Source organism: Triticum urartu, chromosome 2A (assembly GCF_056163025.1).
Source record: "Triticum urartu cultivar PI428250 chromosome 2A, HENAU_Tu73, whole genome shotgun sequence".
Lineage (NCBI taxonomy): Eukaryota > Viridiplantae > Streptophyta > Magnoliopsida > Poales > Poaceae > Triticum > Triticum urartu.
Window position 1 is genome coordinate 718,621,201 of NC_141874.1, and position 72,089 is coordinate 718,693,289.

General features: G+C 45.3%; 1 protein-coding gene across 1 annotated transcript; it reads left to right on the forward strand.

Annotated features, from left to right (window-relative positions):
- Positions 1–36,882: 36,882 nt before the first annotated feature.
- On the forward strand, positions 36,883–40,537 carry LOC125540040 (oryzain alpha chain). The gene is made up of 5 exons (XM_048703612.2): positions 36,883–37,434; positions 38,390–38,625; positions 38,717–38,857; positions 39,560–40,009; positions 40,138–40,537. The coding sequence occupies exons 1-5, from the start codon at positions 36,981–36,983 to the stop codon at positions 40,240–40,242; spliced, it is 1,386 nt and encodes a 461-aa protein (XP_048559569.2). The 5' UTR covers positions 36,883–36,980; the 3' UTR covers positions 40,243–40,537.
- Positions 40,538–72,089: the final 31,552 nt, after the last annotated feature.

Genomic DNA, 72,089 nt, shown 5'->3' on the forward strand with positions numbered 1-72,089 from the left:
GCCTCATCGTTGTGGGCCGTGTTTCGCCCTAAATAGGAAAAAAATTGGTCAAAAAGTTGGTTATTGTCAAGGAACAAGATCTCTAAGTTGACCAAATAATCTAATTCTCGAGGAATGTCGCCAAAAAGTTGGTTATTGTCAAGGAACAATTGAGAGATGTTTGTGATATTGCCTAGGTGTTTTGGGATGGAACCTGTTAGTGTGTTGTTGCTAAGGTCCAAGTCCCTTCCTAACCCCCTTCTTCTTGTCTCCTCTCACTATCTCTCTCACACACATGGCAAGCAAGGGTGTCTAAGTGTGTGAAAAATACTAAACTAATCCAAGGGCTGAAAATTGATCATCTGTTTTAGATTGCAGTTTTCTTTATTGGGGCTTCGGTGTGCGGTACAAAACTGGATTTTGAAAATCTACAGAAATTGTTAGGAATTTTCTTAGTCAAGAAATGCTAGCAAATGGCTTAAATGTATCAGGTCCTACTCTAGTTTACTCCAGTTTAGGTTGCAGTAAAAATGCACCACTATGGAGTATCAGGTCCCTAGCAAAAATGCACTACAGAGCAAGCAATAATGCTACTCCAATTTTCACAGATTAAAGCAATACTGACTGCAAGCAATATTGCAAAATTACAGAGAACCAAAATTGCAAAATTCAGTACTCCATAACATTACTAAAACTTTATTGTGCTTGGAACTATACTAAAAATTTACTCCATATATATATGATCATTTTTGTTTGAAAAGTTTCATTTAATTTTGTGTGGAGTAGTTTTAATTAAATAAAGTTTTTAACTTCTTCAGATGAGAGAAATGAGAAGAAGAGAGAAGGGCTACTGCTTGCAAGCACATATGCTTGCAAGTCCTACAGTAAATGGTTTCAGTTAATTAACAAAAAATGCTTGCCGAGATAATATTAATTAACACAAATGGTTTCAGATAGTTTTAATGAATTGGAAAGGTTTAAGTTAATTAAAGGAAAAGGTTTCAGTTTATCTTGATTAACAAAAAAATGTTACTCCAAAATTACTCCATGCTTTAGTGAATTTAGTGAATCAAGTCTGAAGAAGCTACAGAAGCTACAAGAGATCACTACAAATATCTACAGGACATCACTAGAAAAATCTAGAGAGAGGGAGAGAGAGTGAGAGAGACAGAGAGAGGAAACTGGAAGATACTCCTAATCCAAGCACTCCATTTATAGTACTCCTAATGCTTGTACTGTAGTAAAACTACTCCTAATGCTACAGCAGTTAACAACAACTGAAATTACTGTAATGTCCAACAATTACAGTACACTGAATGTTATTGAAACTTCAGTTAAAAAAGTCACGCTAAATACACATACATGTAGTTTATTGAGTGATGGACAAAAAAACAGTTGATCCTACTTAATTAAGTACTAAGATACCCCGGCCCATGCATTAGTCGCAAGTACCCCATATGTCCTATTTTTAGCAAAGTCATGCTAAAATTCACGAAAAATTTCAGCATGACCTTTGCTGAAAATAGGACATATGGAGTACCCGAATTTGCCGGAACAAAAGTTAATCGATATTCCGGCAAACTCAAGGGCCTCTCGGGGTACCTGCAAAATCATTATCCCACCCCCACCCCGCTGCAACCCCACAACACCCCAAAATATCATCACGACACGATGGTATTAGACAAAACCCCCCAATATCATCATGACACGATGGTCGGAGACAAAACCCAGCAATATATCTTCTAGCCATGAATCCCTACCCTGATTCTCCTTTCTTCCTCTTTTTTCACTTAAACCTGTAAACATGTAGGGAAAGAAATTAATACAAGGCACAAAAAAATGCAAGACTTGTATAGTATATGTTCACAAATATGATAATTGGTATGATTTCAGAGATTGTGTACAGCTCATGAACTTGCTACAAGACAGAATGGATTTCCTAAAAGAATGGGCCTCTTAACAGATTTAGTGGACATAAGTTTCATCAAGCAGAATACTCCACTCAGTTAGTCTGGAAGGTTCCAGTATGCTGCTGCACCACTGATTAGTGCTGAAGTTGGCACTCTTTAAATTCAGAAAATAAAAGGCACCACATAATATTGATGGGCAGGGGAAAGCTTTGCAATTGCACCCACAAGTGTCAAGCACCAACTTAATAGCCACTCCTAATAAATCCTTCCCATGACAGTACGACACTCACTCTCGGTTCGACACATAATATTATTCTCCCACATTAGCTAAAATGGCTAAAAACGAATGCGATAATCCTAGTGTTCTCTTGTGGTGGTGGTGAGATGCCCATATCATGCATTGGTGGGCAACGATGATTAGATTAAACTGTAACCAGGCACATACTTACAGGTGTTTGCTAATATGAAAAAGGAGTGGGCCTTTTGTGTACAAAGGAGTGGACCTGAACGGTGCAAACAAAAAGAAACTGATAAAAAAGATGAGTGTTGTGTTCCCGAGGGTGGAAGAACATGACAGGGCCAGCCGACGATTACTAACTCGATCAAAAAGTGATTATTGCCCATGGAAATGGCACCAAATCCCTCTGGATCGTTAACAAGGGAGGATGCAGACAGGGGACTTCAATCAATCGAGCATCAGCAGCACAGCGGCGTAACCAGATGGAATGGAATCAGGTTGGAAGGGAGGCGAGGAGACCAACCTGCTGGCGCGGGAGTCAGGAGGAACGAACCAAGCGACGCGCAGGGAAAGCAACGAACCTCCTCCTCCTCGAAGCTGAGAACACAGCTGGCTCCTGCAACCACAGAGGTGAAGGAATCAACCATGCGTCCTCCCTCGATGGAGGCTAGTGGAGCGGGGCCAGGGGAGGGATCAAACCAACCTCCGCAGCGCAAGAACGACAACCCTCCGGCGGCTCACCGAGCCATGGAAGAAGGTTGGATGGATGGATGGGTCCTTGGATTTCAATGCCTCCTCCTCCTAGTGCTCCGGCAGCGGAGCGGGTGCGGGGGTCGTCGGGTGCGGGGGGTTGTCGGCGGCGGTGGAGAGTGGGCGAGGGGGGCGAGGGGGATCTGGCGAGGGAGAGGGACAACGAGATGGAGGGGGATCTGGCGTGGGGGGCGAGGGCTAGAGCTAATATGGACATTAATGGCGCACCATGTATGTGGTGCGCCACTGCTATATAGCAGTGGCGCACCAGATACAGGTGCGCCATTAGTGTCCTCATTACTAATGGCGCACACACCCATGGTGCGCCACTACTAACAAATTTTATTTTTTTTATTTTTCCAAAACTAGTAATGACGCACCAGGGCATAGTGTGCCATTACTAGTTTTAACTAGTAATGGCGCACCACACACTCTCTGCGCCACTACTAACGAATTTTTTTACTTTTTTTTCAAAAGTAGTAATGGCGCACCAGGGTATAGTGTGCCATTACTAATTCACCAGGGTATAGTGCGCCATTACTAGTTCAAACTAGTAATGGCGCACCACAACCATGGTGCGCCACTACTAACAATTTTTTTATTTTTTTTGCAAAACTAGTAATGGCGCACCATGTAACAGGTGCGCCATTAGTAACCAGGGTTACTAATGGCGCATTGGTAGGGGGTGCGCCATTGGTAACTTTGACCAAATGCACCCCCCTCCCCGTGGACCACCTTTTCAGTTTTAAAAAAATAAAAGAAAATCATGCAAATGTCAAAAATATAAAAGAAAATAAGTTTCCCACGTGATATGTGGTCTAGTTGTTGGGAACATTTACAAATATGAAATTCGACTTTATTTGCAAAATCTCTCTGAAATTTAGTAAAATGGGCATAACTTTTGCATACGAACTCGGATTAAAAAGTTTTTATATGAAAAATCATCTACTCGAAAAGTTACATCCGAATTGAACGGGGGAAACCCGTTCAAGATTTTCAGAATCCCCAAAAACCTAACAGAACGAAAGATACGGGGCTTTTAAGATCTAGAGGGGGGAAAATGGAAAATAATTCAAACTTACTAGTGGCGCACCATTTGCTAGGTGCGCCACTAGTAACAGAAAAAAATTGGTTTTGAAATTTTTTTGGGAATGTTTTTCAAAATATGATACGTAATATGACCGGGAAGTTTGAAATATTTTTTCAAAATTTCATCACACTCATGAACATGAACAAAATCCTATACATCAATAAGGTTTAATAGGATTGATATGATAGATATATCAACAAGTGTATGTTAAGTGAGGTGGTGCTGGGGTTGGCTAGAACTACGAAGTTAATCGTTCTCGGGCTAGAGTAGTGTGAGGATGGGTGACCTTCCGGAAAGTTTGACCACTTAGTGCGATTTGACTTGAGATTAAGCATATTGACCTGAGATTAAGCCATAGTGACCCGAGATTAAGAAAAATTTGTAAAAAAATAATTTTGAATTTTTTTTGAAAAAAAATTGTTAGTAATGGCACACTTCTATGTGGTGCGCCATTACTAAGTCAGATAGTAATGGCGTGGCGCACCTGTAGTGCGCCATTAATGGCAAAAACAGGTACGCCACTAATTAGCCTTTTCCTAGTAGTGGGGGGATCTGGCGAGGGAGGGATAGAGGGGGAGGTTAGCAATGGCGCATCATGTAGCGGTGCGCCATAAACACATTGATAGCAATGGCGCACCTTCCCCTGGTGCGCCATTACTAACTTTTTTTATTTTTAGTTGCATCTAATAATTTTTTAGAAAATAACGTTCAAATTTGAAAACATTTATGAATGTGAAAAAATATCATCAAATTTGTTATTTAAAAATATTTATGAATATGAAAAAATCTCATCAAATTTGTTATTTGAAAATATCATCAAATTTGTTATTTGAAAATATCATCAAATTTGTTATTTGAAAATATCATCAAATTTGTTATTTGAAAATATTAAAAAAATAACATAAAAATTGGTATACCAATGACGCACCTCCTAGGGGTGCGCCATAAGTACCTTGATAGCAATGGCGCACCTTCTCCTGGTGCACCATTACTAACTTTTTTTATTTTTAGCTGCATCTAATAATTTTTTAGAAAATGACGATCAAATTTGAAAAAATTTATGAATGTCAAAAAATATCATCAAATTTGTTATTTGAAAATATTTATGAACATGAAAAATATCATCAAATTTGTTATTTGAAAATATCATCAAATATCATCAAATTTGTTTTTTTATTTTTAATTGCATTCATTTGTGAATTAGTAAAACATTTATGAATATGAAAAAATATGATCAAATTTGAAAAAATATTCATGAATTCAAGACGTGCCCATGAAATTTAAAAATATTCATGAGTTCAAAAAATATTAACAAATTCAATACTTTTTGTGAGTTAGAAATTCAATACCAGAATAAACATAAATAAAAATTGGTATACCAGAATAAACATAAATACAAGAAGAAACATAAATAAATATCCATGAGGACTAGAACAGAAGAAATATCATTTCAATATGTCGAAATACAATTGAGAAATGAAGAGTACAATTTAAATACAATCGATCTTAGCTAGCTATCTTTTCACAATCTTCTTGCCCTTCTTTTTCGCAAATGGAGTTCTTCTGTTGAACGGACGCCCTTTAGGTAGGGTGGTCCTGCTTCTTCTTGTGGCGTATGACACTTCATCATCGTCGTCATATTCCATCTTCGGGTCGCCGTACTTGTCGAAGTCTTGCTCATTGGCGACTCTATCCATTCCGATGATCTTCCTTTTGCCTCTCCTCACGACAACACGACTGGGCTTTGACGGGTCGGTAATGAAGAAGCATTGGTCCACTTAGGAAGCCAGTACCCATGGCCCATTTTTCGCGGTGACGTTTGCGCCCACGGTCTTGGATTTGGCTTCGGGTATAACCATGGTGGTGAAATACCGGTCTTCTTTTAGGACGCCCTTGGCCCATCTGACACGGAACATCGGGACCTTCTCTCCAGCGTAGCTCAGCTCCCAGATCTCCTCGATCCTTTCGTAGTATCTGTCCTTGTCATTACCGATGTAGGATTCCATCGTTACCCCGGAGTTCTGATAACCATCGCTCTTCATGTCCTTGTCCTCGGTGTAGAATGTGTAGCCGTTGATATCGTATGCCTCATAGGTCATCAGGTTGTGCTCGACGCCCTGTGACAAGGCAAATATGAGTTTTTCTTCCGCGGAAGAATCCTCATGTAAATGGTATGACAGAAGCTTCTCCTTGAACCAATGCGTGAAACATGAAGGGTGCTCTTTTATTATATCTCCATCCGTCCTCTGTTGGCCTCGGTCATTGTACGTCTTCTCAATAAAGGTTTTGTGCTCTACCACCCAAGAATCGACCACGTCTATGTGTTGTAGCGCGACTAGGTTTGCTCTTTCAAAGTCGGCGAGTCGACCCTCGAAGTCGACGTGCATTTCGCGGCGACCATCGCGGTGACCCCATCCAGCGAGCCTGCCGAGGTGCCTGTTGACGGGCAGACCAACGGGGTTCTCGATGCTTAGATAATTCATGCAGTAGGAGATGCACTCTTCGGTCAGAAAGCCCATGGCTATGCTTCCCTCTCAACATGACATGTTGCGAACGTATCCTTTGATGACACTATTCATCCTTTCGAACGGCATCATGATGTGCAGGAACGTCGGCCCGAGTTGGATGATATCCTCCATGATATGGACCAGCAGATGCACCATAACATCAAAGAATGCAGGCGGGAAGTACATCTCGTGCTCGCATAGTATCACCACGATCTCTTCCTGTAGCCTTCTGAGTTGCCTCGCACCAACCGACTTCCGAGAGATGACGTCGAAAAAGTTGCATAGGCCAAATAGCGTTTCATGGATGTGCGCGTCCATGATCCCACGGATTGCAACTAGAAGTATCTGCGTCATCGGCACGTGACAGTCGTGAGACTTCATCCCGCTGAACTTCTGCTTCACTGAGTCTAGGTATCTGCTTATCTTCCCCGCGTAACCGTAAGGAAGTTTTACTCCTACGAGGCAGGTGAAAAACTGCTCGATCTCCTCCTAACTTAGAGTGAAGCACGCGGGAGGGTAGTCATTTCCGATCTTCTTGGCCTTTCTACCTTTGCGACGACTTTTGTGTCCTGCTTCGCCTCATCATCATCATCATTAGCGTGAAGCTCCTCCCTGATGCCCATTGATTTCAAGTCTGCCCTTGCTTTCGGCCCATCTTTGGTCCTCTCTGGCATGTTGAGCAGGGTACCAAGCAGACTCTTGCACACGTTCTTCGTGATATGCATGACATCAAGGCTGTGAGGCACACAGAGGATCTTCTAGTACGACAAGTACTAGAAAACAGACCTCGTTTTCCATACCTTCAGCAGCGGCTCTGGCGCCTTTCGCTTCTTTCCCGGCTCTGGCACCTTTTGCTTCTTTTCCGGTAGTGGGCAATCTTTCCAATTTTTCAACAGCTCGTCTATTTCCTCGCCACTCCTCATACGCGGGCGTCTTCGGGGTTCGGTTTCACCTTCGAACAGATCCTTGCATTTTCTCCATGAGTCATCGTCGCGAAGCCACCTTCGATGTCCCATGAACACGGTTTTCGAAGACCTGGGATCTCTATCTACCTGGCGATACATTGTGTCATCCATGCACCTGACGCATCCAGAAAATCCATGGACCACCTTCCCCGCGACATATCCATAACTGAGATAGTCGTGCACCGTCGTGAGCAGTGCGGCTCTCATACGGAAATATTCTTTCTCTGCGGCGTCCCACGTATTGGCTGGCGTTTTCCACAGCGTGTCTAGCTCCTCTTTCAGCAGCCCCAGATACAGATTGATGTCGTTCCCTGGTTGTTTCGGCCCTTCAATTAGCATACTCATGTGAATGTACTTCCTCTTCATGCACAACCAGGGGGGAAGGTTGTACATCCACACAAACACAGACCAGGTGCTATGTGTGCTTCTCTGGCTGCCAAACAGATTGACTCCATCGGTGCTCGCACCCAGCACGATGTTCCTTGGATCCTTCCCAAATTCTGGGTGTTCGAAGTTCAACGCTTGCCACTGGCTCCCATCCTTAGGGTGACTTAGCATATTGTCTTTTTTATTTATCTCCAGATCATTTGCGTCATCTTCTCGCTTCTTCTCCTCCCTATCCAGATGCCAACGTAGGAGCTTTGCTACCTTAGGGTCCGCGAAATACCGCTGCAGACGAGGAGTGATCGGAAAGTACCACACCACTTTTCGAGGAGCTTTCTTCCTCTTCTTGTATCGAGTGACGCCGCACACCGGACATATGGTTGACTCCGCGTACTCGCCCCGATAAATGATGCAATTGTACATGCACACATGGTATTTCACGTGCGGTAAATCCAGAGGACACACGACTTTCTTCGCCTCCTCGAAACTGGTCGGGCACTTGTTCCCCTTGGGAAGATGTTCGTGCCATTTTGTGTCGAAGCATGCGTCGGTCATTTTGTGTTTTACCTTCATCTCCAAAGCCATGAGCGTTACTTTTAGGCAGGTATCCTCGGGTCTGCATCCTTCATACAATGGAGTAACCGTGTCTATCTCCAGTTGATCCAGCTTGGCTTTCTCTCGGGCGACAGCTTTTGCGTTATCCGTCTGCTTGAGAAGCAGCTCTTGAATATGAGGGTCCTGCACCCAGCCCATCGATGGTCCATTGTCGTCTGCTCCTTCGGCATCTTGATCTTCATGATCATGCCCTTCGTCTGCTCCGGCATCTTCCTCATCATCATGTCTGGCATCTTCTACATGATGACTGTGTACAGCATCACCATCGTGATCATGTCCTGGAGATTCTTCGTCTTCTCGCCCGCCCGAGCCGCGGTGGTTGTCTTGCTTCCCTTCCTCATTTCTTGCCCGGCCCCCATGGACGACTTCATAGTCATCTTCATCACCTTGCCACCGATAGCCTTCCATGAAACCATGCAAGAGCAGGTGGTCCCGCACCTGCCCGGAATCCAGGTCCGCAATAAGGCTCTTCACCTTGCATCTTCGACACGGACATCTTATCTCAATCTCCTTCTTTTGAAGCATCTCGGCCTTCGTGGAGCTCAAAAACCTATTCACGATGCCTTCGGTCATCGTGCGGACCATGGTCGCCTGCGGGGTAGAGCAAAACGATATTTTAGAACCAATAAAAAATTTGGCATGACTTTCCCTAAAAATAGGACCAAAAAGAATGCATAGTGCCAAAATTCTCGCCGAAACGGAAATGAATCAACATTCCGACAAAATATTGGCAACTATCGCATTTCAAATACCGGTACCTGCAAACACAAACATATATGCAACACCACAAACATATGCAACACCACAAACATACATAGATCTAGCTAGGCCACAAAAAGTGCATGTGCACGTTGTTGGAGCGAGCTAGGGAGAAAAAAAGTAGATCTACAACATGAAGATAGCTTTCCCCTTACTTACCTATCAAAAAAAGGTAATTTCAATACTTAATTTTGATGAATCTATGGTGCAAATGAGGTGAGGAGGAGGAGGCAGCCGACAAGCTTAGAGAAGGAGGTGGGGGGAATGAAGTGGGGAAAGTGAGTGTGTAGGTGTGGTTGTCCAAAAATATCTAGCTGGTCCCAGGTTACTAATGGCGCACCACACAGCCATGCGCCATTAGTAACCCAACATACTAATGGCGCACCACACAGACATGCGTCATTAGTAGTTTTGCAAAAAAGTAAAAAATAATAATTTTTATACTAATGGCGCACTGTGACACAGTGCGCCATTACTAGTTTAAACTAGTAATGGCGCACTGTGCCAGGGTGCGCCATTAGTAGTTTTGCAAAAAAGTAAAAAAAATACAGTAGTGGCGCACTCTATGGTTCGTGCGCCATTAGTAGTTAGAACTACTAATGGCGCACTCTGGCCGGATGCGCCATTAGTATGTTTGAAAAAATGAAAAAAAAACATTTTGTTACTAGTGGCGCACCGTGTGTCTGGTGCGCCACTACTATATAGTAGTGGCGCACCACATGACAGGAGCGCCATTAGTGTCTATTCCATTTATAGCCCTTTTCCTAGTAGTGTCGGTACTCCCGAAAATACCCGAATCACTCGGAACCTTTCCGATGTCCGAATATAGTCGTCCAATATATTGATCTTTACGTCTCGACCATTTTGAGACTCCTTGTCATGTCCCCGATCTCATCCGGGACTCCGAACTCCTTCGGTACATCAAAACACATAAACTCATAATATAACCGTCATCGAACCTTAAGCGTGCGGACCCTACAGGTTCGAGAACTATGTAGACATGACCGGGACACGTCTCCGGTCAATACCCAATAGCGGAACCTGGATGCTCATATTGGCTCCTACATATTCTACGAAGATCTTTATCGGTCAAACCGCATAACAACATACGTTGTTCCCTTTCTCATCGGTATGTTACTTGCCCGAGATTTGATCGTCGGTATCTCAATACCTAGTTCAATCTCGTTACTGGCAAGTCTCTTTACTCATTCCGTAATACATCATCCCGCAACTAACTCATTAGTTGCAATGCTTGCAAGGCTTATAGTGATGTGCATTACCGAGTGGGCCTAGAGATACCTCTCCGACAATCGGAGTGACAAATCCTAATCTTGAAATACGCCAACCCAACATGTACCTTTGGAGACACCTGTAGAGCTCCTTTATAATCACCCAGTTACATTGTGACGTTTGGTAGCACACAAAGTGTTCCTCCGGTAAACGGGAGTTGCATAATCTCATAGTCATAGGAACATGTATAAGTCATGAAGAAAGCAATAGCAACAAACTAAACGACCAAGTACTATGCTAACGGAATGGGTCAAGTCAATCACATCATTCTCTAATGATGTGACCCCGTTAATCAAATGACAACTCATGTCTATGGCTAGGAAACTTAACCATCTTTGATTCAATGAGCTAGTCAAGTAGAGGCATACTAGTGACATACTCTTTGTCTATGTATTCACATATGTATTATGTTTCCGGTTAATACAATTCTAGCATGAATAATAAACATTTACCATGATATAAGGAAATAAATAATAACTTTATTATTGCCTCTAGGGCATATTTCCTTCAGTCTCCCACTTGCACTAGAGTCAACAATCTAGTTCACATCGCCATGTGATTTAACATCAATAGTTCACATCACCATGTGATTAACACCCATAGTTCACATCGTCATGTGACCAACACCCAAAGGGTTTACTAGAGTCAATAATCTAGTTCACACCGCTATGTGATTAATACCCAAAGAGTACTAAGGTGTGATCATGTTTTGCTTGTGAGGGAAGTTTAGTCAACGGGTCTGCCACATTCAGATCCGTATGTATTTTGCAAATTTCTATGTCAACAATGCTCTGCATGGAGCTACTCTAGCTAATTGCTCCCACTTTCAATATGTGTCCAGATTGAGACTTTGAGTCATCTGGATCAGTGTCAAAACTTGCATCGACGTAACCCTTTACGACGAACCTTTTGTCACCTCCATAATCGAGAAACATATCCTTATTCCACTAAGGATAATTTTGACCAATGTCCAGTGATCTACTCCTAGATCACTATTGTAATCCTTTGCCAAACTCAGGGCAGGGTATAAAATAGGTCTGGTACACAGCATGGCATACTTTATAGAACCTATGTCTGAGGCATAGGGAATGACTTTCATTCTCTCTCTATCTTCTACCGTGGTCGGGTTTTGAGTCTTACTCAGTTTCACACCTTGTAACACAGGCAAGAACTCCTTCTTTGACTGTTCCATTTTGAACTACTTCAAAATCTTGTCAAGGTATGTACTCATTAAAAAACTTATCAAGCGTCTTGATCTATCTCTATAGATCTTGATGCTCAATATGTAAGCAGCTTCACCGAGGTCTTTCTTTGAAAAAACTCCTTTCAAACATTCCTTTATGCTTTGCAGAATAATTCTACATTATCTCCGATCAACAATATGTCATTCACATATACTTATCAGAAATGTTGTAGTGCCCCCACTCACTTTCTTGTAAATACAGGTTTCACCGCAAGTTTGTATAAAACTATATGCTTTGATCAACTTATCAAAGCGTATATTCCAACTCCGAGATGCTTGCACCAGTCCATAGATGGATCGCTGGAGCTTGCATATTTTGTTAGTACCTTTAGGAATGACAAAACCTTCTGGTTGCATCATATACAACTCTTCTTTAATAAATCCATTAAGGAATGCAGTTTTGTTTATCCATTAATTTGCCAGATTTCATAAAATGCGGCAATTGCTAACATGATTCAGACAGACTTAAGCATAGATACGAGTGAGAAACTCTCATTGTAGTCAACACCTTGAACTTGCCGAAAACCTTTTTGCGACAATTCTAGCTTTGTAGATCATAACACTACTATCAGCGTCCGTCTTCCTCTTGAAGATCCATTTAATCTCAATGGCTCGCCAATCAATGGGCAAGTCAATCAAAGTCCATACTTTGTTTTCATACATGGATCTCATCTCAGATTTCATGGCCTCAAGCCATTTCGCGGAATCTGGGCTCATCATCGCTTCCTCATAGTTCGTAGGCTCGTCATGGTCAAGTAACATGACCTCCAGAACAGGATTACCGTACCACTCTGGTGCGAATCTCACTCTGGTTTACCTACGAGGTTCGGTAGCAACTTGATCTGAAGTTACATGATCATCATCATTAGCTTCCTCACTAATTGGTGTAGTAGTCACAGGAACATATTTCTGTGATGAACTACTTTCCAATAAGGGAGCAGGTATAGTTACCTCATCAAGTTCTACTTTCCTCCCACTCACTTCTTTTGAGAGAAACTCCTTCTCTAGAAAGGATCCATTCTCAGCAACGAATATCTTGCCTTCGGATCTATGATAGAAGGTGTACCCAACATTTTCTTTTGGGTATCCTATGAAGACGCACTTCTCCGATTTGGGTTTGAGCTTATCAAGTTGAAACTTTTTCACATAAGCATTGCAACCTCAAACTTTAAGAAACGACAGATTAGGTTTCTTGCCAAACCATAGTTCATACGGTGTCGTCTCAACGGATTTAGATGGTGCCCTATTTAACGTGAATGCAGCTGTCTCTAATGTATAACCCCAATACGATAGTGGTAGATCGGTAAGAGACATCATAGATCGCACCATATCTAATAAATTACAGTTATGACGTTCGGACACACCATTACACTGTGGTGTTCCAGGTGGCGTGAGTAGTGAAACTATTTCACATTGTTTTAATTGAAGACCAAACTCGTAACTCAAATATTTGTCTCTGCGATCAGATCGTAGAAACTTTATTTTCTTGTCACGATGATTTTCCACTTCACTCTGAAGTTTTTTGAACTTTTCAAATGTTTTATACTTATGTTTCATCAAGTAGATATACCCATATCTGCTCAAATCATCTGTGAAGGTCAGAAAATAACGATACCCGCCGCGAGCCTCAACATTCATCGGACTGCATACATCAGTATGTATTATTTCCAATAAGTCAGTTGCTTGCTCCATTGTTCCGGAGAACGGAGTCTTAGTCATCTTGCCCATGAGGCACGGTTCGCAAGCATCAACTGATTCATAATCAAGTGATTCCAAAAGCCCATCAGCATGGATTTTCTTCATGCGCTTTACACCAATATGACCTAAATGGCAGTGTCACAAATAAGTTGCACTATCATTATTAACTTTGCATCTTTTGGCTTCAATATTATGAGAATGTGTATCACCACTATCGAGATCCAACAAACCATTTTCATTGGGTGTATGACCATAGAAGGTTTTATTCATGTAAACAGAACAACAATTTATTCTGTTACTTAAATGAATAACCGTATTGCAATAAACATGATCAAATCACATTCATGCTCAACGCAAACACCAAATAACACTTATTTAGGTTCAACACTAATCCCGAAAGTATAGGGAGTGTGCGATGATGATCATATCAATCTTGGAACCACTTCCAACACACATCGTCACTTCACCCTTAACTAGTCTCTGTTCATTCTGCAACTCCCGTTTCGAGTTACTACTCTTAGCAACTGAACCAGTATCAAATACCGAGGGGTTGCTACGAACACTAGTAAAATACACATCAATAATCTGTATATCAAATATACCTTTGTTCACTTTGCCATCCTTCTTATCCGCCAAATACTTGGGGCAGTTCCGCTTCCAGTGACCAGTCCCTTTGCAGTAGAAGCACTTAGTCTCAGGCTTAGGACCAGACTTGGGCTTCTTCACTTGAGCAGCAACTTGCTTGCCGTTCTTCTTGAAGTTCCCTTTCTTTCCCTTTCCCTTTTGTTGAAACTAGTGGTCTTGTTAATCATCAGCACTTGATGCTCTTTCTTGATTTCTACCTTCATCAATTTCATCATCATGGAAAGCTCGGGAATCATTTACGTCATCCCTTGCATACTATAGTTCATCACAAAGTTCTACTAACTTGGTGATGGTGACTAGAGAATTCTGTCAATCACTATTTTATCTGGAAGATTAACTCCCACTTGATTCAAGCGATTGTAGTACCTAAACAATCTGAGCACATGCTCACTGCTTGAGCTATTCTCCTCCATCTTTTAGCTATAGAACTTGTTGGAGACTTCATATCTCTCAACTCGGGTATTTGCTTGAAATATTAACTTCAACTCCTGGAACATCTCATATGGTCCATGACGTTCAAAACGTCTTTGAAATCCCGATGCTAAGTTGTTAAGCATGGTGCACTAAACTATCAAGTAGTCATCATATTGAGCTAGCCAAACGTTCATGACGTCTGCATCTGCTCCTGCAATAGGTCTGTCACCTAGCGGTGCATTAAGGACATAATTCTTCTGTGCAGCAATGAGGATACACCTCAGCTCACGGATCCAATCCACATCATTGCTACTAACATCTTTCAACTTAGTTTTCTCTAGGAACATAACAAAAATAAAACAGGGGAGCTAAACGCGAGCTATTGATCTACAACATAGATATGCTAATACTACCAAGACTAAGTTCATGATAAATTTATGTTCAATGAATCATATTACTTAAGAACTCCCACTTAGAAAGACATCCCTCTAATCTTCTAAGTGATCACGTGATCCATATCAACTAAACCATAACCGATCATCACGTGAAATGGAGTAGTTTTCAATGGTGAACATCACTATGTTGATCATATCTACTATATGATTCACGCTCGACCTTTCGGTCTCAGTGTTCCGAGGCCATATCTGCATATGCTAGGCTCGTCAAGTTTAACCTGAGTATTCTGCATGTGCAAAACTGGCTTGCACCCGTTGTAGATGGACGTAGAGCTTATCACACCCGATCATCACGTGGTGTCTGGGCACGACGAACTTTGGCAACGGTGCATACTCAGGGAGAACACTTTTATCTTGAAATTTAGTGAGAGATCATCTTATAAAGCTACCGTCGAACTAAGAAAAATAAGATGTATAAAAGATAAACATCACATGCAATCAAAAAAATATGTGACATGATATGGCCATCATCATCTTGTGCCTTTGATCTCCATCTCCAAAGCAACGTCATGATTTCCATCATCACCGGCATGACACCATGATCTCCATCATCTTGATCTATATCAATGTGTAGTCACATGGTTGTCTCGCCAACAATTGCTCTTGCAACTATTGCTACCGCATAGCGATAAAGTAAAGCAATTATTTGGCGCTTGCATCTTATGCAATAGAGAGATAACCATAAGGCTTTTGCCAGTTGCCGATAACTTCAACAAAACATGATCATCTCATACAACAACTTATATATCATCACGTCTTGACCATATCACATCACAACATGCCCTGCAAAAACAAGTTAGACGTCCTCTACTTTGTTGTTGCAAGTTTTACGTGGCTGCTACAGGCTGAGCAAGAACTGTTCTTACCTACGCATAAAAACCACAACGATAGTTTTTCAAGTTGGTGCTATTTTAACCTTCGCAAGGACCGGGCGTAGCCACACTCGGTTTAACTAAAGTTGGAGAAACTGACACCCGCCAGCCACCTGTGTGCAAAGCACGTCGGTAGAACCAGTCTCGCATACGCGTAATGTCGGTCTGGGCCACTTCATCCAACAATACCGCCGAACCAAAGTATGACATGTTGGTAAGCAGTATGACTTATATCGCCCACAACTCACTTGTGTTCTACTGTGCATATAACATCAACGCATAAAACCTCGCTCGGATGCCACTGTTGGGGAACGTAGTAATTTCAAAAATTTCCTACGCACATGCAAGATCATGGTGATGCATATCAACGAGAGGGGAGAGTGTTGTCCACGTACCCTCGTAGACCGAAAGCGGAAGCGTTAGCACAACGCAGTTGATGTAGTCGTACGTCTTCACGATCCAATCGATCAAGTACCGAACGCACGGCACCTCCGAGTTCTGCACACGTTCAACTCGATGACGTCCCTCGAACTCCGATCCAGCCGAGTGTTGAGGGAGAGTTTCGTCAGCACGATGGCGTGGTGACGATGATGATGTTCTACCGACGCAGGGCTTCGCCTAAGCACCGCTACGATATGACCGAGATGGATTATGGTGGAGGGGGGCGGCTAAGAGATCAAGAGATCAATTGTTGTGTCTTTGGGATGCCCCCTGCCCCCGTATATAAAGGAGTGGAGGAGGGGGAGGGACGGCCCTCTCTATGGCGCGCCCTAGGGGAGTCCTACTCCCACCGGGAGTAGGATTCCCCCTTTCCTAGTAGAACTAGGAGCTCTTCCAAGTAGTAGGAGTAGGAGGGAAGGAAAGGGAAGGGAAAAGGAGAAGGAAGGAAGGGGACACCCCCCTCCCTAGTCCAATTCGGACCAGCCCATGGGGAGGGGTGCGGCCACCCTTTGAGGCCTTTCTCTCCTTTCCCGTATGGCCCATTAAGGCCCAATACGAATTCCCGTAACTCCCCGGTACTCCCGAAAATACCCGAATTACTCGGAACCTTTCCGATGTCCGAATATAGTCGTCCAATATATCGATCTTTACGTCTCGACCATTTTGAGACTCCTCGTCATGTCCCCGATCTCATCCGGGACTCCGAACTCCTTCGGTACATCAAAACACATAAACTCATAATATAACCGTCATCGAACCTTAAGTGTGCGGACCCTACGGGTTCGAGAACTATGTAGACATGACCGGGACACGTCTCCGGTCAATAACCAATAGCGGAACCTGGATGCTCATATTGGCTCCTACATATTCTATGAAGATCTTTATCGGTCAAACCGCATAACAACATACGTTGTTCCCTTTGTCATCGGTATGTTACTTGCCCGAGATTTGATCGTCGGTATCTCAATACCTAGTTCAATCTCGTTACCGGCAAGTCTCTTTAATCGTTCCATAATACATCATCCCGCAACTAACTCATTAGTTGCAATGCTTGCAAGGCTTATAGTGATGTGTATTACCGAGTGGGCCCAGAGATACCTCTCCGACAATCGGAGTGACAAATCCTAATCTCGAAATACGCCAACCCAACATGTACCTTTGGAGACACCTGTAGAGCTCCTTTATAATCACCCAGTTACGTTGTGACGTTTGGTAGCACACGAAGTATTCCTCTGGTAAACGGGAGTTGCATAATCTCATAGTCATAGGAACATGTATAAGTCATGAAGAAAGCAATAGCAACAAACTAAACGATCGAGTACTATGCTAACAGAATGGGTCAAGTAAATCACATCATTCTCTAATGATGTGAACCCGTTAATCAAATGAAAACTCATGTCTATGGCTAGGAAACTTAACCATCTTTGATTCAACGAGCTAGTCAAGTAGAGGCATACTAGTGACATACTCTTTGTCTATGTATTCACACATGTATTATGTTTCCGGTTAATACAATTCTAGCATGAATAATAAACATTTACCATGATATAAGGAAATAAATAATAACTTTATTATTACCTCTAGGGCATATTTCCTTCACCTGGATGTTCGACGTGTGTGTGTGCATTGTCAGAAAGTAGTTAAACTTGTGGGAAGGTGCTCCCGGACTCCCTGCTCTGCTACTCTCAAGTGGCCTCTGAACAAGAAACTCAAGGGAGATATGAGCTTCCACTCCCTGTACAGATCTCCTCCTCTTCCGGAAATCGACCTAAAAACCACAACCATCCTCCATGGAAGACAAAGGCACGACCCATCCGGTCTCGCGGTGTCACACTCTTGTCGCCTGGGCTTCTTCAACGATAGCATAGCTTCCTGATACGTCTCCGACGTATCTCTATTTTTTATAGTTTCATGCTATTATATTATCAATCGTATATGCTTTAGATGTCATTTTATATAATTTTAGGGAAGTAACCTATTAACTCAGTGCCCAGTGCTAGTTGTTGTTTTCTGCTTGTTTTTGGTTTTACAGAAAATCAATAACAAGCGAAGTCCAAACATGATGAAACTTTTGACGATTTTTCTGGACCAAAAGGGACCTTAGAAACTTCGGGAGGAGACCAGATGACAAAAGACGGAGCGACAAGGCAGGGGGCACGCCCAACCCCCTTGTGGGCCCCTTGCTGCTCTGTTTACCCTAATTCCAGTGCTATAAATTCAATATGTCCTTAAACCCCCGAGGGAGGTCCCGAAACAATTCTCCGTCTGCCGCTAGCCTCTATTCTTTCGTGATCCCATCTGGAGGCCTTTTCCGGTACCCTGCTGGAGGAGGAATCCATCACGGAGGCCTTCTTCATTAACCTTGTTGCCTCCAAGATGATGTGTGAGTAGTTCCCACAGGACCTACGGGTCCATAGCAGTAGCTAGATGTCTCTCTCCCTCCCTCTCTCTCTCTCTCTTCTCTCTCTCTCTCTCTACATCTCTCTCTCTCTTTGATGTTCAATACAATGATCTCATCTGAAATCAATCCGATGTAAAATTTTGCGGTGTGTTTGTTGGCATCCGATAAATTGTGGGTTATGACTAGATTATTCATTGAAAGTATTTGAGTCTTTTCTGAGATTTATCTATGTGTGATTTTATAGCCTTGTATTTCTCTTTGATCTACCTATATCTTTTGGCCAATTAGATTCATTTATCTTCAGTTGGGGATGTGCTTGGTAGTAGGTTTAATCTTGTAGCGTCATTACTCTGTGACAAGAGGAGTAGCAAGGCACATACATGTATTATTGCTACTAAGGGTAAAACGATGGGGGTTCGAACATATTATTTGGTCTTACTTTGTCTATATTACATCATCATACCTCAAGCATTACTCTCTTTGTTATGAACTTGATACTTTGAGATGCATGCTGGATAGCAGTGTTGGGGTGGAGTAATAGTAGTAGATGTAGATGGATGTCAGTCTACTTGCCTCAGACATAATGCCTATATAGTGATCATGCCATGAAGAATCATCATAACTATATGTTGTTCTATCAATTGTCCAACAATAATTTGTTTACCCACTGTTGCTATGCTCATGAGAGAAATGCCTCTAGTGAACGCTATGGCCCCCGGGTCCATTCACTTTATATATACTAAAACCCTAAAAATACTTTCTACAATTTATTTATTTTTATTTTCCTTTGTAATTTATCTATCTATCATTATCATAATTAATCCTTGCAATTAACGGGTACAAGGGGATTGACAACCCTCTTGCCCGCGTTGAGTGCAAGTATTTGTTGTATTGTGTGTGTGTGTGTGTGTGCAGGTACTGCTTACATTTGTTTGCGTGAGTCTCCTACAGGTTCGATAACCTTGGTTTTTAACTGAGGGAAATACTATCTGCTACCGTACTACACCAGTCTTCCTCTTCAGGGAAATCCCAACACCTATCACAAGTAGCACCTCCCCATTGCCGGAGATGAGGAGCTTGACGATGTCTCCCATGTCGACATGTCTAGTGTTGTCGGTGCGAGCAGCTGCAGCAGAGCCGTCGACTTTCACCCTGGCACCTCCAGTCTGTGATGACAACTACTCGTGAACCGGGGGCGCGATCTGTTGCTGCATCTAACCACTAGTGCAGAACCGGGCAATAGCACCGGTTCGTACGTAAGGCCCTTTAGTGCCGGTTTGGTAACTGGTGCTAAAGTGTAGGCACAAAAGCCCCCCCCCTTTAGTACCGGTTTAGCACGAACCAGTGCTAAAGGGCAACCACATGGCACGAGCCAGCTTCGGGGGCAGGGAGCCCTTTAGTACCGGTTGGTGTCACCAACCGGTATTAAAAGGTTGGGGGGGTTGGGTTTATGATTTCTTTTTCATTTAATTTTGTGTTTTCCCTTTAATTATTTTTCGTTTGCTGGTATTTTACGATACTACATATTGTACACGTTATGCATATATATAAATAGAATTTCTAGTAGAACCGATCATAATATATATATATATATATATAATTTCTCCTAATTGGTGCCTTCGGAGCCAGTGGCATTAGCCTAGCTAATTGGTGCCTTCGGAGCATGATAACAATTGGAAGTGGTTCATGGGGGCGGTAGCGGGTAATAGTATTCTCCTTTGGGATCTATGACCTGGTCGAGCAAAAATCCCGCTATTTCCTCTTGAATTGCTTCTATGTGGTCCTGTGCTAGGAGCTTGTCCCGCACCTCTTTGAACTGTTAAGAAGGAGATCAATATGCATGTGTATTAGTTGTGTGACTAGATATCGATAATGGTTTAAAAATTGTGAATTGTGTTCTGACAATCGATATCATACCCACTCATGTCTTTGAGATTTGCTCCTTTCGGACGCCATCATGCGAATGTTCTCGCAAACGTAGTATGCACATAGATCATTCCCCGGCGCCTGCTTCAGGGCCTTTACAAGAATGGAATTTGATCAGATAATAATTAATCAAGCATGATAATTAAAGAGATGGCAGCTAGCTAGTACTACTTAATTACTTATCTTGGGTCGATACCATTTCAGATTTTGTTTCCATGGGCCTGGAGTGGCCCTGATGAACTTTGCCCAAGCCCTGCTCGCCGGCAAAGAAAATGAATAAATGGGTTATTAAATAGTTGTTATCAGGAAATGACGAACTAATTAAATAGGCCGAGATATAGTTAATAATCATTGAAATTACCTGTTGACTATCCCCTTCACGATGGTGTAGTCACTTGCTTTCTTAAGTAGTGAGTCTAGTACTTCAACTGTTCCTTCATCAACTTTAATGATTAACAAGATCCAGTGAAATCTGCATGCACACACGTTTGCATGTCTTAATTAAGCGGGCATATGTAAGAAAAAACATGTAGCTAGCTAGTAGGGAAAAACAGAATTTGTAGTACAAGACAGTGTGACTCACTGGAAGTTGTAAGGAAGTAGTATATCTTCATTGTATTTGAGTTCCTTGAAGAACTGTAGCATGCTTTCCTCTACACTTTTTTCGTGATATGGATCTATTTTCCATGTGTATTCATTAATGGTATTTGGGTCAACGAACCCAATGCCATAGCATCCACCTTTTTTCATTTCATAAATCTTCATCCTACATAATACCACAGAAAAGAATATAGTGAGGATAATTACAGGTAATGATTGATCAAAATGATCACTACAGCTAGCTTGAGACTTAAATTACAGAAAGAAATCACTTACAGACAATAGCAACTGACGATAGATTTGTCGAGTGCGTCTTTATTGTATAGCTGAAATAGTTCTGAATACTCAACGGTCACAGCTTTCTCATGGTAGTAATGATCCTTGTTGACATTCACCATGAGGGACTCTCGATTGGAAATCTTGGTAATGTCCATGTACCATTGATGCAATTCATACATTCTCGTTGGGAGCTTATGGACCTCCTCTGGCTCGACCAAAGGTTGGCCCCGGGCATATTTCCGTTTTATTTCCTCCTCTCTAGTCGGAGACATGGGATCGATATCGAGGAGTTGTCCAACAGTGATCTCTATCGATTCATCCTGCGCAATATGCTCCTCGGTTATTACCACATCGCCCACCCCGGGAACGTTAACGGTTTGCCCACAATAATATTGGGCGCACCTACTCTCATGTGTTGTTGGCACAACAAGAGGGGGGATTGATTGTGCCGCCTGTTCTCCCAGCTGGGGAACGGTTTTACCGCTCCTTTTGCCAGCTGATTTGCTCAAGCTCGAGCTCGCCTCTTTCTGTAGACGTGCTCGATTTAAATTCTTGATGTGGCACTCATAGTCTGTGTCAACAGGCTTGGGAGCTGGTGCTCTAGCCATATGAATGAAGTGGTCAATCTTTTCCACATGCACTTTCTCCCTTGGCGGTGGTGGCAGTTTCGGTGCAAAATGGGCTTCCACCTCGGCCTTCGATATGGCTACGTTTTCCTCCTCGTACTTGTCGTAAGGCCTCTGCGGAAGAGGCGCGAGGCTTGGACCATATTGAAATCGCTTGCCTCCGCCTGTACGTCGAGTACTACCTCGACTTGTACCGCTACGCACCATAGCTGAGGCGGCTCTCTTCCGTGATTGCCGAGGCGGCGAAGACGGCTGACGTGGCTGATTTGGAGGAGGAGGAGTGGCCTGAAGCTGTGCCGGACTTGGAGGAGGAGTGGCCTGAAGCTGTGCCGGACTTGGAGGAGGAGTGGCCTGATGCTTTGCCGGACTTGGAGGAGGAGGAGTGGCCTGAAGCTGTGCCGGACTTGGAGGAGGAGTGGCCTGAAGCTATGCCGGACTTGGAGGAGGAGTGGCCTGATGCTTTGCCGGACTTGGAGGAGGAGGAGTGGCCTGAAGTTGTGCCGGACTTGGAGGAGGAGTGGCCTGACGCATTGGTGGACTTGGAGGAGCGGGAGTCTGCTGACTCGGTGGCGGACTGCGACGAGGAGTCGGATGACGCGGTGTCGGTGGCCTTCGAAAGATGATGCAATCCTTTCTCCATAGGATGATACGATGGTTGGCCTCTCCTAGTGTGTGCTCATCGTCACCTCCAGGAATGTCAAGCTCTAGCCCCGAATATTGGTCCACCACCTCATCAACCAAGACACGAGCATAGCCCATTGGAATCGGGTTGCAATGGAAGGTTGCCTCGGGGGGATTTGTAAAAGCAAGGGCGTCCGCCACCTTCATGGATATGTTCTTCATTTTGAAGTGTAGCTCGTAGTTAGTGTTCTCCATGATGTCATCCACTGGGTAGCTATCCAGCAATGCGTCGCCCGGGGTCGAACCCACGCTGCTTCTCAGCATGGATGGGACGGTGCTATCCAATGGTGGATCATCCGCTAGCTGCTGAGACCCCCTTTGCTGGCTAAGTGAGTCGATCTGCTCCTGCTGCCACTGGAATTTGACTGCCAAGTCCGCGTGCGCTGATTCTAGGCCTTGAAGGCGTTCATAGTCTAGCTTCCTCTGCTCCTCCTCCATCTTCCTCTTCTTCTCCTCCGCAATCTTCTTTCTCGCACGGGTTCTGTAGTCGGCGTTCCAGTCCGAAAACCCCTCATACCACGGAATAGCGCCCATGCCTCATGTTCTTCCCGGGTGTTCAGGATTTCCCATGGCACGCGTAAGCTCGTCGTTCTCTTTGTTGGGCTCGAACAACCCCGATCGAGCCTCTTCTATTGCAACAAGTAGCTTATCTTCGGCTCCGTCCAGACATGCCTTCTTCGAAACTTTGCCTGTCTTCGGGTCCAACTCCCCCCATGTGCATAGAATCAAGTCCTGCACCTGGGGGGCCAGCTCAATGTTTCTGGAGTGACACCTGCATCCAGCATCTCTTTCTCAGACTTATCCCACTTAGGCATTCCCACCGCATAGCCACCTGGCCCTAGCTTATGGAACTTATCCTTTTTTGCGGCATTGGCCTTGTTTATTCTCGACCGTTCCTTAGATAATTCCGAATCCTTGAATTTCATGAAATCGTCCCACTTTGGTTCTCTTGTGTTCCCTCGAATACTGGAGTCTTCCTTCCTCCGTTGACGTACTTGGCCCATTCACGAATCTTGTGGTTCTTGAATGCAACCGCCATCTTCCTAAGAGCAGCGTCCTTGACTTTCTCCACATCTGCATCTGTGAAATGATCTGGTAGGGTGAAATGTTCCATGAGCGTTTCCCAAAGCAGAAGTTTTTGTCTGTCGTCGACAAAAGTAACTCCTGGACGTGGCTTTGCCGGCTCTCTCCATTCTTGAAGGGAGATCGGGAGTTGGTCCTTCACAAGAACTCCGCACTGACGAATGAACTTGTCCGCAATCTTCTTAGGCGCTAATGGTTCGCCATTAGGTTTGATGGCCTCGATATTGTACTTTACGCCCTCCTTCAACTTTTTGTTCGGGCCACGTTTCCCGTTGCCTGAAGATTTGCTCGATCCGGATGGCTGAAAGAAGAAAGATCGATTCGTTAATATATCTTCAAGTCATTTAAAACATGTGATGATCACCAGATGCCTGCTTATATAAATATATATACCTCGCCGGTCTTTGTTGTTTCAAGATCAACATTTTCTTCATCATGTTCATAGTTCATGACTTCATCAATTCGGTCGTCGCGATCGAATATCATATCACCCTCCCCGGTGTTGTTTAGATATTCGGAGCCATCATAATCTTCTTCATTCTGATCATCATCTGGCCCGCGAGGATTGTGTATGATATTGAACAGGGCCTCTTCTCCCTCTCTGCCGGTATTGTCCGCCATAGGTTTTGTTTAACTAATCCAAAAGAAATATAAAACAATTTAGTATTCAAATTACATCGTCTTGAATAATAGATATAATCTCGAATACATCGTCTCGAATAATAGATATAATCTCGAATACATCGTCTCGAATTATAGATATAATCTCGAATACATCGTCTCGAATAATAGATATAATCTCGAATACATCGTCTCGAATAATATATAATCTCGAATACATCGTCTCGAATATTATATATCGAATACATCACTAGCTAGGTAGCTAATAAAGATCGAATACTACAGAAGAATCTAGGACACTTGCGGTTCCTGCGGCGCGGGCGGTGGACACCCAAAGAGAAGGAACCCTCACAGGATCATAGCTGAAGTGACATCCCTGAAGAAACTGCCAGGTATTGGAGAACCTGCCGCCCTCTAATGCAACCATGTAGCGATGGACGTGCTCGTCCTCCTCCCTGACACGGCGACGTACCACCTCCGGCGGGGCCGGCTCCCTCCGCACCGAAACTGGCCCACGCGAACGCCACCAAGCGAGATCAGGGTCGACGACGGGACCTGGGGCCGGGTTCCTCATCAAGCGGTGCGCCCCTCCAGGCAGCACCTCCCAGTGCCAGCCCGGCGGAGCCCAGTCCCGGACATGGGTCAGCCGGACGTCGTCGCGGACGGGTCGATGGCGAGGATGCGGGCCGGGCATCGTCGAGAACAAATACTAGCTATATGCCCACAAAAAGTAACATTGTTTTAATGATTTGATTTTGATAACTAAAATTTCTAACATTTCTATATAACTAACATTCCTATAATATTTCTAACAATGCTATATAACTAACATTTCTATAACATTTCTAATATTTCTATAACTAAAAAACAGAAAAAATTATAACATTTCTATATATATAACTAACATTTGTATAACATTTCTAATATTTCTATAACTAAAAAAAAGAAAAATTTCTAACTTTTTATAACTATTTCTATAACTAAAAAAAGAAAAATTTCTAACAATTCTAACTTTTTTATAACTATTTCTATAACTAAAAAACAGAAAAATTTCTAACAATTCTAACATTTCTATAACATTTCTAACAATGCTATATAACTAACTATTTCTATAACTAAAAAAAGAAAAATTTCTAACATTTTTATAACTATTTCTATAACTAAAAAACTAAAAAAAATGTATGTGTGTGTGTGCTCACCGGCGAGGGAGAGGCGACGGGGGGCTGTGACGGGGACGGCGACGGGCGCGGCGACGGCGGGGATGGCGACGATGGGGACAGGGACGGCGCGGCGACGACGGGGACGGGGACGTACGGGCCGGGGCGGCGACGACGGGGACGGGGCGGCGATGACGGGGACGGGGACGACGCGGGACGGGGCGGCGGTGACGACGGGGACGGGGCGGCGATGGGGGCGGCGACGAGGGATATGGAGACGGGGGCGGCGGGCGACGGGGCAGAGGAGAAGAAGCAGATGAGAAACTGAAATTTTTGAAGTGTTTAGTTATATAGGATGGACCTTTAGTACCGGTTGGAGCCACCAACCGGTACTAAAGGCCTGTTTTGGCCAGGCCAAGCGGCGGGAAGCGCACCCCCTTTAGTACCGGGTGGTGGCTCCAACCGGTACTAAAGGCCCCCCCCTTTAGTACCGGTTGGTGCCACCACCCGGTACTAAAGGGGTTGCACTGGCGCAGGTGCGGTGCGGCAAGTTTAGTCCCACCTCGCTAGCCGAGGGGCGTCCGCACTGGTTTATAACCCCCTATGCGGTAGCTCTCTCGAGCTCCTCTCCAAAGCAGGCCTACTGGGCCTACATGTTCTGTGCTACCCTGTGGGCCTACTGGGCCTTTGCGGGCCTGCATCCTGGCCCAACAACAGGTTGGGTTTCTAGTCGTATGTAGGCCGCTCTGGCCCAGTAGGCGGGTTTTTTTTTTATGTTTTTTGCTTTATTTATTTTTGAGTTGTTTTTTTGTGTATTTAGAGTTTCTTTCTGAATATTTTTGCTTTAGGTACAAAAAATTACAAACTTTCTGTTAGTGCCCGTAGTTTTCAAATTTGAATAGTTTAAATTTTGAATTATTTGAAATTAGTGTGAATCACTAGTTTGTGACTAACTTAACTTCAAAATCAGTAAAGGCATGAAAGAATTTGTTTGCACATAAAATTTCTTCGCGTTTCAAATGCCAAAACACATAACTACCCTAACTATTACAGAGATTCCCTCCTGGGTGTGAAACACAGAAGAAAGTGATGATAGTGAAGCCGATCACATCCCAGATCTTTGGGTGTGAAACTTTTTCTTCGCGTGTGTCCCTTTGCGCCGTAACCATGGAAAATCTTCATCATTTAACGGGATGCTCGGGTCAATATTCACTGTGAATGGAGCAATTTCATCAAACTTTTCATAATCTTCTGACATGTCTGTCTTGTCATCCACTCCCACGATGTTTCTCTTCCCAGAAAGAACTATGTGCCGCTTTGGCTCATCGTACGATGCATTCGCTTCCTTATCTTTTCTTTTTCTTGGCTTGGTAGACATGTTCTTCACATAGAAAACCTGTGCCACATCATTGGCTAGGACGAATGGTTCGTCTGCATACGAAAGATTATTGAGATCCACTTTTGTCATCCCGTACTGCGGGTCTTCCGTTACCCCGCCTCGTGTCATATTGACCCATTTGCACCGAAACAAAGGGACCTTCAAACCACGTCGATAGTCAAGTTCCCATATGTCCTGTATATAACCATAATATGTTTCCTTTCCCGTCTTGGTTTCTGCATCAAAGCGGACACCACTGTTTTGGTTCCTGCTCTTTTTATCTTGGGCGATCGTGTAAAATGTATTACCATTTATCTCATACCCTTTGAAAGTCATTATATTCGAAGATGGTAACTGGGACAGCAAGTACAGGTCATCTTCAATAGAGGTGTCATGCATGGTACGTGTCTGCAACCAGCTGGCGAAACTCCTGATTTGTTCACGTGTAATCTAATCATCAGACCGCTCTGGGTGTTTGGAGCGTAGCAAATTCTTGTGTTCATCCATATACGGAGCCACCAAGGCGGAATTCTATAGAATTGTGTAGTGTGCTTCAGTGAGAGAATGTCCGTCCATACATATTATTTGTTCCCCTCCTAGCGTGCCTTTTCCATCCAGTCTGCCCTTATGCCGCGATTCAGGAACACCAATCGGCTTAAGGTCAGGAATAAAGTCAATACAAAACTCAATGACCTCCTCATTTTCATGGCCCTTGGAGATGCTTCCTTCTGGCCTAGCACGGTTATGAACATATTTCTTTAAGACTCCCATGAACCTCTCAAAGGGGAACATATTGTGTAGAAATACAGGACCCAAAATGTTAATCTCTTCGCATAGGTGAACTAGGACATGCGTCATGATGTTGAAGAAGGATGGTGGGAACACCAACTCGAAACTGACAAGACATTGCACCAAATCATTCTCTAACCTTGGTATGATTTCTGGATCGATTACCTTCTGAGAGATTGCATTGAGAAATGCACATAGCTTCACAATGGCTAATCGAACGTTTTCCGGTAGAAGCCCCCTCAATGCAACCGGAAGCAGTTGTGTCATAATCACGTGGCAGCCATGAGACTTTAGGTTCTGGAACTTTTTCTCTGCCATGTTTATTATTCCCTTTATATTCGACGAGAAGCCAGACGGTACCTTTATACTGAGCAGGCATTCAAAGAAGATTTCCTTCTCTTCTTTGGTAAGAGCGTAGCTTGCATGACCCTGATGTATGCCGTCTTTTCCGTGCATACGTTGCTGGTCCTCCCGTGCCTCAGGTGTATCTTTTGTCTTCCCATACATGCCCAAAAAGCCAAGCAGGGTCACACAAAGATTCTTCGTCACGTGCATCACGTCGATTGCGGAGCGGACCTCTAGGTCTTTCCAATAGGGCAGGTCCCAAAATATAGATTTCTTCTTCCACATGGGTGCGCGTCCGTCAGCGTCATTCGGAACAGGTTGTCCACCAGGACCCTTTCCAAAGACCACCTTCAAATCCTTGACCATATCATGTACATCAGCACCAGTACGGTGGCGAGACTTCGTCCGGTGATCCGCCTCACCTTTGAAATGCTTGCCTTTCTTTCTTACGGGATGCCTGCTCGGAAGAAATCGACGATGTCCCAGGTACACATTCTTCTTACAATTAGCCAAATATATACTGTCGGTATCGTCCAAACAATGCGTGCATGCGCGGTATCCCTTGTTTGTCTGTCCTGAAAGGTTGCTGAGAGCAGGCCAATCATTGATGGTCACGAACAGCAATGCCTTTAGGTCAAATTCTTCCCCCATGTGCTCATCCCACGCACGTACACCTTTTCCATTCCACAGTTGTAAGAGTTCTTCAACTAATGGCCTTAGGTACACATCAATGTCGTTGTCGGGTTGCTTAGGGCCTTGGATGAGCACTGGCATCATAATGAACTTCCGCTTCATGCACAACCAAGGAGGAAGGTTATACAAACATAGAGTCACAGGACAGGTGCTATGGTTGCTGCTCTGCTCCCCAAAAGGATTAATGCCATCTGCGCTTAGACCAGACCATACGTTCCTTGCATCATCTGCAAACTCCTTCCCGTACTTTCTTTCGATTTTTCTCCACTACGACCCGTCAGCGGGTACTCTCAACTTTCCGTCTTTCTTACAGTCTTCTCTGTGCCATCGCATCGCCTTGGCATGCTCTTTGTTTTGGAACAAATGTTTCAACCATGGTATTATAGGAGCATACCACATCACCTTGGCAGGAATCTTCTTCCTGGGGCGCTCACCCTCGACATCACCAGGGTCATCGCGGCTGATCTTATAGCGCAATGCACCGCATACCGGGCAAGCGTTCAAATCCTCGTACTCACCGCGGTAGAGGATGCAATCATTAGGGCATGCATGTATCTTCTGCACTTCTAACCCTAGAGGGCAGACAGCCTTCTTTGTTGCGTACGTACCCTCGGGCAATTCGTTGTCCTTTGGAAGCATATCCTTTATCATTACCAGCAACTTTCCAAATCCCTTGTCAGATACACCATTCTCTGCCTTCCATTGCAGCAATTCCAGTGTGGTGCCCAGCTTTTTCTTGTCACCTACGCAATTCGGGTACAACAATTTTTTGTGATCCTCTAACATGCGTTGCAACTTCTTCTTCTCCAAATCACTTGCGCAGTTTCTCTTTGCATCGGCAATGGCCCGACCTAGATCATCAACGGGCTCATCCGATGCCTCTTCTTCAGCTTCTTCCCGCATTGCCGGCTCAGCTTCTTCCCGCATTACCGGCTCAGCTTCTTCCCTCATTGTTGTATCATCGTATTCAGGGAACCCATGGCCAGGATAGCTGTCGCCGTCCTCTTCTTCTTCATTGTCTTCCATCATAACCCCTCTTTCTCCATGCTTGGTCCAAACATTATAGTGGGGCATGAAACCGGACTCAAACAGGTGGACGTGAATGGTTCTTGACGTAGAGTAATTATGACCATTCTTACAGCCAGCACATGGACAAGGCATAAAACCATCCGCTCGCTTGTTTGCCTCAGCCGCAAGCAGAAAAGTGCGCACGCCATTAATGAACTCGGGAGAGCATCGGTCATCGTACATCCATTGCCGGCTCATCTTCAATACACAACACCGAAAACATCAAATTAATACAATACATAAAGTTCATACATAAAGATCATACAACACTTAAATGCAACAAACAAATAACTCTCTAGCTAAAGAATTTAAATGCAACAACAAATGCGATCAAGATCGCAACTAAGGTAACAATTAATCCAACAACATAATGATACCAAGCCTCACTATGAATGGCATATTTTCTAATCTTTCTAATCTTCAAGCGCATTTTCTCCATCTTAATCTTGTGATCATCGACGACATCGGCAACATGCAACTCCAATTCCATCTTCTCCCCCTCAATTCTTTTCAATTTTTCCTTCAAATCCTTGTTTTCTCTTTCAACTAAATTTAACCTCTCGACAATAGGGTCGGTTGGAATTTCCGGTTCAACTACCTCCTACATACAAATATCTATGTCAACTTGATGGGCATAATTTGTCATAAACAGGAAATGCAATGAATAGTTTTAAAAGAGAATATACCACATCCGAATCATAACCCGGACGAGGGCCGACGGGGACGGATATCAAAACCATGGCACTATGTATAACAAACAACGTATGGGTAAGATAATTATACGAGTAACTATATATCCAAATCACACAAACATCAATTTTTTATATAAAACTTCATGAACAAGAGGCTCACCACAAGGTGGTGCCGGCGACGGGACGTTGCGAGCGATCGACGGTGGTTACGACGGAGATTTAGAAGGTACTAAGTAAACCACACCTACATATGCAAACTAAGTGTTATTTTTGACCTCAAATTGCATATAAATCAAATACTAGCACATATATATAATTCCTCCCAAATTACTAAACTCAAAAATCAATCACTATATAAAGCATTGCACGAGCTAATCTAGCAATGAGAGATGAAAGGAAAAAGTTGCTAACCTTTGTGATCATTTGAACGGATGGGGGCCTTCAAATCTTGACAAATTTTGGGCAAAACGTGTGATGAGCTTGAGAGGAAGAGGGAAAAGAACAGAGAGGAGAGGGGAAAGGGGAAGAACAGAGCGAGCTCGGGTGGACGAAGGGTCTATGTAGGACGACCTTTAATACCGGTTCGTGATACGACCCGGTACTAAAGGTGCTGGAGGGGCCCCGGACTGACAACATCCTGCCACCACTCACTTTAGTACCGGTTCGTGGCACGAACCGGTGCTAAAGGTTCGCCACGAACCGGTACTAATGAGAGCGGCCGGCTAGCCGTTGGAACCGGCACTAATGCACACATTAGTGCCGGCTCAAATTCAAACCGGCACTAATGTGCTTCACGTTTGACCCTTTTTCTACTAGTGAACGGCAGGGGCGAGGAATGCTTCACCTGGACCTGCTGCCCACTCCATAGGTTGTACCTGTTGCGATGATAGCTAACAGCTATTGCCTGTGGCTTTTGCAACACCAATCTGGAAACCTGCCTCATGGTAATAAATATAGCTCAGCTCTCCATGTGGTTATCAACATGGCTATGACATTATGTTAGTAACTAGTGCAAGTTAATTGCAATTCTCTAACATGTTATGTGTTGTTGCTTGATGAACAGGGCCATGCCAGAGGAAAAGGCACCGAAAACACCACGAGAACACATGGATTGCTGTTTGGCGGCTTGATATATTCTCGGTGAAAATATGGAAACACATAAGCTTACAAAAAAAAGTGTGGTAAACATCGGCGTCTCATGGATATGCAACCATGAATTCAATAAAAAATACATAAGACTAACTGCTTATCGACAATGAAGCATACAAGCGGGACACCATTATAGGAGAATACACAGACGGAATACATATAATTAAAATAATATGCTATGATAATACATGACATGATTAGATATGATTAAATGATATGCTAGGAGAATGCACAAGGTGAATAGATATAATCAAAACAATATACTAGGTGCAATCCATTTAAAATAGTGCTCTTAACTCAACGTGTATTTGAGTATTATGTTTTGAGGTTCTACAAAGGTAATACCAATTGAATGCCACTGTTTCTATCAAGACAAATGATGAGGCACATGGAGGAAAACAACAAAGGTGATACCAATTGAATGACACTGTTTCTGTCAACCCAAATGATGAAGCACATGGAGGAAAAGAACAAAATGTTATATTGGAGTAATCTACCTTTAGAACAGTTTTGTATTAAGAAAATTATAATAAATATTGGTGGGAAGAGAGTAATTTAAAGAAAAAATACAAAAAATTGCTTTTACATGGTGAGCCATAGACTCCAGTGCCCACTGTCTTCATTTATCATGCATGAAGAATCTTAACAACAACACAATAATTGTAATACAAGAGTTATACCAAAAAATTATCATGTTCTTTTGAACCTAGTTATTTGCCTACAATGATTTTCTATATTTTGGTTGTGAAGCTAATATAGTGGTGAATTAGATCGAAGAATGACTGGGGGAGGAGAATATAAGTGGCAGAGTAAAAGTGGTAACTATGACTCTTGTCGTTTGAGAATAGATAACATCTTAAAATGTGTGCAGCTATTTTTTTTTCTAAGGCTAGATATTGATGTATAAAAAATAACTTAGATTGATTAAGATCATTTTATCCACTACAGTTTTACCTCTGTGATTCCATATGGTATGTATAATTTGTATAATCTTAGATAAAAAGTTACTATAGTTGCAAGAACATAAAAAAGCCTAGCTGCACAAATTCGCGGGTCCTTCACTGCTTTGCTATGTAACAAAATCTTAAATTACTAATTAGTGCATGACATGAAAACCAATTTTGTAACACACAAGAGAATTAAGCTCATAATTCAAGATCACTTTTTTGGCATGACTCAACTAGAACAATCAAATCATCACTTGCTAATGTGTCCATTTTCCATGGTACACTTCAGAAATGTGTGATGAAAAAGCTTTCTTACAAAGTGCGTGACCACACTAAGGATGACACTATTTAAGAGTTTGCGGGGTTCTTAGAGAAGGAAAAAAAATATGATAGAATGCCAATAGACTCACTATTCTTGATTGTAGGGTCTTAGGATTTGAGATATTGGAGGTATACCAAAAATTAGATATGATGTTCTTCAATACACTTCAAGCTTAGTGTTGTAACTTTAGTTCATCATCGAGTTTTCCCATGTACAAGAGATTGCTATTTGGTATGGAGTCTCGAGGCATAAGGCCTGAGATCATCACCGGTTCTTTGGCATACTATGCGCAGAAGTATATCCTAGGACTCAGTAGGTACATCAACATGGGAACAGTGCCCCTGGCTGGTACTCTTTCTGATGTAGAAGAACTTACTTGAGGAGATCGATAGACTATTGCCAGTTCAAAAGGGTTTGGTACCTATGAAACTTTCGCTCGGCGTGCTTAGCTAGCTCCTCTTGCATTTCCAACTTAGAGAAACGCGTTGGCATGCAACTTGACCAGGCCAGTCTAGAAGATCTGCTGCTGCCAAATTACTCTTATACCATAGAAAACATTGTACAATTTCAAGTCCGTGCACAGGATTCTTGAGCACTTTTTGGCAATGGACCAAGCCAACGGCGGTTGCTCCCCGTGCATGGATGATATGATACCAATCACTGATGTTGCACCGCATGTCAATGAAACCTCGGAAATTCCAAGTATCTGCTTTACCGTTCTTGATCTGTAGCACAACTTGTTGCTGGTACAATCTCTTGCTTCAGAGTTTGTACTAGTAGCTCACACGTTCCCAACAGTTTTGTACGCCGGCCGCGAACAACTAACCCCAAAAGTCAGAATACAGCCCACCTACGTTTCACGAAAGTGAAGGATTATAATCTACTTCCTCCATTTCTAAATATAAGTCTTTTTAGAAATTTTAATATAAACTATATAGGGATGTATGTAGACGTAGTTTAAAATATAAATTCATTCATTTTGCTCCATATCTAGTTTATATTGGAATCACTAAAAAGACTTATACTCCCTTCGTTCCAAATTATTCGTCGTGGTTTTAGTTCAAAATTGAACTAAAATTATGACCAGTAACTTGGAACGGAGGGAGCAATTATAACCGAGCTATAGTAGTATTCTTGGTGAGGTGGAGGGAAGTGTCTCACTGCGTGCATGAAGCGTGCCATACAGAATTTGGACCGGATCATGCAACACGGAAGCGCGGAGCTCACTGCAAACGTCATACCACTATCCCACTGGATGAAACGCAGATACTGGTAGTAGCTTCGCCTGGCGTGGCCAACGTTTTACCTCATCGGGCCAAAAAATTTACAGACCTATTGGACGGCCAGGATCGTCCTGGTGGAGCAGAGCACACACGCAATAGCCAAGCTCCAAGTCAACACATCCACGTTACGACCAATTTTCTACTCAATATTCGGACGGAACAGTGCGCCAGTGATCTTATCCAACCTCGAAACCATGTCAAATCCTGATATATTTTTTTGCGGAGATGTCAAATCCTGAATTAATTAGTTGAACGAATCAAGAAGTATAAGGATGCTCAATCCCGTCGATAATCGTGCGCCCGCGAGGAGCACGGCCCGACTAAACAAGCGACGGGGAATAGTCGCTCGTGTCGCCCAGAAGATGAGCACGCTGCACATGTGCACGTTGTGATGAACCACAGCGTGGGAGTCGTCAGACCAGCAGCAGAGTCGCGCGGGGATAAGCCATCCATCCAGCACGGGGATCTGGGATCTCTTCCCAATTCCCATCATCTCCCACACCCAACCACCGACGGACCTACACCAGATTCCGGGAGGTCCCCTCCCCCGCCATGGGACTGGAGTAGGTTGGTTGGCTACGTCGCCTTGTGATTGGTCGGCTCTCCTCCATCCACTTAGCCGCCTTCTCTTCCATACCTTCGCTTCTGAATTTCTCGCCTTGCAACGGGCCATAGGGGCCATACGGTCACAGACGGGGGACGGCGTCCGACCTTGTAGAGTTTGATGTCTACAAGAAACAACCTCTAGCCGCGTTTGAATGCGAGGTAAGGCCCTCTAATTAATCCCTCTAGAAAATGACATGCATCCGTTTAGTAAGTATCTATACCAACATAAAAAGATTCAAAAAGGCAGATTCAATTAATCTCGGCTATCAAATCATGTCAATCCAACGATCTAGACTGCTTCAATGTCGAGCGCTCAACATGTTAAGTGTGCGGTTAATTTCATGCCAAATATAGTGCTAATCACATAATAATATGCAAATAATATCCTACTTAATATCTACCACTTAATATACTTCCAAATTAACGTGTATTGCATGTACACATTGACTAGTTATAAAGGAAACTGATTCATCTATATCTCAACGAGCTATTTTTTTCTCAAGTCTTAATCAAAATTTTTAAATAAGATTTCTTTTCAAACAAGAAAAGTGTATCTTAGTTTAGTATGGAGTATATTCATTGTTTTTGAGATAGCTCACTTTCGATGCCGAATAATTATCTTAGTTTAGTACTCCCTCCGTTCCTAAATATAAGTTTTCTTATATAGATTTCACTACAGACTACATACGAAACAAAAATGAGTGAATCTATACTTTAAATATGTCTATATACATCTGTATGTAGTTTGTAGTGGAATGTCTAAAAAGACTTATATTTACGAACCGATTTACGAACCGATGGAGTATAAAATAAAATAAAATAAGTGACCATAATTCTTTGTGCATGAGCAAAATGTTCGATCCACTCATGAGGAAATCCTGGGAAATTCCGCAGAGAGGTGGCAACTCTGTTAAGTGCAAGAAACGACTTCTAGGGACATTGAATGTGAGAAGTATCACCATGTCACTCTAGAAAATGACATGCACATGATTAAGTAAAAAAATCACGTGAATTCTTGCACTTTGATCATGTCTTCGTCAAATCGGCACTAGTGAGCCTATCCCACTTCCCACAATCACCAATCACCACCATGCCTTGCGCTATGTTGCTTCCTTCTTTTCGCCACCCTTGCCTACACCCTCCTCTCCTGTCTATAATGGCTACCATGGAATCTATCCATTGCTACTCATCACGCCGTCTCGGCTCTCACGTGGTTACCACAATTGAGGGAGGGAGAAAAACCACTACGTAATGAGAACAATTGCGTCCCAAAATTTAATGTCGATGAAGTGCGAGGAAACTGCCTGAAGTTTCACCAGGTGGCACATATGTTTTTAAGGAGAAGACAATTTATTCATGAAAAGTGCAGCATTGTTACAATTAACGATAAATAAAGTCCAGAAGCCCATTCTCGCGTCCACGGTGCTATATTGTGGTTCTAACAGGAAAATTCAGAAAGGCACTTACTAACTAAGAATGATGGTTTACACATCAACATTGAGTAACCCATCTTCTTTTTCTTTCTTGGCGAGCAATAAACTACCGCAGCTCAAAGAAGAAGAAAAACCCACAAGTAAATTAAAACCCACCGGAGTCGAATTCTTCCACCTTCCACCCCCTACCACCATCCTTCTCATGTCCAATCCTCGATCCACACGGCACCTTATCTTCAACATAAACAAACCCAACAAATAGCCCATTATTTTAGTAAAACAGAGCATTTATTTATAATAAACCATTTCACATGAACACGTCAAAAGAGTTATCCCTAAAAAAAAACCAACCTGTCGACGTCCGTGACACCTTCACCATCCCAACAAAAGAAATGTTTCAGAAAAATCCCAACAAAAAATAATCCCACCGGAAGGGAGGGAAATATCCGATTGGTCCAGCGGACTTAAGAGGGAGAAAACAAAACGATTGGGAGAATCTGGGCCCACCACTCCCCCGTCTCCCCTCCTATAAAGCGACCTCCGATACCATCGTCCATGGAGAACAAAAGCAAGAAGTCTGCTACCCAATCCCATCTACTACCCCCCATCTCTCTTCCTGCTCCGTGGTGTACTTGTGGTCTCGAGGATGAGGAGCTCCATGGCCCTCTTGGCGGCGGCGCTGCTGCTGCTGGTGTCGCTGGCGGCGGCGGCGGACATGTCGATCGTGTCGTACGGGGAGCGGAGCGAGGAGGAGGTGCGGCGGATGTACGCCGAGTGGATGTCCGAGCACCGCAGGACGTACAACGCCATCGGCGAGGAGGAGCGCCGCTTCGAGGTCTTCAGGGACAACCTCCGCTACATCGACCAGCACAACGCCGCCGCCGACGCCGGGCTCCACTCCTTCCGCCTCGGCCTCAACCGCTTCGCCGACCTCACCAACGAGGAGTACCGCAGCACGTACCTGGGCGCCCGGACCAAGCCGGACCGGGAGCTGAAGCTCAGCGCCAGGTACCAGGCCGACGACAACGAGGAGCTGCCGGAGACCGTCGACTGGAGGAAGAAGGGGGCCGTTGCTGCCATCAAGGACCAGGGCGGCTGCGGTAAGCATCCTCGGCTGATCTGCTGCTGCTGCTTCTATTTTGTTTCCTTTTTACAGTAAAAATTGTCTTCTTGCATATTATCGGTAGATACCATCTGTTTCAAGTGAAGATTCTTGCGACTGGTATATTCCAATCTGTTGCGTAAATTAGGAATTTTGTTGGTCAACGTGCCATGGTTCAGTATACACATGAACAGAAAGCAGGGGAACTTGCAATAATTCGTGCTGTTGAGAGGCTTCACCTAAACGATTTGTACAGTGAAAAGGGGGATCTCTGATTCTAAGTTAGGCATATAAGGTCAGATAGTAAAATAAAAGTCTGCTAAATTAAAATTTATTTTGGTAGGATGTCTTAGTTATTCTGTAGTATGTTATAGAGTCAATTCAGTTTTCAGCAACTGGGACACCTTATTTTCAGTATCTGGTTCTGTCAGAACTTGTCACTTGCTAAATTCAGTGGTAGTACTGATTGATTTGCTACTGTAATATGGAGGTTCAGTAGAGCTCTGTTAGCATGATCTTCATGAGTTTGGATAGGAGTATTTTGGAAGTAGGTTCATTGAACATGGACACTAAGTTAGTACTGATATTATTTCACATGATTCCATTAGGCTGTTGGAGTATGCAATAGAGGAAAATTATAAAGTAGTGGCGGTCGTTGTCTAGTTGATAAGCTGGCGGACCCATTTGTCCTGTTATTTGTTGGATGGTCTCACCATCCCCCTCTACTATTAGTTGATATGATTACATTAGGCCCTTGGGTACACATCTCCCTCACGACTCTTTGAAAGTTTCGCCGTCTGATTGGTAGCAGGTCTTCACCTGCAATTTCAAGAAATTTGTAGTACTATGTACTGTTGCTCTGTTACTACTTGCCACTTGTATAAGTGCATTGAACTTCAACTAAAATCGTGACACAAAGATACCAGAATCTGATATTTGTTTGTCTTTTCCAGGGAGCTGCTGGGCTTTCTCAGCAATAGCAGCTGTTGAAGGCATCAACCAGATTGTTACGGGCGACATGATCCCTCTGTCCGAGCAAGAGCTTGTTGACTGTGACACTTCATACAACGAGGGATGCAATGGAGGTCTGATGGACTATGCGTTTGAGTTCATCATTAACAATGGCGGTATCGACTCTGAGGAGGACTACCCCTACAAGGAGAGGGACAACCGTTGCGATGCTAACAAGGTATCATCCGTCTTCGTAGTTCTCTTCTGAATTTTAAGAATGTGCATCATACTGATATTCTGTTCCATTCGTGTTTGGGGGGAATTTGCAGAAAAATGCGAAGGTTGTTACCATTGATGGGTACGAGGATGTGCCCGTGAACAGTGAGAAGAGTCTGCAGAAGGCAGTTGCAAACCAGCCCATCAGTGTTGCGATTGAGGCTGGTGGCAGGGCATTCCAGCTCTACAAATCGGTGAGCTTCTTTAACATCACTGTTCTGCAGTAGGTTTGATGAATGAGTAGGCGCCAAAAGGTTATGGTACCTCCTTATTTCCAAAATAGATAGGTATCATTCTGATTGAGAGAGCTTGGGGACATTTTCTCTTAATGGTATGAATATGTTATACTCTGTTAGGCCCACACACCTAACTTCTATTATCGTCTCCTTCACTAAAATAATTTTGTTGTTGTCCTCACCTCAGTTGCAATCTGCAACTACTACCCCACTATGATTAACTTGGACGCAGCCTGACTCTTGCATGCTTTGACATCATCCATATAATTTGCACCTTTTCTAATCTTCTAGAGTATCATTTCTATGCGCTCATCATGCCTATGTGTCCCTGCTTTAGGAAGCACTTTTAGTGCACGGGTCACTTTTATGTGTTCACATCTATAACATATTGGATTAAGTGTTCTGAGCTATCACCCACTTCTGCTGGAAATCAACAAAGTAGAACATCAGATACTGAAGATGTTTAAACCCTTTTCGCTACTCATTTTGATCAAACAGTAGGGAAATGCAGACTGCGAAAATAACCAAATAGCATCTTCAGATAAAACTGTTGTCAATTAGTAAAACTCCTCAACGAGGTGTAACTAGCATTTTTGAAATCGATGAGTTTGACCTTTCAGAAGCATTCGATTTACTGATTATCATTTCCTATTCTCTTAGGGTATCTTCACTGGAACCTGTGGAACAGCACTTGACCATGGTGTCGCCGCCGTTGGTTATGGTACAGAGAACGGCAAGGACTACTGGCTCGTCAGGAACTCCTGGGGTACCGTCTGGGGAGAGGATGGTTACATCCGGATGGAGCGTAATATCAAGGCATCCAGTGGCAAATGTGGTATTGCCGTTGAGCCTTCCTACCCGACGAAGACGGGCGAGAACCCCCCTAACCCCGGCCCAACTCCACCATCTCCCGCCCCACCGTCTTCCGTCTGTGACAGCTACAACGAGTGCCCCGCGAGCACGACCTGCTGCTGCATCTACGAGTACGGCAAGGAGTGCTTCGCCTGGGGCTGTTGCCCACTCGAGGGTGCTACCTGCTGCGATGATCACTACAGCTGCTGCCCTCATAACTATCCCATCTGCAACACCCAGCAGGGAACCTGCCTTGCGGTAATAGCTCAGACCATTTCATAATGTTCTCTTCAATTAATGTGGTTAAGATGTCATGTAGATCACTAGCAAGTTAACTAGGAGTCTTACGTATCTGATTCTAATTGGTTCTGTTGATTCATGAACAGGCCAAGGACAGCCCACTGTCAGTGAAGGCTCAGAGGCGTACCCTGGCCAAGCCTATCGGTGCTTTCTCTGTCATTGCAACTGACGGCAAGAAAAGTAGCGCGTAAACATTTGCATCACCACAATCCTACAGCCAACGGCCATGGTGGTTAACTTCTGCAAATGATCACCTGGTGACCCACGATAGAAGGCGCAGCATGGCAATAGCTGTGCTCTCAAGTATCTTCTTTATAGTAGATGCTCCTGTACATAATCCTAAAATCGGGTTCGGTTGTTCACAGAACCGCCACATTTGCTTTTGCATATGTATATGTAAATTCAGCACATTCCCAGGCAGTTTGGGGCTGCTATTGTTATATGGAATTCATCAAGAAACAAGATAAGCAGATTTCTTGTGTATCATGCTTATGTTGCATGCTGGTCATTTACTTGGCTTTGAATTTTTTTTATTTTTTATTTTTGAAAATAAGAAGGTGGCGCGTGGCCGACCTTATATTTCAAAAGAGTCATAAGCCTGAGGAAGTACAGTTACATGACTTGTGAAGTGCACCCAGGTGCAAGGCAACAAGCAGCCTTGAAAGAAAAAGAGAAGGAAGAAAGAGAAGAATCAAAGTCTAGCCATTAGAGCATCTCCAATAGATGGTTCAAATGTAAAAGTACCTAACTTTTGGACCGTCTGGGTCAAAAAACGCTGCTCCAACAGACGGTCCATATGCAAAAAAAATTGGACTGCGGCCTCCTCGTGATGTAAAATACAACACCTCGTGGTGCAAATTTACATCACGAGGTGCATCTGCTCCAAAACCAGCCGCCACCCGCGAACGCCCAACCGCCACTTCCTTTCCCGCGCGCGCCCGTTCGCCCGCCCGAAGACCAGCCGGCCGGAATCCGCCGCCGCGACCGCCCAAAACCTCGCGGTCGGTGCTGCCACCACCCCACATCCCCGCCGCCGTCACCCCCGTCGCCTCTCTCGCCGCCGGCTCGCAGCCGCCCGGACGCCGCCGAATCGGGAGGCAGCCGGCGCGGGATTTGGCGCCTCCGAGGGTCCGGCTGCCGCGGTAGGCCTCCGCCGGGTCTTAGGCTGTCGCCGACCTCCTCCCCGTCGGCCGTGAGCCTGTCCACGGCCGTTGCGCCGGTCACACGACCGCCGCACCAAGCCCTCTGCCCGGCTGCCGAGCTCCTCTTGGCCGACCTCCAAGCTCATTTCTTATCACCGCCGCCATCCGGAGCCGTCCGCAGCAGCCAATCCAACCGACGACCATCTTCTTCCACCATGCGCACAAGGTGTTCGACGGAATTCTCCAAGGTAAAAAAATGACGAAACTTGATGATTTAACTTGGGATTGGATAGTATGTTTGACGGTGGTTGTGTGCATTGTAGATGAGCTCGGTTGACTCCTCTTTTGTGGATAATTCATCGTCGAATAAGGAATTTGATTTGCACGAAGAAGAGGAGATTGCTATGCTAGTGGCCATGCACAAGAGGAAGAAACCGAAGCACGGTGGTTCCGTTTATGTTCGTGTGTTCATTCGGAGAGAACATATTGATGCGCACAAACGGTTGGTGCGCAACTACTTTGCATCATCACCTATTTTTCCAGAGAATTACTTTCGACGCCATTTCAGATAGGTGATGATGCAATGGCCAAGCAACCCGGCACATTCCTTCTCTGCTCGAAGACTGGATCATTCTTGAGGCAGTTGCTGATCATGAAACATGGATTTGGCATGCATATTTTGGTATGCCCGGTTCTTGCAACGACATCAACGCGCTCGACCGGTCACCTCTCTTTGCCAACTTAGCAAATGGAGAAGCACCACCGGTGACCTTCGAAGCCAATGGCCGCACCTACAACTATGGGTACTATCTTGCAGATGGGATCTACCCGAGGTGGAGTACATTCCTCAAGCCGGTTGCAAAACCTGAAAAGGTAAGAAAGAACTTGCCTTTCATAATGCACAAGCGGCGGCTAGAAAAGATGTTGAGAGGGCATTTGGGATTTTGCAATCCCAATTTTCTGTGCGAGGACCATCTAGATTTCGGGATCAAAAGATCCGTTGGTACATCATGACCGCTTGCGCGATCATGCATAACATGTAATCATTGAGAACGAGCGTGGAAAAAATTTAGATTACAACTTCTATCAGTTGATGGGCATTTGTGTTAACCCCATGCGCAAAGAGGAGCGCATCAGACGTTTCATGAAGGAGTACAATGAGATTAGAGACACCGATGTGCATGACCAACTCCAGAATGATTTGATGGAAGAGCATTGGAAATGGCATGGCGAAAGATCCGCATAGATTCATTATTTGTTTGTTCAAAACTATGTTGTATTGTGCAAAACTATGTTCTATTTGTGTTGCATTTCATCTCCTGGATCTAAAGAACCATGTAATAATTTGATATTGTGGACATGAATTTTTTATGTTGTTTTAAAACATGTTTTATGCAATGTGTGGATGTACAGTGGCTGGACAGCGGCCGCGCGGCTGCTGGCCGGTTTTGGACCATGATTTTGGACCATCTATTGGAGCTGCTCTTTTCGACCATGAATTTGGACCATCTGTTGGAGTTGGCCTTTTTTGGGAGCTCCAAAACGCACCTTTTGGAGGTCCAAATTTTACATCTCCGGTTTTGGACCGTCAAAATTTGGACCATCTATTGGAGATGCTCTTAAGCGTGGTAACCCATGTCTGCAGATCATCCTTGTCCTGTTGCTTGGTGGCTCTGTTGCTCCATAAGCGAATCACATTAGCTGCATGAAAACCTGATGTATGACTCTGGCCAACACTTAGCATTGAAAACTCGATCATTTCTAGCCTGCCAGAGTGTGATAGCACAAGCCGCAAAAGCAACATTCCATTTGGCCTTAAACTGAAGATGGTTCATCGCCTGACAAACAAAGTGCTGAATGTTGGGTGAGTCGCGTGCCAACGGTGCCAGCAAAAGTCTGCTCCAGAGGGCATTAACGGAGCAAGAACGAAGAAACATATGGTCGGCTGTCTCCATAGTGGGCAAACATCGTAACCAACAGTCGGAGCAACTGCCGACCAGCCCATTCGAACCATGTTAGCCTTAGTGTTCAAATGCCCCCAGAAAGCCAACCACAAGAAGACTCTACACTTGATAGGAATAATAGAGTCCCAAATCCATGGCGTAGGAGCCCAAAGAACTCCCCGGACGGTAAGCAAGTTGTAAAGTAGCACGTACTTAAGATGTTGCTTCCAAGCGCGGGGACCCGTACATCCAGGCTTGAACTATCCGGGGCGATATGAAGAAAAAGTTGATTAAGCAGTTGCAATTCCTGGGTGGCTGTCCGTGAGAGGTTTGGGTGTAGCTGCACACTCCAGCTCCCTTCTATGAACTGGGACTGAACAGAGAAATCTTGATTGCGAGCGAAGGAGAACAGAACCGGGAAGACTTGCCTCAAACTACCAGCTACCAACTAGTGGTCATGCCAGAAAGAAACATGCCTGCCACTGCCAATAGAGCAATATAAGGAAGATATGACCATAGGGATGCAATTCTTGAAACCCTTCCACATAGCAGTATCTTTGTGTTGTCCCTTAAGAGGCAAAGAATCCTTGCAATATTGGGAGGCAAACCAACTGAAGCAAGGGATATCGGAGGACTGAAGGATTTTGGCCACAAACTTGCATAACATAGCTTGATTGTGGGCCTCTAGATTTCTCACTCCCAAGCCACCATTAGCACGAGGCAGAGTAACCATATCCCAAGCCATGAGGCAGTGATCTCCTTTAACTTTATTCTTGCCCTGCCAGAAGAAAGCCCTAAGAAGGGCATCTAGTTTACTAAGAGACTCCTTGGGCCATGGAAAGCAGGTCATGAAGTAGCTTGGAATGCCAGCCAGAACAGAGTTTATGAGAGTTAGCCTACCACCCCAAGAGAGAAACGTGACCAACCAACCAGAGAGGCGATGATCAACCTTGTGAATGACCGGGAGCAACATACCATGCTTGATCTTGTGTAAAGAGAGGGGCATCCCCAAATACGTACATGGAAAGGAGGAGACCGGGCAGCCAATCGTGTGGGAGATTTCCATGGCCACCTCATGTTGCACACAAACAGGCACCAATGTGCTTTTGTGGAAATTAATAGTCATCCCTGGGAACTCAGAGAAAGTAGTGAGGATACTCTTGATTACTCTAGCTTGCTCCACCTCCCCTCGATAAATGATCAGAGTGCCATCCGCATACTGCAAGACTGGGAAGAAACCAGCTGAGCCAAGGGGGTGTACCAAGCTACCATTCTGAAAATGCCAGCAACATAAACGTTGGAGCACGTCGGCAACAAGGATGAAGAGATATGGCGACAATGAGTCTCCCTGCCGAAACCCTCTCTTTGCCAAGATGGGATCCCCTGGTTCTCCATTGATCAACACCCTGGAGCGCCCAGTGGAGAGGAGTGCATGGATCCACTGTGTCCATCGCGAGGGGAAGCCCCTGGCTTCTAAAACCCGAGTGAGGCAATCCCAACTAACAAAATCAAAAGCTTTGCGAAAGTCCAACTTCAAAGCAATCACTGGTAATCTCCTTTTATGTGCTGTCGGTATCATTTCAGCAGCCAAAGCAAAATTTTCCACAATGGAGCACCCTCTCAAGAACCCTGACTGCAAAGAGTGCACTAAGTCTGGGATACGCCCTTGCAGTCTACATGTCAAAACATTGGACATCAGCTTAGGAGCACTATGCACCAGAGAGATGGGCCTAAAATCCTTCAGCTCCATAGGTGTGTCGACCTTAGGTAGCAAGGTGATATACACAATATTGATGCCATCCAAAGCAACCTAGTTTGCATGGAAATTCCCCAAAAAATTGAGCAGGTCATCTTTGATCAAGTGCTTAAAGGCTTCGTAGAACTCATTTGTGAACCCACCCGGCCTTGGGCTTTTGTTATTTGGCGACATGTTAATAGCCCGAACCAGCTCAGCCCAGGAGAAAGCATTGGCCAGCTCAGACAGATCAACAGGGATGTACAAAGTCGAGAGTTGTACTGTTGGCAGTGATGGAGCAGGTTGACCCAAAATATTGGCGAAGTACGTAGTTGCCAGATTAAGTTTGTGACAGTTTTGGTAATAGTGCACACCATCATCAACAAGAACCTTGACTTTATTACGGCGTGCCTGGCAATTAGCTGCCACATGGAAGAATTTGCAATTCTCAACGCCACACACACATCACCTCAACTTGGCCCTCCGTCTCCACATAGCAGCCTGCCACTGGTGCGCGTCGGTCCTAAACAAACGGTTTTTAACCCCTTTCCGCGACGGCATTTGGAACCGTCGCCAAGTGAGTGTGGGTGATAGGGGGTCCTTCCCACACGACCCAGAAACCGTCGGGGATATGCCCTCCTGGCACACACGTTCGGAAAAATGAGGTCGTGTGCGACCGACGAGCGCTCAAATACGGAAATACGTACAGTAGAGCTAAATAAAATAAAATTATATGGCGAAATTGTTTCCGGTCGCAAGTACATTCCACACAGACAGTCCCTGCTAAACGTTTCCGTTCGTATGCACATCCCACACAGTCGCTCCAAGGAAAACGTTTATGTTCACAGGTACATCGCACACAATTTTTCCCGTTAAATCATTTGTGTTATTGAATGTATCACACACGGTCCATAGAAGAAACTGTGTGGCAAAGGCTGTCCATCACATACAATTTTTATGTGGTAAACATTTGCGCAAGGTGTCCTAACGCAAACAGTTTTCAAGAGAAAGTCGTGTGTGATTGTTCATTGATCCAACACGGTTTATTCCTAGAAACTGTGTGCGTTGCCTGAGGTCATCGCCCACGGTATTATTTCAACAACCGTTTGCAATAGCAAAACCCAATTAGTAGGCAAATTCGCCATTAGCGGGCTAATTATTCGATTATTCATAATCCATTTATTAATCTAATTGACGTTTCATATTAAGCACACAATATATTTCATTTCCATATTAAGAAAGCAGAATTTCATAATTGAAATACACCAGAGTACAACATGATATAGCTTTAGCACTCAGCTACCCCATTACACAACTGCACGAGCAGCAAGTTCCACATGCAACATGTAGAACCTTTCGAAATTAGCATCATAGACAGTATATAGACAGATGCATCTCATCTGGAAACTGCTGAAGCAGAAGGCGAATATTGAGCCTTCATTCATGTTGAAGGTCTTTGCAACTTTAGGCCAGTGCCTGTGGATGATTGACCGTCCTTCCTTCATCCTGTTCAGGAACACTTCAATATTGAACCGTGGGTGTTGTATGAAAACCTTCCCCGCCTCCTGACCATAGAGGTGGTTTGAGAGGTAATCATCAGTGAACTGCTTTGGAAAGGCCTGAAAACAAGGATGTGCATAAATATCTTCTCTATATTGAAAATGGGGCAAAGGAATAAAAAAGGCAAGGTATAATAGTTAGTACCATCTTGTAGTGAACTGATGTCTTCTTCATTGTGCAGACAAAGATCCTGTTGTTTTTTGTCGCTAATTTCTTTATCCTAACAATCTTTCTAAGTTTCTTGATTTGATTGATATTCATGGACAACTCATTTCCCCATATGCAAAAAGGGTTGAACAGTGGGTCAAAACCTCTGACAGCAGGACCTACATGTGCAAGACCAAATTGTTAAAAACCTAAATAATAATGTGCTATTAGACAACGGACCATGCACGTGCTAACCTCGATTGTAAACCTTAGTGCTTCTCATTGTTTCCCTGCAACACATATAAGGTAGTTAGTCATCAGGTTAAGTAAGGGTTCGCATGCTATCAGTAAAATATGTTGATGAAAAATAAGCACATTGCAGATTCATCATATTAATTCAAGCCGCACGGAAAACCCATTTACCCAAACCAAGCTTGATTAAGAACTAGGAAATATAGCACTTGTATATGTTTCTCATGTATTAAGTGCAGCCAAATTCGATTTATTCCTCACATGCACAACAATACAAAAATATACCCACGACAATTGGACATTGCATTGCAGAATTGAACCAAGCAGTTAACTAAACACCACAACAAATGAACCAAACATTAACTGAGCACCATATTGCACAATATAACATACTCCTAATAGAAGATCAGACAGTTAACCAAACAGTTAACTACAGCCAATTGTAGCAATTGTATTTGTTTCTCATGTATTTACTACAGCCAAATTCAATTTATTCCTCACATGGTATACAATAACAGAATGCACCCACAATTTTGTAAAGATAAATTCGATTTATTTCTCACACGGAAGACAATACAAAATTGCAGTGTGAAGAATTAAACATCACATTTGCAGAATTGAACCAAACAGTTAACTGAAGACGACAACTAATTAACAAAATAGTTAATAAGTGAGCACCACACTACATGACATATAGAACATATACACTAGAGCAACATATTGCATGGTAAAATTAGATATCGCAATTCACTAGAATTTGTGAAGGAAAGGTAGGAGCAGCACACGCAACGGGTAAACCGAGCATGCTTAACCGGCGTAGCTAGCAAATGTCAAGGTGTTCCTTCAAGATCTGGGGGTCGGCACGAATGGCAGCCATCGCGACCTCATCCGCGCGTGCGACCGTGATTTGCTTCTCCGCTGCCAAATGCTCCTTGAGGTCCTGGCTATACTGCGTGCACCATGGCTTAGGCCGGCACTTATTTGGTGGAGGGGTCGGTGGTTTGGGTGGAAGGTGTCGCGCTCGTGTCGGCGGTCGGGGCATGTGGGATGTGGAAGGAGGAGGATGGGGGTCGGGCGTGGATTACCTGCCTGGATAGAGGAGGCCGAGCAGCGTGAAGGAAGGTCGCCGACGAGGAGGCGGCACTGCAAGCAAGGAGTGAAGGTTTCTACTTGGAAAGGAAGGAGGAAAGAGGGGAAATTTAGCTTTTGGTAGGGGGGAGGGGGCGGGGAGTTAGATATTTCCACGGAAGCCGATAATTTGGAATCGCTTCAACGAAAAAATTGGCGTGCAAAGTGTCATCAGACACGGTCCCTTATTCAGAACTGTGTACGATATGTGGACATCACAAACGATTCAGATAGCTTAACCCGTGTGTGATGAGTTTAAAGGTCAAATTTTTTGGTTCAAATTTCCATGGTTACAGTGGTCATCCACGTCATTGCATAATTTGGGTACACAAAGGAGACTACAGCACACCCACACTTCTTAGTCGAGCAAGTTCAGCAATTAAACAGAGCTAGCTGACCTAAATATTACTCTAACAAATTAAAGACCGGCGCTCTTAATTAAACAAAACAAAGAGTACTACTACGGCTGGTGCTCGTCGATCTCCGTCGCCGTCTCCATGTCCAGCTCGCGCCTGACGGTCTCCTGGGGAAGGGGCTCCATGGCATCCATCGCACCATACTCGGCAAGCATCTCGCCATCCGCATCCACCATCTCTTTGGAAAAGGCCGCCATGAGCTGGGCGTGAGCGGACGCGATCTGGGCTTGGACGTGCTCCGTCGTCGCAAGGTATGCGATGGAGGAACGGACGGCTGCTCGAATGCTCTCAACGATTGCCAGCTCTTCGGCCGTGGGTTGCTGACCGTTGTCAGAGAAGCTTCGTTTGATTTGTGCGGTGACCGCCAGGAGCTGGGAGTGGGCGGCCTCGACATGGTCATGGGCGGCATCCATCAGGGCTAACTCTACAACAAAAATCCCTCTATAGCAACACATATCTAGCAACGGAGATGGCATATGCGTTGACGAGGCCACCGTTGCGGAACAGACAGCTGTTGTGCTGCTCTCGCCAGTTGCTATCCCCGAGGCAGATGTTGCTGCCGCCACCTGAGAAGAAACAGCGGCCATTTGGGCTGCCTTTGCCGACCGGTCGCAGATTGCGGCCGCGCTCATGCACCTTGTTAGCAAGCGCATGGCGACTGCGGCCGCGCTCTCGCCGGAGTGGGCCACCGAAGTTGCCCTCACGACGCGGGTCCATGTGCCCATCTTTCAGCAACGATGATTGAACAGTGAAATGATATTTGGGGAGCGAGCTAGTTTGCTTGAGACGCCGGCTGTGGACTATAGCCGACGCACCTTCTCGCGTCAGCCATAGGCATACTATACACCGACGGTGCTCTAGGATATTTTGTGCTGCATCTCACACGGTTGGTGATAATAAACTGTGTGCGATCTACTTTATTTTTCATTTTGATTTGAATTACATAATGGGGTCACAGCGGCAATGGACGGTGTTTGAATTGCTAGACCTTTTATCTAGAGTGAACATGCAACTATATGTGTGTCGTAAAAGAATTGGAATTATTCAGGGTTCGTTTGAATATTTAATACATTAAATTGGATTTCTAGCCATTTCAGGTGAACAATTCAAATTTGAACTACATGCACATTCTCCAGTGCATATAAATTGGTCGAAAAATCAAATCTGTGCCCTTTGGTGCATGCTTAGGTCCCATGCAAGAAATGAGAATGAATTTCAAACACCAGGGCACCGTTCATTGCCGACAAAACATTGAGATTCCTAGTTTTTAAATTCTAGTAAATCAAAAACTCGTCTGAAATTCATGAAACTTGGCATGCTATCATGGAGCGGCATCAACATGCCGTGGTAAAATTTTTGTTCCATTTGGGGTAGGTTTGGGTATATGCTTGTCACAAACCGAAGCTTCTCACAACAAGCATGATGGTTTCAGTAGGGAACGTCCCACCTTTGGGGACGAAACGATATCCATTGCCTCTTATTGCTTTCAATTTTTTTCTCGTGTCAACATAGAACAACAGGAGTGTTGTGTGAATTTTTGTGATTTTTCGGGGTTTGTTTGGACATTTTTATGCATTAACTGAGTTTTCAATGCATTTATGTGTTGAACTACATGCACATGCTCCAGTGCATATAAATTGGTCGAAAAACCAAATATGTGTCCTTGGGTGCATGCTTAGGTCTGCAAGAAATGAGAATGAATTTCAAACACCAAAGCACCGTTGATTGCCGGCAAAACATTGAGATGCCTGGTTTTTAAATTCTAGTAAATCCAAAACTCGTCTGAAATTCATGAAAATTGGCATGTTATCATGGAGCGGCATCAACATGTTGTGGTACAAATTTTGTCCCATTTGGGGCAGGTTTGGGCATATGCTTCTCACAAACCGGAGCTACTCACAACAAGCATGATGGTTTTCGGTAGGGAACATCCCACCTTTGGGGACGAAACGATATCCATTGCCTCTTATTGCTTTCAATTTTTTTTCTCGTGTCAACATAGAACAACAGGAGTGTTGTGCGAATTTTTGTGATTTTTCGGGGTTCGTTTGGACATTTTTATGCATTAATTGAGTTTTCCATGCATTTATGTGCATAATTCAAATTTGAACTACATGCACATGCTCCAGTGCATATAAATTGGTCGAAAAATCAAACCTGTGTCTTTAGGTGCATGCTTAGGTCCCATGCAAGAAAGGGAATGAATTTCAAACACCAGGGCACCGTTGATTGCTGGCAAAACATTCAGATGCTTGGTTTTTAAATTGTAGTAAATCAAAAACTTGTCTGAAATTCATGAAACATGGAATGCTATGATGGAGCGGCATCAACATGCCATGGTACAAATTTTGTCCCATTTGGGGCAGGTTTGGGTATATGCTTCTCACAAACCGGAGCTTCTCACAACAAGCATGATGGTTTTTGGTAGGGAACGTCCCACCTTTGGGGACGAAATGATATTCATTGCCTCTTATTGCTTTCAATTTTTTTCTCGTGTCAATATAGAACAACAGGAGTGTTGTGTGAATTTTTGTGATTTTTCGGGGTTCGTTTGGACATTTTTATGCATTAACTGAGTTTTCAATGCATTTATGTGCAAAATTAAAATTTGAACTACATGCACATGCTCCAGTGCATATAAATTGGTTGAAAAATCAAATCTGTGTCCTTGGGTGCATGCTTAGGTCCCATGCAAGAAATGTGAATGAATTTCAAACACTAGGGCATCGTTGATTGCCGGCAAAACATTGAGATGCCTGGTTTTTAAATTGTAGTAAATCAAAAACTCGTCTGAAATTCATGAAACTTGGCATGCTATCATCGAGCGGCATCAGCATGCTGTGGTACAAATTTTGTCCCATTTGGTGCAGGTTTGGGTATATGTTTCTCACAAACCGGAGCTTCTCACAACAAGCATGCTGGTTTTCGGTAGCGAATGTCCCACCATTGGGGACGAAACGATATCCATTGCCTCTTATTGCTTTCATTTTTTTTCTCATGTCAACATAGAACAACAGGAGTGTTGTTTGAATTTGTTGGGGTTCGTTTGGACATTTTTATGCATTAACTGAGTTTTCAATGCATTTATGTGCATAATTCAATTTTGAAATACATGCACATGCTCCATTGCATATAAATTGGTCGAAAAATCAAATATGTCTCCTTGGGTGCATGCTTAGGTCCCATGCAAGAAATGGGAATGAATTTCAAACACCAGGGAACCGTTGATTGCCGGCAAAACATTGAGATGCCTGGTTTTTAAATTGTAGTAAATCAAAAACTCATCTAAAATTCATGAAACTTGGCATGCTATCATGGAGCGGCATCAACATGCCGTGGTAAAATTTTTGTCCCATTTGGGGTAGGTTTGGGTATATGCTTCTCACAACAAGCATGATGGTTTTCGGTAGGGAACGTCCCACCTTTGGGGACGAAACGATATCCATTGCCTCTTATTGCTTTATATTTTTTTATCATGTCAACATAGAACAACAGGAGTGTTGTGTGAATTTTTGTGATTTTTTGGGGTTCGTTTGGACATTTTTATGCATTAACTAAGTTTTCAATGCATTTATGTGCATAATTCAAATTTGAACTACATGCACATGCTCTAGTGCATATAAATTGGTTGAAAAATCAAATCTGTGTCCTTGGGTGCATGGTTAGGTCCCATGCAAGAAATGGGAATGAATTTCAAACACCAGGGCACCGTTGATTGCCGGCAAAACATTGAGATGCCTGGTTTTTAAATTCTGGTAAATCCAAAATTCTGTTTACCATTCACGTGGCGCCACGTGTCTTGGTTTTAATGGCTGTAGGAGGTGCCGTGCGGACAGCTGCTTGACCTTGACTGAACGGGAGGCATGCGAGCGCTGTCCGGTGCGCAAGCTGACCGAGAGGCGTGCAAGCTGTCCTTGAGTGCGTAGGCTCACCGGGAAGCGTGCGAGCTGTACGCTGCGCAGGCTCACTGAGAAGCAAGCCCTTTGACTTCCATGGCCGCCCGCCTTGCTCGCATCCTCTCCATTAATGGAGCCCAAGCCGTAGTTTAATTCGCTTTTTAAATATAAAACACTCATCACAAACGTTTTAGTTAGAACACCCGTATGCAAACCGACAGCTTCCGCGGGAAGCCAAGAGAAAATGTGTCGAGCAGGATTTCTGCAGCTCTTGATCGCAAACGTTTTACATAGAACACCCGTATGCAAAGTGAGAGCAGCGCAGGATTTGTGCATCCCTTCAACGTAAACGGTTGTTTTGGATGACCCGTGTGCAACCATGTACAAACAATTTGGTAAGACTTGTTAATCCTTGTAACACTGCTATTTGTCAAAATTCAGTAATTAAGCATAGATTTCATTCATAGATTAAGCAATTCTTCTTAATTTATACAAACAGTTCAACTCGACAGCTGAACCGACCAAACTTTTCCCCAATTGTTGCCAACCACGTACTGAAATAGCTAGTTCAACTATATATACTAGCTAATTTTAAGTACGTTGTACAATTCCACCACATCTATAGCCCGATGAACTGAACACTACTCGTAGATATCCGGATTCCTCGCCTCTGAGGCGGCGTGTGCCGCGGCCACGGCGGCGGTAAGGTTCTTTGCATGCTCGACGAGGCGCTCCTCCTCCTCCCGCAGGAACTCGGTGTTGCGCGCAAGGTCGCTGGCGCACGTGCGGGCATCCACCTCCGCCTCCCGCCTTCGAGCGGCGCTGGCGAAGCGGGTGATGACCCCGGCGATCGACGGTCGGCTGGCGACCACGGCGGCCGATGACAGGGTGGCGGCCATGACCACCACCTGCCGCCTTCGGGCCGCGGTGGTGGAGCGGGTGATGGCCACAGTGGTTGGTAGTGGGGTGGAGGCCACGACGGCTGAGGGAGTCCTGGACTAAGGGGTCGCCGGGCGTCCGGCCTGTTATCCATGGGCCCGACTGATGGGCTGTGAAGACATGAAGGCCGAAGACCGTACCCATGTCGGGATTGGACTCTCCTTGGCGTGGAAGGCAAGCTTGGCGACCGAAGATGAAGATCCCTTCTTATGTAACCGACTCTATGTAAACCCTAGATCCCCCCGGTGTCTATATAAACCGGAGGGGTTAGTCCGGAAAGGATATATTCATTACCATAGTCATATAGGCTAGGCTTCTAGGGTTTAGCCATTACGATCTCATGGTAGATCAACTCTTGTAACACTCATATTAATCAAGATCAATCAAGCATGACGTAGGGTATTACCTCCATAGAGAGGGCCCGAACCTGGGTAAACATCGTGTCCCCCGTCTCCTGTTACCATCGATCCTAGACGCACAGTTCGGGACCCCCTACCCAAGATCCGCCGGTTTTGACACCGACATTGGTGCTTTCATTGAGAGTTCCACTGTGCCGTCGACGAAAGGTTCAATGGCCCCTTCAATCGTCTATAGTGACGCTGTCCAAGGAGAAACCTTCCTCCCCGGGCAGAGTTTCGTGTTCGGCGGCTTCGTACTGCGGGCCAACTCGCTTTGCCATCTGGAGCAGGTCGATAGCTACGCCCCTGGCCACCAGTTCATTGAACTACGTCGCAGATATCCATGGAGACTTGATCTCCAATGGATTTGAGACCGCAGCGATCGCTCCCCCTCGCCCCGATGAAGATGACTTAAATCTATCATTGGACCAGATTTAGGAGATGGCTCCTGTTGCTGCAATGGCCTTAGAACAAGAGTAGATCATGCCATTCGAGGCCACAGAGTCCGCAGCGCTAGAGCCGCGCACAGACTCGACACCCTGCAATATTTGCACCAATGGAACTCCAGACTCGTCTTCGATTATAAGTTCCGGACCATGTACGCTTTCGGACATCGAGCTAGATCGGTTATCGATCTTGGAATTCAGTGCCGCAGACGTTTTTCAGCACTCACCTTTGGGCGATGTGCTAAACTCTTTAAAGAACCTGTCATTCATGGGAGACTCGCAGCCGAACTATGTCCGGCTCGAACTAGGGGCTGAAGACGGAGAATTTTGCTTCCCACCTGCCACCCACTTCATAGCCACTGTCGAGGACTTAACCGACATGCCCGCTCCTGGCTCCATAGACATTGACGGTATAGACGATGATGCCAATAAGGAGCAAGGCCAAGACCCGCCAGTCATCAGGCGCGAGACGGACACCACTTCACATGACGTGTACATGTTCGATGCACTTAAAAAGCCTCACGGCAAAGACAAGGGAGATCCAGTTAAAACTCCTGAGTCACAGTCTAAGTTCCGGCACCCCAAATGCTGCCCCAAGTCATGCCACAGCAACAATGACACTGGAGAAAATAGTACTCCAGACGGCGCCGAAAGTAATGAAGACCTTGTGGGAGCAACATCTGAGCAGGACGACAACTACCTTCCGCTCTTCGAAGATGAGGTAAGCCTCGACGATGAAGACTTCATCGTACCCGAAGAGCCCCTCGAACAGGAGCGCTTCAAGCGCAGGCTGATAGCTATGGCAAGGAGCCTAAAAAAGAAGCAGCAACAGTTTCAAGCTGACCAAGACCTACTCAACGACAGAAGGACCGAAGTCCTGGTTGTCGAAGAATACTGCCTTAGTAGCCTAGCCAAAGGCTACCCAAAGCACATATTGCTATACCAGTCCGATGAAGGGGCGTTGGAGCCCATACCATCGTCACACAATGTGGCAGGTCGCCGGCAACTCTGTACGGACAAAGAGGAAACTCAATCCGAACACCAGACCACCCCACCTCACCGTAAAGGCAGGAACAACGCAGGTCACAATTACCCAGACGACCTGCAGAGTGACTCGGACATTAGAGCAGGACACACAAGACCAATCTACGGATCACGAAAGCATGCTTCGACACGCGACGACGTCTACCTATTCGGACACGTCAAACCTCGCCATGCCCGAGCCAAAAACCGCAAAGGGACTCCTTCGGAGTTACGTCGTAGTGTGGCCCAGCATAGAGGCACCGTACACCCGCTTTGCTTCACTGATGAAGTAATGGATCATGAATTCCCCGAAGGATTCAAACCCGTCAATATTGAATCATACGACGGGGCAACCGATCCCGCGGTATGGATAGAAGATTTTATCCTTCACATCCATATGGCCCGTGGGGACGACCTCCACGCCATTAAATACCTCCCACTAAAACTAAAAGGGCCAGCTCGGCACTAGTTAATAGCCTGCCTAAAAATTCCATACAAAGCTAGGAGGACTTGGAAGAGGCCTTCCTTGATAACTTCCGAGGAACATATGTCTGTCCACCGGATGCTGATGACCTAAGTCAAATTGTCCAATAGCCTGGAGAATCAGCCAGGGAGCTCTGGACTCGGTTCTTAGTCAAAAATAACCAAATTGTCGACTGTCTGGACGCGGAAGCCCTTGCGGCTTTCAGACATGGCGTCTGGGATGAATGGCTTGCACGCCATGTTGGCCAAGAAGGACCTAAATCCATGATAGCCCTCACTACTCTGATGACCCGCTTTTGCGCGGGAGAAGACAGCTGGCTCGCTCGTAGAAGCAATAGCGCCAGCAACCAGGGCACCTCCGAAATCCGAGACGGCAACGACAAGCCACGAGGAAGCAAAAACAACAGTTGCAATGACAATGAAAGATCAGGCGACACGGCGGTCAACGCCGGATTCAGCAACCCCAAGCCCGATCAGCGGAAGAAGCCATTCAAGGCGAATCTAGACGAACCATCCAACCTGGACAAGATATTGGACCGACCCTGCCAGATTCATGTCTGCCCCCATAAACCAGCTAATCATACCAACAGAAACTGCTGGGTATTTAAATAGGCCGGCAAGCTCAATGCCGAACACAGGGGGAGGAAGCCGCCAAGTGACAGGGATGATGGAAAGGTTCACCAACGAAACACCGGGGGTCAGAAGCAGTCTCCACCCGAGGATCAACTACTCCTAGAACAGAAGTAGCAACCCGGCTTCCGTCGCCCACTCCGTACACCTACAAAGTTTGCACCGCGCATACATCATTACGCACTCAAGATACCATGGGCATTGGCAGAAGCACAATACGGACAAGCTTGCAAGCACTCCAATAACTTTTTTTATTTCTTCCTTTGCCATCCTTCAAAAACAGGTGAAGAACATGATAAACATCGGAAACAGGCTCTATAGGTGTCCAGATCCGTACACTCACCGAAGGGGCTATTTCCATCAAGGATTCCCCCCACCGAGGACTGGCGGCGCAGACGTGCGATAGGAGGTCCAAAATAACTTTTTGTAGACCGCACTCTCTATTTCTCGAGCCTGTACTATGCATGTTCCTCCGCCTCCAACCCCGAGCATGTCAAATAGCCGGGGGATGGCTTTTCTTTCTCTAATGATAAAGCATGGATTGACTTTGTCGGGTTCACCGTCATAATACGGTTCTTTCCATGAATTTACGCTTTCAGTTTAAATTTTAAACATATACGCGAGGTGGTACTAATGCTTCTGTTCGTACCACGTCGTTACGTTGCTATGTTGGGCTTCCGCCTGAATCTGCATGTCGCTTTGCTGGGCCTCCGTATGGGCCAGAGTCTGCGATACAGAAGGTCGAGGAAGCGATAGGCACGTGCGTCGCGTCCGACCATGTCCATCCCGATCTCCTCCCGCGATCTAGGGCGTTTCTTTAGGTCATTGTCGGAATGCCAAAAAAATTGCTAATGTGTGGATTCGAACTCAGGTTGTCTAGGAAAGAGCACGTAGCCGCTAGCCAAAACTCCCGCGGCTGATGTTTCTTGCAACAGAAAGAAACTCTTTTTTCTTTCTATGCAACTCTCAAAGCCTGGGCCACGCGCCTATCTCAATTGCTCCTTTTGTCCCTCATCTGTTTTGTCCTTCGCATGGGCCGAGATGGGCCTGGTCTAGAAAAAGAAACGATGTTCATTGTCAAACTAATTAGTCCCACCTTGCCCCTTTCAATTAAAGTTCACTAATTTATATAGGCCTATGAGTTTTACTACATCACCAAGCAGCCTTGGGTCGATTGAGGAAGGATGAGATGAGGCCAATTACACGAGAAAAAAAGAAGGAAAGAGAAGCAACATCACAGAAATAAGGAAGGGAAGGAAAGGAAGGGAAAGATAAAAGGAAAGAGTAGGCCTTCTATATATGTGTGGGGACCCCGACTCATAAGTCGTGATCACCGAATGCACGTGTATAGTGATCCCAGAGATCAATGTTCACTGAACACACATAAGCTGAATAACCAGAGTCTTACATCCATACATATCGTCTTACACAAATTATGACCATTATGGTCAAGTATTACATAGATAAAGCCACAAGGGCTGAATACCAAATAAACTTTAGCAGCGGAAATTTTCGTCGATAAGTAGAACCCATGCCATCTGCCTTAACCCTACATGCATTCTGACTAGGAAACGTCCTAGTTCGCATGTTCGTCTCCAAAGAACTCTTGTTCGAACTCCTGTTCTTCCATGCCTGGCCAATTGAATAACCAGTGGCAAGCCAATGAGTACTTTGAATGTACTCGCAAGCAACCCATGTTTTGGCACAAGATAGAACAATGCATGACATAGGTAAATTTTTGCAGAAAGCTAATTTTGTTGTGTTATGACATGTTCAATAACTGGTAAATCATGCATCGTATGAATTCAGGTAACAATAGGGACTGGTTACAGATACCAACATAAAGGGAGTGGGCTCCAACCCAACTCATCCATGTCAAGTCCTTTGACTTGACCCAAGTAGTTCTTCCCACACACACTGGTTTGTAAACAAGTGGACGTAGCCCAAGAGTGGTTACCCAACTATCCTTGACCGTGGACACGACTATTCGAATAGTTTTACACTCTGCAGAGGTTGCACACTTTACCCACAAGATCCGGGGAACTTCCGTGTCATCCACGACCCACGGTACCTCAAGTACCCGGGGTAAGCACCCGATCACTATCTTTCCCTAGACGACACTAACATAGAGTCCACTCGATTGGTAGTAACCCCCATGCCCAACATTATCACATAACACTTTCGTGGAGCCGCGCTCCATAATCATCTCACATCACAAGCACGGGGTACCAACGGTGTGTCCGGTGCCCTATGAAAACAGTCATGGCCGCCCTACCTGGCACGACCCCGTCCCGAGAGAGCGTAACAACAACTCTCCCGTCACTAGTAATGTAGGCTCCAAGCTAGTATCGGCCTAGGTAATCAATAATTCCCTTTCCCATATAAGGGTAGAGTGGTTGAGCATGTAAGGTTGGAATAACGGTCGCAACTTAAACCTATCCATTTTGAAAACAACACACTCACTTGCCTCGGTACACCACTTCGTCATCAAGTGGTTACCCAACTCATTATCTCCCTCGGGCATAAGTGGCACCCGACGGGTTTTTTGAAAACAATCTTGCTTCCATCACCATGCATATACCCAACCCATTTGCGTAGCAACTACTTAGCTTCCTAACTACACCCACTCGCATAACCCTCATAGAAAGGTAGGGTCATGCATCATGCAAGTGTCAACGAGAAAAGCAGCGGAGGCAAACCACCTCAAGTGGTCACCACATTATCATGACTTCGATGCAAGCAATAAAAGTGCCATATGACATGCATAAAAAGGGTTTCTTAGACATGGTCAAAGGTCTGCTTGCCTGGCTCAGCAAAGTCTTCTGGGTCTTTAAAGTTTTCTGGTCCAACTCCTTCGTCAGCAACACAATCTATCGTCACAAAATAATAACGAGAAAAATAAGGAAATAATAAAACAAAAAAATCATAGTGCTCAGAAAAATGTCAACTTATTTTGGTTAAATACTAGGGTGAAAACTAAGAAGGGGAAAATTCCTAGTTTTTGGATTTGGAGCGGCAGAATAGGAGAAACAGATTTTCAGAGGGGTTTAAATATATTCAAATTTGAATTTGAATATGAATAGTACATAAAAGTTGTTTGGACATGAGTGAAAGTTATACCATTAAATAGGTGGGATTTTTAGAAAAATATGGGAGTTGGAATTATTGCATTTGGATGACTATTTAATCCTATGGAATTTTTGGAAAAGTGACAGAAAAAGAAAAAGGAAAAAGGGGCACTGTGCCTACTGGGCCAGAACGGCCACAGGGCAGCGGCCCATCCAGCAAGGTGGCCCAGCCGAGCCAACGCGCGCGCGCCAGGTTTTTAAACCTAACGGGCGGGGCGGGGCGTCAGTGAGAGAGGGTAAGGCGAGGGAGAGGAGAGGCTGACAGGCGGGGCCCGCCTGTCATCTCCAACCTCATGACCAGAGGGGTCGGCGAGCTCACCGGCGACGCTACAGGCCACGACAGGTCGAGCGGGTGGCACCGTTGGACTCAGGGGATCTCGCCGTTCGGGTGGTGGTGGAGCTGGTCGTCGGGGTGGCCGAGTTCACCGGCGATGAGGTCACGCGGCGGAGGAGCTTCGGGTGGCGGCGATTTCGGTCGTTTCCGGCAGCTACAGAGAGGGGAAACAGGGGGAAAACGATCAGTGGTGTTCGGGGGTTCCAGATCAAGGCAGAGGAGGAGCGGGGAGAGCTTCTACCGTGCGGACGACGGCGAGCCAGCGCGGCGGAGCTCGAGCTCGATCTCGAGCTCGAGAGGTTCTGGAGAGGAGCGGGTGGTGTAGGGGGGGTGATTAGAGGAGTGAGAGAGCGAGTGGTGAGCGGGGGAAGGCCAGAGAGCATCGCGCGTGTGAGCTGCGCCATTGGCGCGCTCGGGCGGCTGGTGCGCGTGCGAGCAGGGGCAGGAGAGAGGGAGGTGTTGGGGAACGCAATAATTTCAAAAAATTTCCTACGCACACGCAAGATCATGGTGATGCATAGCAACGAGAGGGGAGAGTGTTGTCTACGTACCTACGCAGACCGACTGCGGAAGCGTTGACGCAACGTAGAGGAAGTAGTCGTACATCTTCCCGATCCGACCGATCCAAGCACCGTTACTCCGGCACCTCCGAGTTCTTAGCACACGTACAGCTCGATGACGATCCCCGGGCTCCGATCCAGCAAAGCATTGGGGAGGAGTTCCGTCAGCACGACGGCATGGTGACGATCTTGATGTTCTACTCTCGCAGGGCTTCGCCTAAGCACCGCTACAATATGATCGAGGTGGAATATGGTGGCAGGGGGCACCGCACACGGCTAAGGAACGATCTCAAGGATCAACTTGTGTGTCTAGAGGTGCCCCCTGCCCCCGTATATAAAGGATCCAAGGGGGAGGGGGCGGCCGGCCAGGAGGAGGGCGCAGGAGGAGTCCTACTCGTACCGGGAGTAGGACTCCCCCCCAATCCTAGTTGGAATAGGATTCCCCGAGGGGGAAAGAGAGAGAGGGGGGCCGGCCACCTCTCCTTGTACTAATAGGACTAGGGGAGGGGGGAGGCGCGCTGCCCACCTTGGGCTGCCCCTTTCTCCTTTCCACTAAAGCCCACTAAGGCCCATATAGCTCCCGGGGGGTTCCGCTAACCTCCCGGTACTCCGGTAAAATCTCGATTTCACCCGGAACACTTCCGATATCCAAACATAGGCTTCCAATATATCAATCTTTATGTCTCGACCATTTCGAGACTCCTCGTCATGTCCGTGATCACATCCGGGACTCCGAACTAACTTCGGTACATCAAAATGCATAAAATCATAATAACTATCATCGTAACGTTAAGCGTGCGGACCCTACGGTTCGAGAATAATGCAGACATGACTGAGACACATCTCCGGTCAATAACCAATAGCGGGACCTGGATGCCCATATTGGCTCCTACATATTCTACGAAGATCTTTATCGGTCAGACCGCATAACAACATACGTTGTTCCCTTTGTCATCGGTATGTTACTTGCCCGAGATTCGATCGTCGGTATCCAATACCTAGTTCAATCTCGTTACCGGCAAGTCTCTTTACTCGTTCTGTAATACATCATCTCACAACTAACTCATTGGCTGCAATGCTTGCAAGGCTTATGTGATGTGCATTACCGAGAGGGCCCAGAGATACCTCTCCGACAATCGGAGTGACAAATCCTAATCTCGAAATATGCCAACCCAACATCTACCTTTGGAGACACCTGTAGAGCTCCTTTATAATCACCCAGTTATGTTGTGACGTTTGGTAGCACACAAAGTGTTCCTCCAGTAAACGGGAGTTGCATAATCTCATAGTCATAGGAACATGTATAAGTCATGAAGAAAGCAATAGCAACATACTAAACGATCGGGTGCTAAGCTAATGGAATGGGTCATGTCAATCAGATCATTCAACTAATGATGTGACCTCGTTAATCAAATAACAACACCTTGTTCATGGTTAGGAAACATAACCATCTTTGATTAACGAGCTAGTCAAGTAGAGGCATACTAGTGACACTAAGTTTGTCTATGTATTCACACATGTATTATGATTCCGGTTAATACAATTCTTAGCATGAATAATAAACATTTATCATGATATAAGGAAATAAATAATAACTTTATTATTGCCTCTAGGGCATATTTCCTTTAGTCTCCCACTCGCACTAGAGTCAATAATCTAGATTACACAGTAATGATTCTAACACCCATGGAGCCTTGGTGCTGATCATGTTTTGCTCGTGGAAGAGGCTTAGTCAACGGGTCTGCAACATTCAGATCCGTATGTATCTTGCAAATCTCTATGTCTCCCACCTGGACTAGATCCCGGATGGAATTGAAGCGTCTCTTGATGTGCTTGGTCCTCTTGTGAAATATGGATTCCTTTGCCAAGGCAATTGCACCAGTATTGTCACAAAAGATTTTCATTGGACCCGAGGCACTAGGTATGACACCTAGATCGGACATGAATTTCTTCATCCAGACTCCTTCGTTCGCTACTTCCGAAGCAGCTATGTACTCCACTTCACATGTAGATCCCGCTACGACGCTTTGTTTAGAACTGCACCAACTGACAGCTCCACCGTTTAATGTAAACACGTATCCGGTTTGCGATTTAGAATCATCAGGATCAGTGTCAAACGTTGCATCAACATAACCTTTTACGGTGAGCTCTTTGTCACCTACATATAAGAGAAACATATCCTTAGTCCTTTTCAGGTATTTCAGGATGTTCTTGACCGCTGTCCAGTGATCCACTCCTGGATTACTTTGGTACCTCCCTGCTAAACTTATAGCAAGGCACACATCAGGTCTGGTACACAGCATTGCATACATGATAGAGCCTATGGCTGAAGCATAGGGAACATCTTTCATTTTCTCTCTATCTTCTGCAGTGGTCGGGCATTGAGTCTTACTCAACTTCACACCTTGTAACACAGGCAAGAACCCTTTCTTTGCTTGATCCATTTTGAACTTCTTCAAAACTTTGTCAAGGTATGTGCTTTGTGAAAGTCCAATTAAGCGTCTTGATCTATCTCTATAGATCTTAATGCCTAATATGTAAGCAGCTTCACCGAGGTCTTTCATTGAAAAACTTTTATTCAAGTATCCCTTTATGCTATCCAGAAATTCTATATCATTTCCAATTAGTAATATGTCATCCACATATAATATCAGAAATGCTACAGAGCTCCCACTCACTTTCTTGTAAATACAGGCTTCTCCGAAAGTCTGTATAAAACCAAATGCTTTGATCACACTATCAAAGTGTTTATTCTAACTCCGAGAGGCTTGCACCAGTCCATAAATGGATCGCTGGAGCTTGCACACTTTGTTAGCTCCCTTTGGATCGACAAAACCTTCTGGTTGCATCATATACAACTCTTCTTCCAGAAATCCATTCAGGAATGCAGTTTTGACATCCAGATAGACTTAAGCATCGCTACGGGTGAGAAGGTCTCATCGTAGTCAATCCCTTGAACTTGTCGAAAACCTTTTGCGACAAGTCGAGCTTTGTAGATAGTAACATTACCATCAGCGTCAGTCTTTCTCTTGAAGATCCATTTATTCTCAATTGCTTGCCGATAATCGGGCAAGTCAACCAAAGTCCATACTTTGTTCTCATACATGGATCCCATCTCAGATTTCATGGCTTCAAGCCACTTTGCGGAATCTGGGCTCACCATCGCTTCTTCATAGTTCGTAGGTTCATCATGATCTAGCAGCATGATTTCCAGAACAGGATTACCGTACCACTCTGGTGCGGATCTCATTCTGGTTGATCTACGAGGTTCAGTAGTATCTTGTCCTGAAGTTTCATGATCATCATCATTAGCTTCCTCACTAATTGGTATAGGTGTAGCAGAAACAGTTTTCTGTGATGTACTACTTTCCAATAAGGGAGCAGGTACAGTTACCTCGTCAAGTTCTACTTTCCTCCCACTCACTTCTTTCGAGAGAACCTCCTTCTCTAGAATGGATCCATTCTTAGCAACGAATGTCTTGCCTTCGGATCTGTGATAGAAGGTGTACCCAACAGTCTCCTTTGGGTATCCTATGAAGACACATTTCTCCGATTTGGGTTCGAGCTTATCAGGTTGAAGCTTTTTCACATAAGCATCGCAGCCCCAAACTTTAAGAAACGACAACTTTGGTTTCTTGCCAAACCACAGTTCATAAGGCGTCGTCTCAACGGATTTTGATGGTGCCCTATTTAACGTGAATGCGGCCGTCTCTAGAGCGTATCCCCAAAACGATAGCGGTAAATCAGTAAGAGACATCATAGATCGCACCATATCTAGTAAAGTACGATTACGACGTTCGGACACACCATTACGCTGTGGTGTTCCGGGTGGCGTGAGCTGCGAAACTATTCCGCTTTGTTTCAAATGTACACCAAACTCGTAACTCAAATATTCTCCTCCACGATCAGATCGTAGAAACTTTATTTTCTTGTTACGATGATTTTCCACTTCACTCTGAAATTCTTTGAACTTTTCAAATGTTTCAGACTTATGTTTCATTAAGTAGATATACCCATATCTGCTTAAATCATCTGTGAAGGTGAGAAAATAACGATATCCGCCACGAGCCTCAATATTCATCGGACCACATACATCTGTATGTATGATTTCCAACAAATCTATTGCTCTCTCCATAGTACCGGAGAACAGTGTTTTAGTCATCTTGCCCATGAGGCACGGTTCGCAAGTACCAAGTGATTCATAATCAAGTGGTTCCAAAAGCCCATCAGTATGGAGTTTCTTCATGCGTTTTACACCGATATGACCTAGACGGCAGTGCCACAAATAAGTTGCACTATCATTATAAACTCTGCATCTTTTGGCTTCAACATTATGAATATGTGTATCACTACTATCGAGATTCATCAAAAATAGACCACTCTTCAAAGGTGCATGACCATAAAAGATATTACTCATATAAATAGAACAACCATTATTCTCTGATTTAAATGAATAACCGTCTCGCATCAAACAAGATCCAGATATAATGTTCATGCTCAACGCAGGCACCAAATAACAATTATTTAGGTCTAATACTAATCCCGAAGGTAGATGTAGAGGTAGCGTGCCGACCGCGATCACATCGACTTTGGAACCATTTCCCACGCGCATCGTCACCTTGTCCTTCGCCAATGTTCGCTTAATCCGTAGTCCCTGTTTCGAGTTGCAAATATTATCAACTGAACCAGTATCAAATATCCAGGTGCTACTACGAGCTCTAGTAAGGTACACATCAATAACATGTATATCACATATACCTTTGTTCACCTTGCCATCCTTCTTATCCGCCAAATACTTGGGGCAGTTCCGCTTCCAGTGACCAGTCTGCTTGCAGTAGAAGCACTCAGTTTCAGGCTTAGGTCTAGACTTGGGTTTCTTCTCCTGAGCAGCAACTTGCTTGCCGTTCTTCTTGAAGTTCCCCTTCTTCTTTCCTTTGCCCTTTTTCTTGAGACTAGTGGTCTTGTTAACCATCAACACTTGATGCTCCTTCTTGATTTCTACCTCCGCAGCTTTCAGCATTGCGAAGAGCTCGGGAATAGTCTTATTCATCCCTTGCATATTATAGTTCATCACGAAGCTCTTGTAGCTTGGTGGCAGTGATTGGAGAATTCTGTCAATGACGCAATCATCTGGAAGATTAACTCCGATCTGAATCAAGTGATTATTATAACCAGACATTTTGAGTATATGCTCACTGACAGAACTGTTCTCCTCCATCTTGCAGCTATAGAACTTATTGGAGACTTCATATCTCTCAATCCGGGCATTTGCTTGAAATATTAACTTCAACTCCGGGAACATCTCATATGCTCCATGACGTTCAAAACAAAGTCCTGATTCTAAGCCGTAAAGCATGGCACACTGAACTATCGAGTAGTCATCAGCTTTGCTCTGCCAGACATTCATAACATCTGGTGTTGCTCCAGCAGCAGGCCTAGCACCTAGCGGTGCTTCCAGGACGCAATTCTTCTGAGCAGCAATGAGGATAATCCTCAAGTTACGGACCCAGTCCGTGTAATTGCTACCATCATCTTTCAACTTTGCTTTCTCATGGAACGCATTAAAATTCAACAGAACAACAGCACGAGCCATCTATCTACAATCAACATTAACAAGCAAGATACTATCAGGTACTAAGTTCATGATAAGTTTAAGTTCAATTAATCAAATTACTTAAGAACTCCCACTTAGATAGACATCCCTCTAATCCTCTAAGTGATCACGTGATCCAAATCAACTAAACCATAACCGATCATCACGTGAGATGGAGTAGTTTTCAATGGTGAACATCGTTATGTTGATCATATATACTATATGATTCACGCTCGACCTTTCGGTCTCCGTGTTCCGAGGCCATATCTGCATATGCTAGGCTCGTCAAGTTTAACCTGAGTATTCTGCGTGTGCAAAAACTGGCTTGCACCCGTTGTAGATGGACGTAGAGCTTATCACACCCGATCATCATGTGGTGTCTGGGCACGACGAACTTTGGCAACGGTGCATACTCAGGGAGAACACTTCTTGATAATTTAGTGAGAGATCATCTTATAATGCTACCGTCAATCAAAGCAAGATAAGATGCATAAAAGATAAACATCACATGCAATCAATATAAGTGATATGATATGGCCATCATCATCTTGTGCTTGTGATCTCCATCTCCGGAGCACCGTCATGATCACCATCGTCACCGGCGCCACACCTTGATCTCCATCGTAGCATCGTTGTCGTCTCGCCAATCTTATGCTTCCACGACTATCGCTATCGTTTAGTGATAAAGTAAAGCATTACATCGCGATTGCATTGCATACAATAAAGCGACAACCATATGGCTCCTGCCAGTTGCCGATAACTCGGTTACAAAACATGATCATCTCATACAATAAAATTCAGCATCATGCCTTGACCATATCACATCACAACATGCCCTGCAAAAACAAGTTAGACGTCCTCTACTTTGTTGTTGCAAGTTTTACGTGGCTGCTACGGGCTTAAGCAAGAACCAATCTTACCTACGCATCAAAACCACAACGATAGTTTGTCAAATAGACTCCGTTTTAACCTTCGCAAGGACCGGGCGTAGCCACACTTGGTTCAACTAAAGTTGGAGAGACTGTCGCCCGCAAGCCACCTATGTGCAAAGCACGTCGGGAGAACCGGTCTCGCGTAAGCGTACGCGTAATGTCGGTCTGGGTCATCTTGTCCAACAATACCGCCGAACCAAAGTATGACATGCTGGTAGGCAGTATGACTTATATCGCCCACAACTCACTTGTGTTCTACTCGTGCATATAACATCAACATATAAAACCTAGGCTCGGATGCCACTGTTGGGGAACGCAGTAATTTCAAAATGTTTCCTATGCACACGCAAGATCATGGTGATGCATAGCAACGAGAGGGGAGAGTGTTGTCTACGTACCTACGCAGACCGACTGCGGAAGCGTTGACGCAACATAGAGGAAGTAGTCATACGTCTTCCCGATCCGACCGATCCAAGCACCGTTACTCCGGCACCTCCGAGTTCTTAGCACACGTATAGATCGATGACGATCCCCGGGCTCCGATCCAGCAAAGCGTTGGGGAGGAGTTCCGTCAGCACGACAGCGTGGTGACGATCTTGATGTTCTGCTGTCGCAGGGCTTGGCCTAAGCACCACTACAATATGATCGAGGTGGAATATGGTGGCAGGGGGCACCGCACACGGCTAAGGAACGATCTCAAGGATCAACTTGTGTGTCTAGAGGTGCCCCCTGCCCCCGTATATAAAGGATCCAAGGGGTAGGGGGCGGCCGGCCAGGAGGAGGGCGCAGGAGGAGTCCTACTCCTACCGGGAGTAGGACTCCCCCCGAATCCTAGTTGGAATAGGATTCCCCGAGGGGGAAAGAGAGAGAGGGGGGCCGGCCACCTCTCCTTGTCCTAATAGGACTAGGGGAGGGGGGAGGCGCGCTGCCCACCTTGGGCTGCCCCTTTCTCCTTTCCACTAAAGCCCACTAAGGCCCATATAGCTCCCGGGGGGTTCCGGTAACCTCCCGGTACTCCGGTAAAATCTCGATTTCACCCGGAACACTTCCGATATCCAAACATAGGCTTCCAATATATCAATATTTATGTCTTGACCATTTCGAGACTCCTCGTCATGTCCGTGATCACATCCGGGACTCCGAACTAACTTCGGTACATCAAAATGCATAAACTCATAATAACTATCATCGTAACGTTAAGCGTGCGGACCCTACGGTTCGAGAATAATGCAGACATGACTGAGACACATCTCCGGTCAATAACCAATAGCAGGACCTGGATGCCCATATTGGCTCCTACATATTCTACGAAGATCTTTATCGGTCAGACCGCATAACAACATACGTTGTTCCCTTTGTCATCGGTATGTTACTTGCCCGAGATTCGATCGTCGGTATCCAATACCTAGTTCAATCTCGTTACCGGCAAGTCTCTTTACTCGTTCCGTAATACATCATCTCGCAACTAACTCATTGGCTGCAATGCTTGCAAGGCTTATGTGATGTGCATTACCGAGAGGGCCCAGAGATACCTCTCCGACAATTGGAGTGACAAATCCTAATCTCGAAATATGCCAACCCAACATCTACCTTTGGAGACACCTGTAGAGCTCCTTTATAATCACCCAGTTACGTTGTGACGTTTGGTAGCACACAAAGTGTTCCTCCGGTAAACGGGAGTTGCATAATCTCATAGTCATAGGAACATGTATAAGTCATGAAGAAAGCAATAGCAACATACTAAACGATCGGGTGCTAAGCTAATGGAATGGGTCATGTCAATCAGATCATTCAACTAATGATGTGACCTCGTTAATCAAATAACAACACCTTGTTCATGGTTAGGAAACATAACCATCTTTGATTAACGAGCTAGTCAAGTAGAGCATACTAGTGACACTAAGTTTGTCTATGTATTCACACATGTATTATGTTTCCGGTTAATACAATTCTTAGCATGAATAATAAAAATTTATCATGATATAAGGAAATAAATAATAACTTTATTATTGCCTCTAGGGCATATTTCCTTCATGGATATCTGACTATAAGGTATTCGGTAAACGGGTACTTACCGAGGTATCCGGATGGTTACAGTCTAGGCCGACATCTGCGGTGGTGTCCGGCCATTTCCTTCGTTTCCCGAAGAATAATCTCCACATTCCTTCGTGTGTTGTGCCGAAGAAGTGCTGAAGAGTCCGCGGCCCTTCTGGATTGAACTCCCATAGGCGGAGAGGCCGTCGCTGGCAGTGCAAGGTCCGACGAACTAGCATAACTTGAACGACGTTGGCTATGTCGATGTCCCTCTCAACGAGGCTTCAGATGCGACTTTGCAGAGTTCGCACATCATTTGTTGACCCCCAATCAAGCCCCTTGTTAATCCATGATGCAAGCTGAATTGGGGGGCTGGATCAGAATGCGGACGCAGTTACCCACTTGGAGCTACGGGGCTCGGTGATATAGAACCACCCCTGCTGCCACAGATCGAAAGATTTGGCGAAGGATCCTTTCAGCCAAACGGCGCTAGCAAGCTTTCTCACTGTAGCGCCGCCGCACTCGGCCTGCTCCCCCTCTACCACTCGCGGCTTCACATCGAAGGTCTTGAGCCACAAGCCGAAGTGCGGAGGAGTTCGGAGGAGGGCTTCGCACGTGACGATAAAAGCCGATATAAGAAGAATTGAGTCCGGGGCCAAATCGTGAAAGTCTAGCCCGTAATAGAACATGAGCCCTCGGACGAAGGGGTTAAGTACAAACCCCAACCCGTGGAGGAAGTGGGACACGAACACGACCCTCTCGCCGGATCTGGGGTGGGAATAACCTGCCCCTCGGCAGGAAGCCGATGATGGATTTCGGCAGTCAGATACCTCGCCGCTCGAAGCTTTGCAATGTCTTTCTCCACAACAGAAGAAGCTACCCACCGACCTTGACGGCTGGATCCGGACATGATTGGGGATGGTGGCGACCGAAACCCGGGTGTTGGAACTTGGGGTTGCAGGCGTCGAGGAAGAGGCAAGCATAGAAGAAAAAGACGGGTATGTACCCCTATATAAAGGCTACAAATATCAAACGTCTCCTCTTGGGCCTCAAAAACTTGCTTGTTTCCAAGGAGTTGTACCCCAACGACGGTTGGGTTACTCACGTCCGGGTTGACAGGAATCCCTTAAAAAAGGAGGCACGATCTCCGCTTGGATAAGACACGCCAATAAAGCCACGTCTTGGGACGTGGGGCGACGGGCCGGCTAAAACGGTTCGCAAGTAGTGGCCGGTCAGGCGTGGTGTCATATTACCAAAATGTGGTCGATGGGTTGAACTCGTAAAATATAATGTCCTCTGCGGTTGTGTATACAAGTCCGGATACAATCATCACATCTGAAGATCAACTGGGAGTTCGGAAGGGGGAACCCGCCTTGCAATGCCGAAGACAATCTGCGCGCCGGACTCCTTGTCATTGAAGTCAGGTTCAGGGGCTACAGAGGGAGTCCTGGACTAAGGGGTCCTCAGGCGCCCGGCCTGTTATCCATGGGTCGGATTGATGGGCTGTGAAGACATGAAGGCCGAAGACCGTACCCGTGTGCGAATTGGACTCTCCTTGGTGTGGAAGGCAAGCTTGGCGACCGAAGATGAAGATCCCTTCTTATGTAACCGACTCTATGTAAACCCTAGACCCCCCGGTGTCTATATAAATCAGAGGGGTTAGTCCGGAAAGGATATATTCATTACCATAGTCATATAGGCTAGGCTTCTAGGGTTTAGCCATTACAATCTCGTGGTAGATCAACTCTTGTAACACTCATATTCATCAAGAACAATCAAGCAGGACGTAGGGTATTACCTCCATAGAGAGGGCCCGAACCTAGGTAAACATCGTGTCCCCCGTCTCCTGTTACCATCGATCCTAGACGCACAGTTCGGGACCCCCTACCCGAGATCCGCCGGTTTTGACACCGACAACGGCCACCTCCCGCCTTCGGGCCACGGCGACGGAGCGGGAGATGGCCCTGGCTTTCAACCGTGGTGTCGAGGGGATGTACCCCAGGCACGCAACGGAGCCCAGATCCTTTTCAAAACAACAGGGCCAGCATTGCCCCTTAACCCGGCTCGCGCTTGGCTGGGTTGCTCAACCCGGCCAAGCCATGCGACCCGGACGAGCTCTGCAACCCGGCCAGACTCCTCAACTCGGCCCCAACAACCAAGCTCAAGACTTCCCCAGCAAGACAGCACCGCCCTTGGCGTGTTCTCCAAACCCGGACGAGGGTCAGTGGCCGTCCCATCCCAGCCGTACGATGGGACGAGTCTCCACCAATTGATGACCGAAGCCACAGTACCCCGCCATGCCTCTGGTCAGCCGAACGAAGCAACAGTGCCTCTCACCTACCCTCTGACCAAGGCTGGCGTAGCAACAGTGCACCCGACGTGACCCATGACGCCAACAAGCGGCGACCTGACGGAGCACCACTATAGCCGACTCAACTCGGCCACGCCCTAACGATCGACAAGACGGTGCACAGTGCCCCCTAGGCGCATGGGGCCCGCGCCCGGAGAACCCGGCGAGCCCTGGTACCAGACGAGTCCCAGCACTGGGTTACCGGACACTGAAAACCTGGCCCTACGGCCTTGTAACATTACCCTTGTACCCCTGGGGGGTTGACCTATAAAACCCCCCAGGAGCCCCCATGCATGCGGGCGACCACTCCATTCGCATAGGCGATCACACACACACACACACACACACACACACCTAGCAAGCAACACCCGAGGAGAGGGAGCAGCCTAAGCCTTGGCCAGACCTCCTTGTTCCTCCATACAGCTCTAGGAGCAGCCCAGCACTATTATATATAAACCACACTTGGCAGGACTAGGGGTGTTATATCTCCAGAGAGCCCCGAACCTCGGTATGTCTCGCGTCCCGCGCTCGCTCATGCCAACCTCACCTCTAGAGCCCACCAGTGCCCTCGAGCCTCCTCCTATCTTTAGCCATCCCTTGGCATCTGCCGTGCACCCACCACGATAGTTGGCGCCCACCATGTGGCAGCTCGAGGTCCTGGCCGGGAGCATGCTTCAGACGGGGATCTTCTCCGACTCCAACGAGACCGTCACACTGGAGGACGATGTCATCGACGCGCTTGCCGCCTCCTTCGCCATGCTATGCATCTCCGACGCGCCTACGAACGACGAGTACCCCCGCAAGGTACATAGTTTTTCCAACTCCCCGCTTCCCATCAACGCCGGCGCTCCCGCCGGCGCAATGGATCTCTGCATGGAGGTTTTCGTCACCGACATCGATGCCTCATCGTCGAGCGCGGCAAGGATGGCCGCCGAAGCTAAGGCCGCGGTGGATAGGGCCGACTCGCCC

Coding starts and splice junctions, on each gene's coding strand:
- LOC125540040 (XM_048703612.2), top strand. CDS start 36,981: ATGAGGAGCTCCATGGCCCTCTTGGCGGCGGCGCTGCTGCTGCTGGTG. Junction 38,858..39,559: donor CATTCCAGCTCTACAAATCG/GTGAGCTTCTTT, acceptor CTATTCTCTTAG/GGTATCTTCACTGGAACCTG. Junction 40,010..40,137: donor AGCAGGGAACCTGCCTTGCG/GTAATAGCTCAG, acceptor ATTCATGAACAG/GCCAAGGACAGCCCACTGTC.